We start from the raw sequence: 61,200 nt of genomic DNA on the forward strand, positions 1-61,200 counted from the left end.
GTATACGGACTAGATGGCTCGGTCATTTGCCGTTCCGACTAGTATTCATTAGCCGGCTCGGCCTCTTGCCGAAGGGTTAAGCAAGTCATAACAAGTAATCACAATCAAGAAAGGTAAGTACATGATTAAAGCCTAAACGACCAATTAGTACCGTATTACCTAATTTGGTAAATATCTGAGAGGGCCCATCACGCTCAGGCCCATGTCAGATACTATAAATAGGTCACACGTAACAAGGTATGTCACTGTTCATTCATTACCCTAGAAAATCGTGCCCACACTGACTTAAGCATCGGAGTATCTTTTGCAGGTACCTCCCCCTCCGAAGAATCCACCTAGAGCTCTCGTTCGGTCCTCATATTCCCCTGAAGATTACGAGTGTACCCTCAAGCAGGTACATTTTGGCGCCCACCGTGGGGCCGAACCGATAGCTCTCGAGAAAGACGTATCCAGCACTGTTTCGACGTCATGGTGAAGACAAGGAAGACTAACGCTGAACACCAGTCCGAGGAGGAGCATCAGTCCGGGGCCGAAACGGTAGAGGAGACAAACTTGACCGATGTGGTACGGCAAATGAAAGAGGAAATGATTGCCATGAAACAGCAGCGAGAGAGAGATGCCGCCGAAATGGCTGCGTTGAGAGAAGAAAATGCTGCCCTGAAAAACCAATACCGAGATCCCACATGGAAACCATCCGAGACGACCCATACTCAGGGGTCGTTTCATTCACACGGACACCACACCCCTGCCAACCACACCTCTATTGCCACCCCAGCCGCTCATGCTTCAGCTAGTAAGCCGATACTGCCGATGCCGGCTGGAGCACATCGGCATCCCTTTACATCAAATATCATGCAGACCGCGCTTCTTGATCATTGGAAGTCGTTGCCTCTCGACAAGTACGATGGGACCACTGATCCCGATGAACACGTAGATGTGTTCTTGACTCAAGTCACTTTAAGCACAACCGATGATGCCACCTTATGTCGAATTTTCCCAACATCGCTAAAAGGACGAGCTCTGAGTTGGTTCACTCGGCTTCCGGCCAACTCAATCGATTCGTTTAGTACATTGGCCTCCCAATTCACAATTCAGTTTGCTACCAGTAGGCCTCACCAACTGACCTCGTTGGCTCTGGTAAGCATTCGTCAGGAGAAAAAGGAATCCCTTCGGACATTCATGAGCCGATTCAACAAGGCGGCACTGGAAATCCGAGACCTAAACCCGGCCGTCGCCCTGCATCATCTGACTACCGCCTTGAAGCCAGGTCCCTTCGCCAACAGTATTTGCAAGAAGCCACCATCCGACATGGATGACCTTCGGCGACGAGCCGATAAGTATATGCAAATGGAGGAGCTAGCTGAGTTCCGCAACCAAGCTAGAGCAGAAGTAGCGGCAAAGCCTGAAAGGCCAGTCGAGAATAATTTCCGAGGTCGCCCGAAAGAATTGGTACCTCGGGAGAGACCCCCTCGTGGCCCAAGGTATTCCCAGTACACACCACTTAACACTAACAGAGCAGCCATACTAGAGCAAGCGCTGGCCTCGGACGTGTTGGCCGTTCCAAAACGAGCTTCTACCCCCCCCAGGGCCGACACAACAAAATCTTGCCGCTACCACCGCAATCGGGGGCATTCGACAGAAGAATGCGCGGCTTTAAAAGACAAGATCGAAGACCTAATCAAACAAGGCCAGCTACAGGGTTTCATCGACCGACCGCACACAACTCGGCACGCCGACCGGTCAAGACGGCATGACCCTGAGCAAAGGAGAATGGAACCACGTCAGTATAGAGAACGGAGCCGGTCCAGAGAAAGACGAGATGTCGAACCCTCGTCACAGCCTCGGCGAGTCATCAATACCATAGCAGGAGGATTTGCTGGCGGTGGCTCATCTTCCTCATCGCAACGGAGGCATCTACGGGCCGTTCGACATGTTCACGCCGTTGAAACAGTCCGTCGGCAATTACCTACTATCACCTTTACCGAAGCCGATTTCAAAGGCATTGATCCGGAGCAAGACGACCCAATGGTAATCAGTGTAGAAATCCATAACTGCATTGTGCGTAAAACGTTGGTAGACCAGGGAAGCTCGGCAGATATCTTGTACTGGAACACGTTCAAACAGTTGGGTATTCCAGAATCCGAATTGGTCCCCTACAACGAGCCACTGGTGGGGTTCTCTGGTGAGCGAGTGAAGACGAAGGGGTATATCAAGCTGTCCACACGGTTCGGATTTGATGAAGCTGATCACCGCGATATCCCAGTCAAGTACGTAGTGGTGCATGCCAACACATCTTATAATATTCTGCTAGGACGACCGTCCTTGAATCGGCTCGGAGCCATTGTCTCCACTCCTCATCTGGCCATGAAGTTCCCGGCTGAGTCCGGACGAATCGTCACCATACACGCTGACCAGAAAATGGCGCGCGAATGTTATTTTAGTAGTTTAAGGTTGCCGAGAATGGAGGAGCCAACCGAACCGAGAAGGGTGCACTCGGTTTCGCAGCAGTCGGCCATCGACCTCGATCCACGAATCGATCAGGAGGAAAGGGTAGAGCCCATTGAAGATAAACAACCCTTCCAAGTAGGAACGACAAAATCCCAAGTTACTTACTTGGGAACCTATTTAACCGAAGGGGAGCGCCTAGCCATTCAGCGTGTGGTCCTCGAGAATAGAGACTTGTTCGCTTGGCACCCATCTGATATGCCTGGCATTGACCCCAATTTCCTATGCCACAAACTCTCCGTTAGCAAAGAGGCTAGGCCGATTGCTCAACGGCGCCGGAAAACGGGGGAAGAAAGAAAAACCGCCATCGAAGCAGAGGTGACCAAGTTGCTAGACGCTCAGTTTATCCGAGAGGTGCACTACACGACTTGGCTGGCTAACGTGGTCATGGTTAGAAAGTCAAATGGGAAATGGCGTATGTGCACCGATTATACCAATTTAAATAAAGCCTGCCCAAAAGACGCCTACCCACTCCCGAACATCGATCGGCTCGTCGATGGGGCATCCGGCCACAAATTCTTGTCTTTTCTGGATGCTTACTCGGGATACAACCAGATCCGGATGCACCCCCAAGACGAAGAAAAAACTGCATTCATCACCGAAACAGCCAATTACTGTTACCGGGTGATGCCGTTCGGATTAAAAAATGTCGGGGCCACATATCAACGTTTGATGAATAAAATCTTCCACAACCAGATCGGCCGAAGCATGGAAGTTTATGTTGATGATATGGTGGTAAAATCAAGTGATGTATCGGCACATACGCATAACTTGGCCGAAGTGTTCCAGGCGCTTCGGCAACATCAGATGAGACTCAACCCCGAGAAATGTGTGTTTGGAGTTTCGGGCGGCAAGTTCTTGGGATTCATGCTATCCAACCGAGGTATTGAGGCGAATCCGGATAAATGCCAAGCCATCTTGGACATGAAAAGCCCGACAACGTTGAAAGAGGTTCAAAAGTTAGCCGGACGGCTCACTTCGTTGTCTCGCTTCCTTCCCTGTTTAGCCGAGATTGCCGGGCCGATCCTACTCTTGCTGAAGAAAACGCAACGATTCAAATGGACCCAAGAGTGTGAAGAAGCTTTTCAGCAGTTTAAAAACCGGCTCGGCATGCCCCCAGTATTATGTAAACCGGTCGTCGATGCAGATATGATTATCTATTTGTCGGTTTCGGACAGCTCCATCAGTGCCGTTATGATGCAAGAAAACCAAGGTCAACAGCTCATCTATTTTATTAGTCGGACGTTGCAGGACGCCGAGCGACGTTATCAATTGCTCGAGAAGGTTGCCCTAGGACTCGTCTACGCCGCCCGACGGTTGAGACAGTACTTCCAAAGCCATAAGGTTGTCGTCCGAACCGACTGTCCGATCGCAAAGGTCCTTCGGAAGCCAGAAATTGCCGGCCGAATGATGGCGTGGTCGGTTGAGTTATCTGAATTTGACATATCCTTCGAGCCAAGGGGCCCTATTAAATCACAACACTTGGTAGATTTCGTCAACGAGCTCACTCCTCCAGGATCTTTCGAAGACCAACCTTGGATCCTTCATGTGGATGGATCATCTAACGCCCAAGGTAGTGGTGCAGGCATAATCCTCGCTAATCCTTCAGGCATCACAATTGAGCAATCCCTTCGGTTCGGCTTCCGCGCGTCCAATAACCAGGCCGAGTATGAAGCTTTAATAGCCGGACTTAGATTAGCCACAGAGATGAATGTTAAGAAGGTCATATGCTGGACCGACTCGAAAGTAGTTGCCGAACAAGTCAACGACAACTTTCAAGTCAAAGATGCTAATTTGTTGCAGTATTATCACCTCTTCCGAAAACTCAAAGATGATTTCACCGAGGTTCAAATTCGGCATATCCCAAGAAGTAACAACGAACGAGCCGATCAGTTAGCTCGGCTCGCCAGCACCATAAAGCCAGGACAGCTAAGAACAACAATTCACCTCGAAGTCCCCTCTCCAAGTGTGGCCGTCGAGTGCATGGCTGCCGAGGTCGAAGTTCCAAGCTGGCTGACTCCTATTCGGAACTTCATCCTCCAGGGAGAATTGCCAACTGATTCGGTGGAAGCCAGAAAATTGCGAACCCAAGCAGCTCGGTACTCCATCATAGCCGGCGAACTCTACAGGCGCGGATTCTCCACCCCGTTGCTTAAGTGTATTGACAATCTCCAGGCCGACTATGTGATGAGGGAAATTCACGAAGGCATCTGCGGATCCCATTCCGAAGGCTGAACTCTTGCGGCAAAGGTATCACGAGCCGGATATTATTGGCCAACTCTAAAAGGAGATTGTGCTGAGTTTGTTAAGAGGTGCATACAGTGTCAACGGCATGGGAATCTAATCCACGCCTCGGCCGCCGAACTACACAGTATCAGCTCTCCATGGCCGTTTGCGTTATGGGGAATTGACGTACTTGGCCCATTCCCCATGGCGAGAGGACAAGTTAAGTTCCTTCTCGTGGCAGTAGATTACTTCACAAAATGGATTGAGGCCGAACCACTTGCTTGCATCTCTGCTGCTAACGTCCAAAAGTTTGTATGGAAGAACATCATCACCCGTTTCGGCATCCCATACGCCATCATTTCAGATAACGGTCTCCAATTCACGGACAAAAGGTTCAACTCATTCCTCGAAAACCTTGGCATTCGGCACAGGTTCACATCGGTTGAGCACCCTCAGTCGAATGGCCAGGCCGAAGCGGCCAACAAGGTTATCCTTACCGAACTGAAAAGAAGACTCGGCTCAGCAAAAGGAGTATGGGCTGATGAATTACCAGAAGTCCTCTGGGCATATCGATGCACACCACAGTCCACCACTAAAGAAACCCCCTTTCGCCTAACATATGGTGCCGACGCAATGATACCGGTTGAAGTAGGGGAGCCATCATTCAGACGACAACATTTTCAAGAGGACTCCAATGACACATCTCTTCGGGCCGAACTAGATGTTCTTGAGGAAGTACGGGACAATTCGCATGTAGTAGCCGAAGCATGCAAGCAACGCATGAGTCGGCGCTTCAATTCTAACCTCAAACCAAGAACATTTCACGACGGAGATCTTGTATGGAGGGCAACCGGCTCGGCAAGGCGCAACCCGTCTGAGGGCAAACTGGCAGCCAATTGGGACGGCCCGTTTCGAGTGCGCCACGCTCTTCATAACGGGGCATACAAGTTGGAGGAGTTATCCGGCAAAGTCCTCCCACGAACATGGAACTCTACGCACTTGAAGACTTACTATAGCTAGTTGTCTATTTCACAAACTTGTAAGCGTTGTAAGGGTGCACTCTTTTCCTTGAACCGGTCTTTTTCCCTCTTAAAAAATAGTGAAAAGAGGTTTTGGCCGGCAAGGTTTTTAACGAGGCATCCATTTATCAATAACAACACGATTCAATCACTCATGCTTTAATTAAATTATTCAAGTCTTCCCTCCCGAGATGTCTCTCGGCCAAGGATGTGGCTTTAATTAAATTATTCAAGTCTTCCCTCCCGAGATGTCTCTCGGCCAAGGATGTGGCTTTAATTAAATTATTCAAGTCTTCCCTCCCGAGATGTCTCTCGGCCAAGGATGTGGCTTTAATTAAATTATTCAAGTCTTCCCTCCCGAGATGTCTCTCGGCCAAGGATGTGGCTTTAATTAAATTATTCAAGTCTTCCCTCCCGAGATGTCTCTCGGCCAAGGATGTGGCTTTAATTAAATTATTCAAGTCTTCCCTCCCGAGATATCTCTCGGCCAAGGATGTGGCTTTAATTAAATTATTCAAGTCTTCCCTCCCGAGATGTCTCTCGGCCAAGGATGTGGCTTTAATTAAATTATTCAAGTCTTCCCTCCCGAGATATCTCTCGACCAAGGAGACGGCTCACGCAAATTAAGTTGTTAATCACCACAAGAGTTCACGCCAGTTATAACATAAAGAACGGAGAAATTTCATTAAAAGAGAAAGGTACATTATCAATAGGCGCTATCGGCCCCATAATACAAAAGAAACATTTAAGACACTACTTCTGCCTCCCCCTGAACTGGACCATCCTCAGGCGCAGCCTCCTCATTCAGAGTCTCCTCTTCGTTCGGCCCAGCTGGCCGAGCCGGAGCCTCCTCGTCGGCTTCCTGATCAGGTGGAATGGAGGTCATATCCACCAACTTCCCTTGGAAAAAATCTTTTGTCATGTCCAGGTGGAAGTCAGGGGGAAAGTCACCAAAGTAGCAAGCCTGCCGAGCAGCTTGAGCAAAACCGGCCTGATGCTGACTGAGAACCTTGGCGCGCGCCTTCTCCTGATAAGCACCAAAGGCAGCCTTTTCAGCATCCAGCTCCTTGCTCAGAGCTGTCACCTTATCAGTCTCGCCCTTCAGAGCAAGTTCGAGACGCTGTACCTTTAAGGCCAAGTCATCAGCGGTTCTTCCTCGGCGATCCATCTCGGACTGATACTTGCTACTAGCCGTCTGGGCGTCGGTCAAAGCAGCCAGTGTCTCTTGAAGAGACTTCTCCTGCTCAGCTAGCTGTTTGCGCAACTCATCAGCCTCACCGTTCGGCTGCATGACAATACTCTGTGCCATGGCCACAGCGCGCACTTGGAACTCACAAAAGAAGCTCCATTTCTGCGCCGAACTCATTCGGCTCAGCAGCCCCTGCCCTACCTCGGAGGTCAGGTCTTGACTCAGGAAATCCTGAGCGTTAACATTGCCAGCCAAGAAACTTGGTGCCGACAAGCTTTCGGGAACAGGGGGGCTAGCCACTCGGCGCTGTTTTGCCCGGCGACTCTCCTCCTCGGCCCTAGAGTCAGGCCTTCTTTTTTCAGGTTGGGGCCGGGTGGTCTTCTTCGGCCGAGACGTGGGTCCGACCCCGCTACCTTGACCAGCTGGTTGATTCACGCGCGCGGCGGGCGCAGGCCTATTCGCGGTGTTCGACGCAAGTTGGTTCCGAAGCAAGTTGCGGATATCCAAATCATCATGAGCCGCCATTATACCTGCACATCATTAGTCAAAATCAATGATAACACTTGAATTCAAACAAGTAGGAAAAATACTATACCGATCAATTCTTCGACCACATCGGCCGAATTAAACAATCGGACAAGAGGACGGCATGGTAAGGGCCGAGGCAACTTGTTTAAAAAATCAAGACTTCTTCTCTCCTCCGGGGACATGCGTGATTTGGAAACCGTGTCGTACTTGCGCGGCTTCCGGGTCCAATACAAGGGAAATAGGGGATTCCCTTCGGCATCAAAGAAATACTTTTTTCCTGGTTCTGGCCGAATCATCACCTTCATAAATCCCACTTTAAATTTTTTGTACGAGGTGGTAAAAGGTTGCAGCAAGCAATCATTGTGACGAATCAACGACAGCCACTTAGCCTTTCTCGTTGGCCGAGACGTATAGAAGTGCAGGAATAGATGTGGAGTGGGCTGGAGACCGAGGGCTAGACACAAATGCCTAAACCCTTGCATAGCGGCCCAGGTGTTCGGGTGAAGTTGGCTCGGCGCCACATTAAGAAGTCGAAGTATACTCATGAAGTAATCGTCAAAAGGGAGGGATATCTTCAGATCCCGGAACATATAATCATACACGTAAAAGAATGGGTATTTGGACGACCCTTGATTCAAATAAACGAAGTCTGGATTCGAAGCCCCGTCACCTCGGCACGGTTGGAAAAAGATAGCAGAAGGCTCTTCATCTTCGGGAAAGTTTAAAAACTTTATGGCTGATACGAAGTCCACAAGAGACTTCTTGCTCGTATACCGAGAGTATACACTACCAACTTCACCATGTACCCACGAATACCCGGGAGTCGATATGGGAGGAAAAACTCTTGACGATTCCCCACCCCGACTCGGCTGATCTTCAGAACCCACAGCCGATGCCGAATCATTCCCGCTTTGCGACCGATCGGACCCCGAAGCCGACTCTGCGGAATCGCCCCCATTCGAAGCTGAAGCCGACGCTACCTCCTGGTTCGGCGTCGTCCTTAATCTAGATCCCTCTTCGTCCCCAGAGGAGTCAACATGAACAATGTCCAGGTTAGCCATTACGTACCTGATGATTGAACTTGACCAATTGTTGTTGAGTACTCAAAACGCTCTCAAATATCTTCGGCTCGGAGCAGCTAGTAAGTTTGCATGTGGAAACCCTTCCTCCTACACATCTATTTATAGGCGTTCTTAATAGGCAACTGAAGAGACACCCCCTCGTGCCTACCGTTGGATCATTTAGATCCAACGGTCTAGGGCGCGCAACTCTTCGCATGCGTCATTAATGACCAACGGTTATATCCCTTCGCTTCCCACCATAACTTCTCGCGTACGCCATCAAATACCCAACGGTCACAACCCTTCATATCCCACCATCAGTTGTAACCCTTGGCTTCTTCTTCACGGCACCGATTCAAAAATCCTCTTTTTATTTCATTAACCTTTCGCGTCGCTTCGTTCCTCAAAGGCTGGGGGGCTTGTGTACCGGAGAGACCGTATCGGTCACGTGGGCCAACACGTGCCATTTCGTCAGACACCCATGCATAGCCACGTACAAGCATCACCATCAACGTCGGCTCGGCATGAGGCCGAGAACCGACATCAGTCTGGTTAATGCAAATATGGACCATCATCACTCATCGATTCGGCTCGGTCAGGTACCGTTCCGACACAGAACATACCGGAAGTATACAAGCTGCCGTATACGGACTAGATGGCTCGGTCATTTGCCGTTCCGACTAGTATTCATTAGCCGGCTCGGCCTCTTGCCGAAGGGTTAAGCAAGTCATAACAAGTAATCACAATCAAGAAAGGTAAGTACATGATTAAAGCCTAAACGACCAATTAGTACCGTATTACCTAATTTGGTAAATATCTGAGAGGGCCCATCACGCTCAGGCCCATGTCAGATACTATAAATAGGTCACACGTAACAAGGTATGTCACTGTTCATTCATTACCCTAGAAAATCGTGCCCACACTGACTTAAGCATCGGAGTATCTTTTGCAGGTACCTCCCCCTCCGAAGAATCCACCTAGAGCTCTCGTTCGGTCCTCATATTCCCCTGAAGATTACGAGTGTACCCTCAGGCAGGTACAAATACCAACTTGTTTCCTTTAATTTAAGTATAGAATTTTATCAACTATTCTTTGAACAATAAAATGTAGATTATGAAAAATCCTTCCATGTGATTTTTTTTTTCAATATAAAATTTGTTGTTTAATGGTCAATTCAAAGCCATTGTAATTAGTGTATTTTATTTTTCAATAATTATTAAATGTATTTGTCAAATGAAAGGTTTTTTTCAATGATTAAAACTGGTTAGCTTCAAATATATTAATGTTTAAAATAGAATACATTGCTTTTAATTTTCTCAATCTGCACTTGTCACTAAAATTTGGACGTTGGAGACTTGTTCTTGGCATCTTGTTTGTTACAGTATCATACTTATATAAAAGAAAACAAGTGTGCTTATTGTGGGCTACTTTCTATGAACTATTTTTTTTCTCTCTTTTTGTTTGTTTTTTTCTTAATTTTTTGAATGATAAAAAAAAGTTTTTATTTTTATTTTTTATGATTAATATATTTTATTAAGTGGACAATAACATTGATCTAAAAATATTTAGTATATCATTAATTCTTTGATCGATAATTATGAAGTGTTATTATTTATTTATCATTTCATGAATAAAAAAGTATTTATTATATACAATTAAGATTCATGATATATTATATATAAATAAATATTATATTTAATATATAAGTTACATTTAAAATTTGTATGAATAAATATTTTTAAATATATCAACTATATTTTAAATTTATGATAAATAATTGATATTGTTACATGAAATTATTTTTAATTGTTAATAATTTATTTTAAAATATTAAAAAGTTAAAAAAAATCCCCAAAACTCACTTCATTGAAGAAAAACACTTAAAAATGCTATCATTAAAGTGAAAATTTTAAAAATGTTTTCAGACAAGATAGTTAATCATGTATAATACATATGGGTGGATTAATGATAAAATGAAATAATATTTTATAATTTAATTAGAGAAAAGTCTTTCCCAACTGGGGGCATTTTAAACATTCCACTCTTAATTTTTTATTTTATTTAATTTAATTTAGTAAGTTGTATGAGTTACCCTGTAATTTGTTTGCATTTTTTAATTCATGTAGTTATTTTTTTATTGACGAATTGTGTAACGCGGTTGGTTTCTATACGTGTGTTTTATATTATTATACAGTTTACTTTGATATTGCTTGAAAGGAGTTAGTAATGAGATATGATATTATAAAATAATAATAATAATAATAATAATAAAGACAGTGCATACTTAGAAGAGAAAATGATGGGACTATAATAAAAAAAAGGAAAAAAGAAAAGTCTTCTTAAATTCGTTTCTAAAGAGATAATCTAAAGTAAAAAATAAAAATTAAAAAGATGGAGTATTATTAATATAAAAAGATGACGTGCACAATAAATTAATATGAAAGAGATCCAATTGAATTGAATAAAATGAGAGAGTAGGAGAATAATTTGAAAAAAAAAATTAAAACGATTAATTATATTTGAAAATAATTAATTCTTTTACAAAATAAGAGAGTATTTAATTCATAAAATGTTGTATTTGTAATAGTTTGGACTAGAATGAAAGGGATCCATATATTTATATATTAGACTGTATAGTTAAGAATAATTTATATAAATTTATTTGTACTTACTTATATAAATGATACTTTTAATATTTCATTACTTAAGAAATCGATAATTAAGTATGTTTGACTTTGAATAATTTATAAATGATTGACACTTTATAAAATTTATTAAAAAGTGTGTATTTAAAGATAAAGTCTTAAAAATTATTGTTTTAATTTGTAGAAATAATCAATGATCTTAAAGGTGTCTGAACATCTAAAAAATAATTACTTATAAAGGATTTTGAGTGTTTAAAGCTTTTAACCAACAAAGGATAAGATATACGATGGAATAAAAATTTTATTTCTAAAAATATTTAAGATTATGTTTGTTTATATTCATTCCTAGATTTTTTTTAATAATTAGTATTTTAACTTATGCATGTTTATTATATATAACAAAATTTACATATAAATAAATGTTATTTTTAAATATATAAATTATATTTAAAATTTGTATAAATAAATACTTTGAAACATATAAATTATATTTTAAATTTATGATAAATAATTTATATTATTATATAATTATTTATTTATTAATAAATTATTTTAAATGTTAACATTTTTTTATAAATAATTAAAATCAATAAAAATTAAATTAAGTAAAAAAAATAATAAAAATATTTACAAATTTTTTCGTCAAAATAAAATTTCTAAAAGTTAAAACCACTCTCATGCAAAATATCGGTTTATGTTCAATATATAAAAACTAACTAAAATAACAAAAAGGAGTTGTAATGAAAGTTATAATTGTGTTATAATAACGTTCTAAATTTCAACAAAAATATAACTTAAATGATGATATAATTAATATTTTAACATGTAATTGGAATAGCTTAAATGTTTAATATATAAAGCTAAAATTTATAATAAACTGTATATAAATAAATATTACATTTAAATATATAAATCATATAATATTTAAAATTTGTTTAAATGAATATTTTTTTTAAATAAATAAGTTCTGTTTTAAATTTACGATAAATGGTTTAGAATGTGGCGGAAAATTAATTTTAATCAATGAAAATTTATTTTCAAAATATGAAAAATTAAGTTAGAATTAAATATGATAAATATAAATTAAAATAAATTAAAAATTAAAAATTTCTAAAAACTCCATTATTAAAAAAAAACACATCTAAAAATGTTTATACATGAGATATTATTCATATTTAATATATAAGTATAAATAATTTATATTATAACATAAGATACTTTAAATTATTAGAATTTATTTCAAAATATTAAAATTAATTTAAAAATAAACATGATAACTATAAAATAATATAGTTAAGAAATTTAGAAAAATTTAAAAATATTTTGGTTGAAAAAAAATAAAATGAATAATCATGTTTAATATACACAAGTAAAATACACACCTGAAAATATATTTTTTAAAATTCATATCAGACATAAAAAGATTTCATTCCCAAAACACACGTTATTAAAAATGGAGTTTTAACTTTAATACGTGAAACATAGGCATCTAAGTTGTAACAAACTGCCCATAATTATTATGCATGAATGAGAAACAACATTTGCAAAGTGAAAAAAGGAAAATAAAAAAGAAATTGAAACACTTGGCAAATGCATCATCTTGTTGAATATATTCATTGAGATGAGACAAATTGGAATGTGTCTGTGACCGAGATTTGCGTCCAATGACCAACCTTTCTCCACCTTTTGCCTTTGGGGCTGTCTAGTGTCTCTAGTGCTTCTCACCTTCCCTTTCACTTTCATTATTTCTTTTCCATTTCAATTTTTGAGTCAACATATTAACATATAATAGACACATTCAGATTCATCCTCTCAGTCTCTCTATACTTGTACCATCACGTGTTGAAAAGTCAAACCCCCACAATCCTTTTTCCTCCAAAGTTTCATTATTTTTCATCTTTTCTCATCCAAGGTGCGAGTTTTCCCCATTGGGGTGCCCTCAATTGCCGTGCTACTTCAGATCTGTTTGCGTGAGTCTTCTTTCTTTCTCCCCTTTTTTGTGTTTCAGATTCTGGGCTTTTGTGGGGTTTGTTTTTTTTTCAATTGCATTGGTTGCATTAACTACTTTTGGTTTTTTATTGTGAATGTGATGCATGCAGATTTTTCTTGTTGAGCAAAAGACTGAAGGATTGTGTTTGTGTCAATTCACTGTGGTTATGCATTAAAGTTGTGATTTTGAAGGATTATAGTGGTGTGGAGGTGGTGGGGGGTTTAATCTAAATTATAAGGTTTGGCTTTTGGGGTTTCGGAGAATTCATATTTGAATAAGCGAAGATTTTGAAAATGATTGTGAGGAAAGGCATGGGACGAGTAAAGTCAATGCTTGTGCTGCTAATGGTGCTTCTGTTTACCTTTGCCACTTATAATTTGGTAACTATGATCGTGGACCATAAGCCAGGAGGTTTGGGGGCAGCAGAAGGGTTGGAATCTTCGAATAGAAAAGTGATGGCCAAGTCCAATTCAAAGTTTCATGTTGCCGTGACTGCAACTGATGCTGCTTACAATCAATGGCAATGCCGGATTATGTACTATTGGTATAAGAAAATGAAGGACATGGCTGGATCAGACATGGGCAAGTTCACCCGTATTTTGCATTCCGGAAGGAAGGACCAGCTGATGGATGAGATTCCTACTTTTGTGGTTGATCCACTTCCTGAGGGCTTGGATAGGGTAAATGTTTTTCTGTTCCCCCCTTGCTCAATTTGTATCTTTTAGCCCTGTTGAACTTGCTTGTTTTTTGATGACCTAATAGCAAATTTACAAATACTTACATGCATAATAAGTCGATTCCTTTAGCAATTGTTTGGTTAAACAATACTCCTTCCAGTCCTTTTTATAAGATATAATTACCTAATTCACTAGGATCAAGGAAGTTGGTTAATTTAGTTGATGGTGTTGAGTTTGTCCTAAAATTACCCCTAACATTAATGAGAACTCTATTCTACCATATACTTATTGAATTATAAGAAATGATTTTAATTAAGGATATTTCTGATTTGGGTCTTATAAAAAGGATTGGAGGGAGTATGTTTTAATCTGTGCCAGCTAAAGAGAGCAAATTGTTACAAATGCAATGAGGTGTGTGTAAAGGGAAAGAAATACTATTGGTTTATATGGTGGTTTTGTTTTAATATCTTGAATGTTTTTTTGACTACTATAGCAATAGTTATTTCAACTATTTGGTCTTCTGCAATTTAATCTGCCTTATAGTAGTAATATTTGTTGCTAGCTTTTGCAAGGTAGTATTAGAGCAAAAGAGTATTTTCCCTTTTACTGTACATCTTACTGTGTGTTTATCCCAATTTTTCTTGGGTATTCCAGTAGTATTTATTGAAGTTTTGCAGCCGAGGGAACACTCTTATCTAAACTAGTATGTGAACTCACAAGTCTCAATAAGTGTATGCCCAAATAAGCTTCTTTTGAATAATGAGTCTGGATAACCTTTATTTGCATTCATGTCTGAATGGAGTCATGCTGTCCAGTGGCAAGTTTGTTGACTTAACATGCTCCACACTGTTGACGGTTATCAACTCTATCATGAATGTCATTGTTCAATTTGTGATCTTTCTGTTATTCCTAGCAATTCATGCTGTAATCAAAATATATGTCCTTTTATTTTTTGGTGCAGGGTTATATTGTCCTAAATAGACCATGGGCTTTTGTACAGTGGCTGGAGAAAGCAGACATTGAGGAAGAGTAGGTGTCTTAATTATGATATTTTCTACCATTTTTATGCTCTCCAATAATAAAATCTAAGAAGCAGTTCATATGATTGGTGCAGATATATTCTGATGGCTGAACCTGACCACATATTTGCAAATCCTTTGCCTAATCTGGCTTATGGAACCTTGCCTGCAGCGTTTCCATTTTTCTATATAAAACCAGTTGAAAATGAAAAAATAATTAGGAAATTCTATCCTGAGGAAAAGGGTCCTGTTACTGATGTTGATCCAATAGGCAATTCTCCTGTAATCATTCAGAAGGTGAAGTCTCAATTAATAGTTTGTATACGGTGCTTGATTGATTAGTCTCAATTACTGTTATATCTATTATCACATTTTCCTGATTTTCCCACAAGCTACTTATTCTGTCATTTAAGGCATTGATTTTTCTTTATCATCAGTCTTTGATGGAGGAAATAGCTCCCACATGGGTAAATATTTCATTGAAAATGAAAGATGATCAAGAGACTGATAAAGCTTTTGGATGGGTGCTTGAAATGTGAGTATTATTATAGAAATTCAAGATTTGGGAACTTAATTTATTATTAGTTATCATTTACTGATATTCTTTTCATTTTATAACTTTTCCTGGACCCTGGTCTGTACTAATAGGTCTAACCTTCTGCTGCTTTAATTCTCTGTTGAGTAAAGGTATGCTTATGCTGTGGCATCTGCATTGCATGGTGTAAAGCATAATCTTCGAAAAGACTTTATGCTGCAGGTATGAATTGCTTGTGTAGTCTTGTATTTGTTACTTAAGGAAGTCATAGATAAGTCCATGACAAACATTATTGGTATGTTGCAGCCACCTTGGGACTTGCATGTCAAGAATAAGTTTATCATCCATTATACATATGGATGTGACTATAATTTGAAGGTAAGTAAGCTCATTTCTCATCATTACAACAAGAATGATGTGAAAGTAAGGTAGAGAAATTATATTTATTTGTTTAGTATTACATTTGCTTAGGCATGTCCATGTATAAAATGAGTTTTTCATGATTAGTTCTTATATGCATAAGTTATTTACTCATTATTTCATCCAGGGAGAACTGACATATGGGAGGATTGGAGAATGGCGATTTGACAAGAGATCTTATCTTTTGGGTCCTCCACCCAAAAACCTCTCCTTACCGCCTCCAGGAGTTCCTGAAAGTGTGGTAAGTCCATGCTTCAAATTTTCTAGAGTTCCTTGCTTTGAAATTATTAATCAAAGCCATCTTGATAAGGAGTTTTTGATGTTGGAAAGTTGCTATTTCCCATACAATCTAAATTGTTATCCTCTTTCTTGATCTTAATGCTTCAGAATATCTAATATCACTTGGAAGAAAGCCAGGTGATTAAAGTTTGGCCATAACCACAAATATTGATGTCTATGTAATCCTTAGAAAAGTGCTTCTTAGGGCCGGTTTAGGTAAAAAAAATTTATAAGCACTTATGGGGAGAAAAAATAGAAAGAAAAAAAGGAAATAAGCTTTTCTATAAGCTCAAATTAACTTATATTTAAACATTTGTAATTTTTTTGGAAAAGTTATATGATAGAGCTTCTACAAATTAACTTATAAGTTAATTTTAGCTTATGGAAAGATACATTTCATTTTTACTTCCTATTTTTCTTCCTAAAAGTGCTATTGGAGAAACTTATCCATTATCCAAACAGGCCTTTAGTATTGATTGACCAATCCTCTTTTCTATTGTCATTTGTGTGTTTTAAATCCTCAAAAAGGAGGAGTTTTGTTACTCTCTGTACGTTCACACTTCCCTTTCTATTTCAACCCCCCATCTTTTTAACTTTTTGCTTTGCTTTATTATCCCATAATAAGATCAGAGTTTCTTCTCGTAATATCTGAAGTGAAATTTTAGAATGTTGATTTTGCATGTAAAATTAGCAATAAGGAATTTTATGATGGTTCAGCTTTCTGACAACATTGTATTAAAGTGCATGTTGATTTAGCTTGTTAAATTAGCTATAAGGAATTATACGTAGCTGGAGTTTGTGGTGGCGAAGCTAGTAAAACCAACATTGTATTAAATTGCATGTCCCATCCTTCCATATCATTCTAAATTGTGCATTGAAAATGGTTCAAATAATTAAATTTACCAGAGCAAGTTACCATTGCAAAACCTAATAAAATGCTAATCATGTCCACATATTATAGAATTAGTGGACAAACACTGGACCTTAGTGCCCATTGGAAAATCAATTGAATAGAAAAGATAGTATGCAAGTGGTTAATAGAATTTTGATGTGATTTCACATAGTCTATGAAAACCTTCATACTAAAGGATTTTTAACTGAAGCTTCATTAATGCCATTTTGTTTTTTCTTAGTTTTTATCAATTAATAGATACTGCAATATTCAATTTTCATTTTCAGGTGCGGCTTGTAAAAATGGTTAATGAAGCTACTGCAAACTTACCTGAATGGGATTCAATAAAGAAGCTGAGGGAAAGATGATAAACCATGACGCCATACACACTTGATGTTAGTGACTTTAAGATGAGGACTACAAATACATGTCAAAATAGATTAGCTTAAGCAAATAGGAATTGTGATGAATACAAATGATATTTTGTGCTTTCTTTGAAAATATAACTTTTTTTTAATAGCCAGTTAATTTTATATAAAAGACATTTATTAAAAGAAATTTATAAACTATTACATTGTTGTACTTTGCCAACTGATTGTTGTCATAGTGCAACTAATGGAATTACATCTTATCCTTTTTTATTCCTCCACTTTTAGGGGTGATATTAATCTGTTTGGATACTGCCTCTCTTTACAAGTGTTTTTCTACAAGATTAAAGCACCAATATTGCACAAGCCCTTCAACTGCATAGCTACAATTTCTCTTCCTTTAAGTCACTCATGTTTGGATGAGGATTTTAACATTTCAAAATAATAATAAAAAAAATACATGAAATTTGAATGTTTTTAATTAAATTTATGTTATCCTAAATATTTTGTTTAGCTAAAACATTTTAAATTTGTATTTTAATTCTTAATTTGGATAGAATAAATCAATTTCCACCAAATGCAAAAAAAATACTTTAAAGTATTATTTTAAAAATTATAACATTAATATTTAAATTTACCAAAAGTTAATTAATTATTAATTTTAAAAATTTGAAAAATATTTTTAATAAAAGACTTTAATAATTAAAAATAAATTTAAATATTAAGAGTTCATAAATACATATATTTAATAAATAGAATTTATCATTGTAATCACGTAAGGACCTTCCCGAATGAATTTTTAAATTTACAGAATATTATAATATTCATACTTTGAAAAAAAAACCTTAAAAACAGCATTACAGCCAAAGGGGAGATTGAATGGATGGGTCCTCAAATGAGAAAATCCTAAAAGAGTAGTCAAGTCAAGTGTATCCAAAAGCTATAGATACCTAGCGATGCAGGTCATCCTCTGAATCCTTATCCTTAGCAAAATAGTCCTTATCGGTGCTGCAAATATTCAAGAAGGGAAAGTTGGAATCTCGTGACACTACAAAATATGTTTTAGTGAATTTTTCGAAAAACACTCATCAGAGAGAGGAATAAAAAACAAAAATAAAATATTTTTTTTTTCATAAATTAAAATTAGTTTATACACATTTTTTTGTTGTTGTAAAAATTCTCTCTTATTACCTTCTCTAAAATCTTAAATTAGTTAGTTTTAATTTATAAAAAAAATTATTTTAATTTATTTTTCTATTTTTCCTTTTCTAGACTTTTTTTAAGTTTATCCAGAAAGAGTTATAATTTATTGAAATAAAATTTTCCTAAAATAAAATTTTAGATGAACTATTAAAAAAGAGCTTTTACAAATTAGTTTCACAAATTAATTTTAACTTCTAGAAAAACTCTTTTCATTTCTTCTTTCTTATCATTCTTTTCTAGAAGTGTTTTTTTTTTTCCTATATAGAAATTCATCCTATTTCCTATATTACACCAATTGAGCCTCTGTCACAATGGAGTCTGATGATGATGAGATGGTGTTGGCATCTAGACGTTACCCGGAGTTATTGGGATTGTCAGAGTCGCAGGCAGGCTGTAATAATATTGAAGAATCAACACGACCCATTTCCTCATGATGCTTGTGTGTGTGTAGAAAGGAGTTATTCATCAAACACTAATTTCGAGCTTGGAACACTCGAGTTTATTTTATTTAAATTATCACACTCAATTTCAAACTTGAATTTATTTATTTAATTAAATAAACGAGTTAAACATTTAACTAGTTGAGTCCAAGGAGCTCTCAAATAGCTCAATTTATTTACAGTCTTAATCCACATTTGACTCGCTTAGGAGGGCTTTGTTGAAAGGATCGTAATCTTTCATTACTCCGCTTGAACCAATGACTCAATGGAAGCAATGTACGATCTGTGGTACTTGGAATTTAAGATAGTGAAGTGACACATCATCTATCTATCAGGAAATTACAATGTATAATGGCTAATTGCAGGTTTAGATTCACATCATTAAGGTAAATTTAAGTAAACATTGGACTGTTAAATTGCGTTAAAGAATTAATTCTAGTCCGAAATTGATAATATCTTTGGTTTGAATTTTCATTACGCACCTTTACCTTTCCTTTCATGTGTAGTCCAAAAAGATGCAAAAGCTACTTCATAAAACTTCAAATGATGCATGTCAAAGTAGTCCCATCGCACATCAAAATTCGCAGAGTTGAAACTTTATATAATTTTTTTACATAAAAATTATATTGATTTTTATTATTAATTTACTTTTATTCACTCTTCCTACTCTTTCAACTCTCCCTTTTCTCATCACCTTTTTTAAGCTAAAAAGTGAATTCTAACAAAACAATTTGCTCTTATTTTAAACTTTCAACTTTAAAAATAATTTAAAATAAAATAATAGACACAACCTAAGAATTCAAGAAGGAAGACTTCTTATTAGAAAGTATCAAGATTTAATGTCAAATATATTCCCTTTGTAAAATATTTTTTTTATTTATTGCTAGCAAAACTATTTTTTTTAATAGGAAAAACCATTAAAACTCCCAATTATTCCCTTCTCATGCTCTTAACACAAATCCTAAATATACCTAAAGTGCCATCAGGATTGAACCGTTTTGGAGCACTTAGGACCAGGCAAAAGATTCGAGCACTTAGGACCAGGCAAAGTCAAACAAACGGTATAACACAAGAATTTGCATACAACTACTCCAGGCTACGTATAAAAGCAATAAAACACAGCAACAGGAAATAGAGACAATTAAATCCATACTTTAGATAGATATATTTCCTAGACCAAGACAAATCCACAATCCACCATCCAACAGGGATTATTTATTTATAAGTTCGAGTAAAGCCCGACTAGGCAAAAGGGTGAAAGTGAACCGTATATAACTGCTTATATAAACACATAAGAACCTCAGCAAAGATGCAACCGCTAAACACTTGTACTTACTCAAGTATGCTTCACAAAGTCATTATCATATCCCAGTATCCAACTTAGACCAGCACTTCGTACCAACCAATCTTCCCAACAAGTTTGAAGCTGAGGAAGTTAAAAAAAAGTATCACATCATGTATCACCGGCAGCTAGATGATGGTAACAATTCTTACAGGCGCATGGCGCACCATTATGACATTTCCACTAGAGAACTGAACAAACCATAGTCATACCACCAATCCAAGAAGATACATACAAGCTCCAAGATGATTGGAATGTATTTATTATCCTCTATCCACCCTAAAGATGCTTGTTTATCTTCATTCACCCGGACTTGAGAGCTCAGCAAATTCTAGAATAATTTAGAAGCAAATTATGTAAGAGTGAATTCAGAGGTTAACACAATGACCAATCAACAGTTCAGAAGATACAGCCATGATTCCCAAGACTTCCCAATACTATTTACGAAGATAGTAATAGAAGCCAGGCTAAAACCAAAGCAAGGAAATTAGACACACAAGATGGGAATTTGAAAAATCAGGCAGTGGACATGTGTGGCATACAAATTATCCGAATTTCAATTTTTGGGAGTTTTAAATGTCACGCACGATTAAAAGAATTATTCGGTACCCACCTTTTGTAGTAGCAAGTTCCTGCAACATGTCTAGGCCAGATAAACTCCCAACAACATTTAACGACAAGGCAGTAAAATTGGAGTTTGACGGGGCACCAAAGGGATGCAGCACATTTGTAATAATCCTTCAAGGACCTCAAATACGTAATTATGTTAGCAATCCAAAATTTAAACAAAATGAAAGGCATCCTTCAAACAAACAGCAATAAATAGGGATGTTTATGGATTGGATCAGATCGGTTTTGATTTGAAAAATAAACTAACCCAATTACTTCCCTTTTCTTAATTTATCATCCAATTGGTTTTACGTAAAAATGGCAAGAATTATAAATTTATAAGTAAAAATATATACATGGGTAATTTTGATTTGGATTTCTTTTCAAAATCAAATCCAAAATCCAATCCAATCTAATAAAAAAAAATTGGCTTTTTTAATTTTCAATTTATTTGGTTTTCAGTTTTTATTAAATTGTATCAGTTTATGAACACCCCTAGCAATAAATACAGATGGGAAGCATACCAGCAATATTCTCATACTGACGAGTGACATCACACAAAGTATTGACCTGTCCAGATTGACTGTCCTTGAAATTGCTCAGGCAGCTGATTTCCAGTTGTGAGCAACTGTGACTGCAACTGCTGATTATGGTGTGCTTTTAAAAGCTCATAAGTCTGATAATCTTGCCAACCATTCTGTTTTTCCACCTGCAGTGTAGATGGAATTTGTTTTCCAGGAAAGGGAAAACTGACTGTCCCACTCAAACCATTGTTACCAACTTGCTGAGAATTTGAATAAGTAAGAGGACCATTTGGGCCTAAACCTTTGGTTGATGCAGGCAATTGATATCCATCCAACCAACTGTAATCATCTATAATTAGATTCCCACTAATGGAATCTGAAACAGTAGGTTCAATACCTTGTTTAGAAGGAACATGACTGAAGCCGGGAGGAGGTCCAAGGTGCCTAGAAGGTCGGCTGACTGGAGATTTTTTCAAACCAGCTTGCAAGGTAGATGATGAAATGGAATCAACTTTGGATGATATTGCAAAGTCTTCAGCTTTTGAAAGATCATGAGTATAAAACATATTGGTACCAGCACTTGCAGATTGCTGGGTAGGAACTGCAAGTGCAGCACGGTCAGAGATTGCCACAGCCTCTTGAAATGGTATGTTAGATTTCATCACGTGCCCATTCTCCATGAATCTAAGACCTTTCAAACTGTTAGCAAGAGATATTTCCTCCTCCAACCACCTAGAAGAATGTGGCTGAACTGGTTGTTGGTATTGAGGCACCATAGCACTAATGGATGCAGGTAAAGAAATTTGATGATTTGCATCATTGAGAGTGTTAGAAGCAGAATTAACATTTAATTTTATATCCCCACCAGAAGCAGTTGGAACTGATTCTACGCTTTCAAGGGGAGCTCGTGATGAGGCAACCACCATGTCTTCTCGTTTCTCAGCTACTATAGGTTTGAAAACAATAACCTCATCATCATCCTCTCCTTCCATATATTGATGGTGGTCTGGACGACCAATTCCCACTTTTGTATTGTCTACTATTGTATTGTCTTTCAATAAATCTTCTGCATTAGGTATACCTGAATGGGAGGGAATAACAAAATCATCTGAGATTTGAGGCTGAACACAAATTACAAATTTCTTTACCCTTGACTCAAAATATATAATTTTATGATCAATTCTAACAACATTTGCTAAAGCCTTCCCTGCAGCTAAAATCCTTTTAACACGAGCTTTCCTTTCCTTTTCACTATCACTTCCAAGGGAATTCTTCCTTGAAAAATCCAAGATGGTTTGTGCAGGGAGAAGCGGAACAAATCCTCTTAACTCAAAATCCTCCCACAAAGCAAGCCGGTTTTCAGTTTCCCCTTCTTCATACCTGCTCATATTAGTAAAGCAAGTTTCCTCTTCATCATCTTCAATAGACATGGGCCAAACTGAAAGTAGCTTGTTCAAGAAGGATATACAATGATTCCAAAATTTTGATCTAACAGTTGCCTGATTCTCATCCACGTCATTGCCTGCAGCAAGATCTGGATAACATGCCAACCACTCAACAAAAACCAAAATGCCTGGTAAGAGATAACTACAAGAAGGATCCCACAGCTGCATACATCTCTCTACTACTAAACTCATCAATTCAAAAGCTGCAGTGAATGCATTCTGAAGTAGAACAGCACGCTGCACAATTTCTGCATAAGTTTGACCTTCAGATTCCTTACTCACATTATGAACTGTAAATATGATGATGGAAACAAATCTAACAATGACAAGTCTATTCTCAAGTGTATCTGTTCCAAAATTCAGCTCTTCATCTTGCCCTGATGATAGAAGCTCATGCAGGCCAGTGCTAACAAAAGAGAGAACTTCAGTGAAGGTCTCAAGGCTATCATCATGACATATGAGAAACAAATAAAGGAAAAATGTCAGAATATAATAATCCTCAATAATTTTATGCATAGAATGATCGGATAGACTGTGTGCATCAATAATATATACCTTGTGCGAGTGAATAAGATTCCATTTAGACGGACAAGGCGGGTGCAAAAGGATTTGTAAGTGTCCCGTAGATTGGATGCTCCTTCACTTCTAGGGCCAGTTTCCACACCAGTGTCCCTGGTATCAAGTTTTGAATCCCCTTTTCCTCTCCCATTGACTGTGAGAGCTTTAATGTCACCAGAAAGCTGAGCGTAACTTTGACGATTCTATCAGTATTATAAAATAGATGGTTAGAAATAGTGCCAAAAAGATCATATCATTTAAAAGACAAAATGGGGAGAGTCAACAGCATACACAGCAGTATAAAAATAAACAGAGGATTAAGCTCAAGAGCTAGTTCTCCACCCCCAACCATGCCAATTAAACAAACTCCTTTATGTGAATATGTATGGTATGTTGCAGTTTTCTATGACATCAAATATAATTGCATACTTATAATGCATGCACAAACTCCACCTTAAACATGTCTGAACTGAATGACATAAATAGATCAACACTCAAATAACTTGCAAGCCAGTATGAAATTCACAACATAATCTTTTAATGTATTTAGCTTTGGATACTAAACACTAAGAACTAAAAAAGACTCTACTTGAAACATGATAATTGCACTTCAGTTTGAAAGTAAGCAAAAACACACCAAAGTTTAACACATAAAAAACAAAGAACAAGATACATACTTCTCAAACTATTTGAGATTTCTAAATGAAAAATGCCAAGCATTCCAAAATCAACGCCATGGTCATATTACCTTCTCAAATGCAACTACCAAATTATCTCTAGCTGTTGTAAATGGGCTATCCACAGCTAAACTCCGAAAATAACGATAAATAGCTGCCAACTCATCCCCAGAATATGAAGCCAATAAAGCAAGCTGAAAATAACCGACTTGTTAAAATGGAATACAATGGCAATGAACCATGACTTAACAAGAGATGTGAAACAACCAAAAGCAAAACCACGGCAGAGACAGGAATGCTAAAAACCTGGTGATGGGGATTTCCACCTGAAGGCCAAATAGATGCAGCTTGTAAATAGTAACTAGAAGCTGCTGCAAACTCACGTTTTATTGAGTCACCTTCCCCATATAAGCCTTTGTAGCGAGCAAGATCACCCAAGTATATCAAACATCGATGACAAGATATTAAACCTTTCTTCATTTCAGAAGATTTCTTTCCATCTTTCTCCATGACAATTTTATTCTCCGAGTCCTCGAAGTAACCAAGGGGAAGCCCATATTTTGCTCTGATTTTCATAATAAGATCATGGTAAAATCCAGTTGCTTCTGAAAGGAAAGTCTTGAACTGCAGCCTTATTTTTGTTATCCGGTCAGGTCGAACAGGACCTTTCCCTCCCTGAGATGATTTTGAGCTTACAGAAGTAAGAGCAGCATTCAAGTATGCCCTCAATTCCTCAATCCGCTTATAATGAACTTGCCACAGAGAATACTCAATATTAAGCTGCTCAGAAAAGGCATGATCCTCAAGGATTATTGCTTCATAATTCTCACGAATCTGCTGCCAAGCATTTGGATCTGATGGGACCTGCGCCTGAGCTGATCTCCGACGCTTATTCTCCAATTCAATGTTCTAAGTCAGAAAACATTGAGAGATTAAAAAGATATCTTTTGGATTTATTCCACAAACAAAAAAGAAATTCCTATGAAGTTAATTAGATGATTAACCGGATTCCTTCACATTAGGCCGATAAGGAGAGATTTATGCATATGAGCACTTGCTCAATAACCACATTTGTGAGATTGTCTGCTCAGTTAATGTCAGCAAGGGAGAAAGAGGAGTACCTTCTCATAAAGGCGTTGTGCACGCTCCCGTGATGAAGGAGCAGACACTTTATCCATCTCTTCTATATTGACTACACGCTAGCTGCATAAAACCTACAAATAAAGAAATCAAACAAATATGTCAGTTCAAAGAGCCAGGTTTCAAGTAACTGCACTGATGCTCGACAAAAAAACCAACTACCTCCACATTATTTATATGCAACCAATTTGAAAGTGAAATTCAAAGCTAAAATTCAATAAAAAAAAACACACAGTTACTAATTTGAACCCTTTAATGAAAGACAAAAGAGTAATCACAATTTGAAAATAAAGCTTGTTTCTAATCAGCACAAGAAGATACAGAGTCGGTAAAAATTCTACTTCATCAAATACGATTCCAGACATCGAGTTGAGCATTAAGCTCTGAACACATGCACAATCAGACTCTGAAACCAAAATTAAACGTATCAATCACAAAACAAATATTCCCTCTAGCAAAGCAATTGCACGAAATTCGTTTTAGGAAGGGAAAAACATTAGGGAGTACAGAAAATATGAGAGAACGCAGAAGCAACGACGCCAGCACCGAGAACGAAAGCCAGATCCGTGAAATTCAATAATGATGCAATAGGTGCGAAAGAATGAGAAGAAAAATACCGATAATCGATTAACGCATTGAGAATTGGAAAATGAGAAAGTGAAGAGCGGAAGAGGATCGATGAGAGGAAAGTGTTAGTGTTGGCGTTGGGTAGGGTTTGGTTGTGTGAGAAGAAGGTAGGAAGGAAGGAGGCGTGGAAGTGGTTGCTGTGTTTCCAAAGGGATAACGCGTCTCTCTCTCTATTTCCTACGCCTTTTGCTTTTCCATGCAGGCGGTGAATGTCTAACGACGCCGTTTCGACAACCCTTTTCAATTCTCATGTCACGTTTTACCTTCTCTTCATTTTTTTTAAATACACTTTTCGTCCTTTATATTATTTATTAGTGTTAATTTAATATTATTTTAATTAATTAAATTAATTTAGTCTCATATTTTTAAAATATATCTTAATGTTTGACCTTTCGTTTCTTCCGTTTAAATATATACTTAACAGATATGACACGTGTCATGCTATCATAACATGTGACATAACATCATGATACATGACATGATGACATAACACGTGGCATTATAACATAACATGTGTATTAAATATTTAAACAGAAAGTCAAATATTAAGATACATTTTAAAGATGTTGGACTAAATTGATTCAATTAATTAAAGTGAGACTAAATTAACACTAACAAATAATATAAGAGAGGATTTTTGCCTTTTTTTTAACTGTTATTTGAGTCTTTTTTCTCTTAAGATCCAATGTGTCACTTTCTTCGTCTTTCAATCTCTCATCATTTAATAAATATATTTTTATTTTATTTTTTATGCAAAAACTTAAATAACTTTATTTTTCAAGAAATATGAAAAAAAAAGAGAATAATTAAGCAATTTTATATATAGAAAAAAAATGTATTTAACAAACAGGAGAGTGTAAATAGCAAAAATATAAAGAAAAAAAAACTATTCATATGTTGGGCCGCGTCTTTGGACTTTTTAAACCCCTACTACATGGTTATGATACAATGGGCCAAGTTTTAACGATTCCTATTATTAATTCAATTTTTATTTTTATTTTTCTAACCAAAATATTTTTATTTTGCATTTGAGAATCTCTCGTATTCAACACCACCACCACCACCACTTCCGGCGACCATTTCCTCCGAATTCCGGCGACGCCACGCACCTGAAACCGGTAAACTCTCTATCTCTCACTTCACGTTTATCTTAATTTTTTAAGTTTTTTTCTGTTTACATTTTTGGATCGATTCGTTTCTGTTACTGAAACCAAAGATGTGAGATCCCACCGCTTCAGTCGTCTTCACTACGGTTTCACTTTTCGACAATCTCATTTCGCGAATCACTACGTTCGCTTTCTCTGAATCGCTCGGTCCAATTTCACGTTCAATTTCGAACTATTTTCTTCACCAGCATTATTCATAGCAAAAGCACGTGCTACGTTTTCATCGGCGTTTTCACTGAAGTAATAGCGTAGAATATTTTTCTCATTCCTTGTTTAAATGCTTAGCTACCGCGGAGGAGAATTGTCAATTGCGCTGCGAATCAGTGCTCTCAGTCGTTATTCTGCTGAAATTTGATTATTTAAAATTCGAGAAAGCTAGAAAATATTCTTGTAAAAGTGAAAGTGGCTATGTGGCTTGTGTTATTTTTACAAATTTCTTTTCGCGTTTGGTAGTTTCGGCTTTTTAGTTGTTAGTTTATTTTTTTATTATTTGCTTCTGTTTTCCATTTTACTAAACTGAGTTATTAACCGTACCCTGTGTTACACTTGCAGCGAATATTGAATGTGTGATGCAATGGTTTGATATAGTTTGATAGATCTAGTGCTTAGTACTGTATTAGTTTGTGTAGAGACTTCAATCCTGGTTTATAGGGCTTGGATTTTGATTATGGAAGTCTTGTTGGGTTGGGTTAAGGTGTAAGAAAGGGGAGTAGCCAATTAGCTTTCAATTGTTGAGCCCTGGATTGGGTATTGACGATCGAAGTTGCCAGCTTTGATCATTAGAATGCTATGCTTGATATGTGTGCAGATAAAATTTAGGTTTGGTTTTCATTTCTTTCTCGACTTGCATTTTGCCTTCAGTTTAAATGATTGGCAACTGGTGCAGTTTAGCTAAAGAAAATGGTGATTAATGATTATAAGTTTTTAATGCATTGTGCGGCTCCAAAAATTTGTAAAACTGAAAAACTGTTCTTGCATATTTTTTTTTATTTGAGAAGAAAGTAGTGTTATGAGTTGTTCAAGTTGACTAACTAATGCGGGCTTTCAGAATGACTGGAATTTTTGGTTTGACAGTCATACATTATATTCACATCTACTTCCTGTCCATGGATCATTTGTAGTTTCCCTTCTGCTGTACAGCTATACTTGAATTGCTAAACCATTGGGTTTCTTTGCTATTCTCTTAAATGTTTGTTACTTATATTGTTGCCTGCACTTTTTCTCTGAACCCAGGCGGCTTTAAATTTGAGATCTATTATGTTTGAAAATTATCTGATATTTTATGTTTAGAATCACATGCTTTGTTCAGTGGGAACTAAACGTTTTTTCATGCTGAATTCTTTAGTTGGTTTTCTCAGGATCTTTTCTTCGATTAAGATTTTCCATGGTGTTAGCAATGCTTCTTGAAATCAACCTGTCCATAATATGATTCACACTCATTTATTAACCCAGTTTGGTTATTTATTTATGTGTTTCAGCGAAGGCAGGGTGTTTGAACAACTGAATTGTTGGTAAAATGGTTTCCTTTGAGATGAATGATCGAAAGAGTAAGTGGAATATGATACTTTTGTTCTCATAGGAAGAATAATGATATTATATGAAGTGATCTGTTGTCTTTAATGCTTATGTGTAAAAAATAAACTAGTGTAGAGTTAACTATCTTTTCATAAATCACTAAACATATGCTGTTATTCAGTGGAAGAGTTATCTGGTTTTGCTTTATTTTAATGCCGTTCAAGGATGTGCTATAAAGCTCCCGCAATACACAGGGTCCATTTGTGTCTCAGTTTAAATAGAAGCAATGAAAAATAGAGGATATAGAAACATAATTCGTTACTGAATTCAATGAGCAAGAAGCTAGACATATTAGACATGATAGCCAATTTTTTTATTTAATGATGATTACCCAATTCTCTAATCAAAAGTAATAGTCACAACTATGATCGGAATTTTATCCCAAAAAAAACAAATCTTCAAATTGGTTACTTAAAAAGTAATGGCATCACCTAATGAAGCTAATTGACATCTACCAATACTAGCTTTGCTTATCACATTGTAAATGATGGTATCCGAAATCCATCATGCTGATTTTCTTCAGATTCGTGAGGAAGACATCTTTAAGACGTATGTTATTTGATTGCCCTAGTAAAACATGATACAGTTTTCAAGAAATATATTAGTATCTTTATGTTGTGGTATCATCCTGACTGGCAGAATTGATTTCACTAAATTGTGGCTTAGTTATTTCTCTATGTTACATATTTGATATCGTATTCTGTCCTATTTCTCAACTTATATTTGTTAACTTACTATATTCAATGTATGGGATTGGTAAATCATACAGAGATTGGATTAGGATTAACTGGCTTTGGTATATTTTTCTCATTTCTTGGGATTATCTTCTTCTTTGACAAGGGATTGCTAGCCATGGGAAATGTAAGATTCATTTATGAGTTGCCTGTTTAAGAAGTTGCTTCTTATTTGATTTTGCTTAATTACATAATTTCTGATGCCTTGTTATCTGGATGATGCTCAAATCAGATCCTGTTTGTTTCCGGAGTGTCCTTAACCATTGGGCTAAAATCCACTATGCAATTTTTCATGAAACGCAGTAATTTTAAGGTAAATCTGTTACCTGTTGATTTTCTTTTTACTTGGTGCCTCATGCTTCCTTCATGGTAAATATTCCCTGCTCACGTTTTTCTAAACTTCAAGGGAACAATCTCATTCGGTATCGGGTTCTTTATTCTCATCATGGGATGGCCTATTTTTGGCATGATTATTGAGGCCTACGGATTCATCGTATTATTCAGGTTTAGTGTGATTTGAAGAAATTTGTCCTGTTTGAGTATGTTTATATGTTCAAAAAATAATTATGGATTATATTGTGCAGTGGTTTCTGGCCTACACTGGCTGTTTTTTTACAGAAGATTCCTGTTCTTGGCTGGGTGGTTCAACAACCATTTGTTCGATCGGTATGTATTTACCTGACATCTAAGTCTTCACAAAAGCATCTAAAACATTCACCAGTCTGGGTGCTGCCATATTAATGATTTTCATTATATTTATCAAGAAATCTCAAGTCACTCTGATTGATTGGAAAATCTTGATTTTCATTTATAGATGTGAATGATAGTGACATAGAATAAAGAGGAAAAGCGGGCATATATAGAGAATGCCAAACTTAAGTCTTAAGATACTGAAGTTAGAACAAAGGGCTTTATGGTTTGGTTTAAAAACATTTTCACTTTTTCACATTCAGTGTCTAGAAAACTAAACTCTAAATGAGTAAATAGTGTATGCATTGGTGGTGAAAATAATTTTTACATTATCAACCAATCAAAAGTCACCATGTATGGTATAGAAACAAAGGGACTTCGACATGGAAGTACTGCCACACTTTCTAGATGTTGAAGCCCTTTGCATTTATTTGCACAAAATGCTGAAATTTCCAAACTGAGCTTTGTTAATTTTCTGTGCGCTTGCAGTTGTTTGACCGCTACAGAAGCAAGCGAGTGCCCGTGTAACACAGGAATCTACGAAAACATAATGTAATCACTAGCAAGTGCATTTGTATGTCGATGTAAAGAAAATACTCGTATGGATATCTAACTGAATTGAGTTCGCTTTTTGATGGTAGAAAATGATTATCATTTTATCATGGTAGTCGTTTAGTGGAAAGGAAATTTGCAAAGGGAGAAAAAGGTTTCAGTTTTCACTTTATTAGTTTGGCTCCTGTTGATTCTAATGATTGGTGCAATATCAACCGATATTGGGAGTGTTCAATTCCATTTAGTTTACGTTATTATTCCAATCAGAGACCTTTGGGGAGTGTCCCCGCCGAGTATCATGACGATGGCTTTTGTTCACACTTATAAAAGAAGTGTAATGGTTTTACATGATGTCGTTGCAGCAATATAGAACCATTCTCTCTCTTCCCTGTTTTTCAGTATTTTTTATGATGCAAATTTGAGGTGGAATTGAAGCAATGTCGTGAACTCTGCAGTGTAATTTACTCTAAATATTTGAGCCTTGATTACCCTGTCGTGAACTCTAGTTAAAACATAAATATGGGAGTTTCTCTGTTACACTAGTTATTTTACCAATACTTTTTCGTCTTCACATTTTCTTTTGAACTATTTTATTTCACCAACATATTATAATGCTGTAACTGCGCGGAAACAACTTACTCCACTAACTGAATACTATTAAATCTAATACCAAAATAACTTTACATTGTCTTATTTAACCTTCATCTTTTCTCACTTACACTTTTTTTTCTCTAAATAAAAATATAAAAATAACTATACATTTCACTTTTACGTGTGAAAGAAACATAAAAAGTCTCCAAAACAACAAAACAAATTGCTTTATCAATTTCACCGACAAGACGGTTAATCTCGTCACAGATAAGTTAAGATGGATAATTATTCATGGTTAACCATGACTCAATTCCACCAAACATGCCAAGTTTTTCATATTTTCGAGATGATTTTAGTTTTTAGGAAAGGCAGAGTGACGTATGAATAAAGCCGAGCGTATCCGTTAAGACGTGGAAACCAACCCATACTCGCATTCTGTGTATATTCAGAAACTTAATTCTGAGTAATTTTTATTTTTCAAACTTACAAAAACAGTATTTTACTTTCATTTCAAATCGAGTTTCTAGACAATCAAGGCAACACAATTTGATAGAACCCAATTGAAAGTGGTACAAAGATTTTTCGGTTTTTCTTTGACATTTGGGGGCTTAACAATTGTAAGTTGAAACCAAACATGGCCTTCCTTCCAGCTTGCTTGAAATGTGTGCAAAGAATAAAGCAAACATAAAAGCATCACAAACAACCTGCTAGATATACAGCAACAATAACAACAATCATTCCATAGGTGACGTAAACTGGCAATTACATGTCCCTATGTACAAAGAATTTGCCACAACAGTAATTAAAATTTCCTCACTTATATAGTTGTTTGTTCAACAAAATTCCCCATCTATTGACATGCCATATAATTACACCAAATCCCACCCCCTCCCCTAAAGAACTCGAAGTTATTGAAAAAGAGAAAACCTGATGACCAAAAGGAAAGCCTTTCATTTCAACTCCAATGAACTTCACTACCAAAAGAAAAAGAAAAAAATTAAATAGGAACCAAGAGAATGAAGCAGTACCAGGACCATAATGGATACAAATATATGCAATAAGTCAAAGGATATACAACGTTGTCAGCCAAAATTCTTCCCCACGGATTTTATGAAGCACCTATTTGGCCAGTCAACTCCACGACGGCGATGACGGTTTATAGACAAAGTCTTGGGAAGTTGTAGAGCCATAATTCAAATCAAGGTTATGGAGCTGTTCCATCAACTGTGACCGGCGTTCCTTGAAAAAATCGAGACGAGTAGTTAACTCTACTAATGTTGAAGATGCTACAGATGGATGTCTCGCATATTCCGCCACCTAAAACCAACGCAACTACGTCAGTTCCTAATCATTTGAAAGCAGATAAGGATGCTGCATAAATGTATCAACTATCAAAAACTTATGATACTCAGTTACTAACAAATCTCACAAAATAGAATGATGTTACTAGAATTTTGCATCCGACCTACTTTCCAGACAAATTTCTTTAGCTTAATTCCTACCTCTGCTGCCCTTGAGGTGGAGGGCACTGAAGCCGAATCGACGGCACCGAGATCATCTACCGACATGCTTGTCGATGCCTCGGTACTTTTGGAATCACTAGGACTTGACTCTATAAATTGCTTTCGAGAAGGCTGTCTACTACCATTACCAGATGACAATACTTGTCCTTTGATATTTCTCCAATCATTTCCCAACAAACTCTCCTGTATAAAATGAAAAGACAAATTTTACCAGTGTTATTGAAGAGTGTTCCAAACCATTAAAGAAGATATCATCGATAAGTAAGGGGCTAATTTTATCAACAAAAAAAAACAAATAATAATAAAATAGACAGATCACAAAATTAGAGAGGAAAGTGCTGCTGCAGGCAAGAACATAAATTCCTGATGCAACCATTCAATAGCCTTTTTCATGGTCATAATGAGAATAAATTTTAAAACCAAATCAAAGAAACGAACTAAAAAGGTTATTTTTCCATTATTGACGTTAGTGATGGAACTACTGTATTCATGTATCGTATCAACTCATTTAATCATTTAAATACCAACAGGAAGGAGTTGAAAAGGTTAGACAATAAGACATGCCTCAGTCCTTTGTTTCCTCTCGTGATTACAAAAGGCCAGGGTTGAATCAAAATCTTGCTGAAGAAATCTCCTGCACAAGTATAAAAAGAAAGTTAAATAACTACTAATGGAATTAATAAGTTCACATGGTTTTCAATTAAAAGGCAAGTCCCATGAAGTTTATAGAAATGCAGCAAGAAACTAGTGTTCATGCCCAGAAAAGGCAAACTTTGGTTAAAATTTCATTTGACTTACAAGCACAGGCATAGGATACAATTATACAAAGAAGCCTTTATAAGGGAACCAAGGAAAAAGAGAAAATTGAAAGATTACAACATTTCATCTCCAATTCAGAAAATTCCTGATAACAGCTCCAATTTTGAGTACTAACTATAGTGGGTACTCGGCCTTTTGAAGTTGGACGATGCCAGTAGATCCTTTGATATTTAAACTAGATTTGGTGTCAAATTCATGTGGAGCTGGCACCAAATTGAATTTTGAAGTACATAAAAAATCTTTCTTAAACTTCACACGCATATTCCTTCTCTTTCTTGTTATTAGAGATAACATAGGTCTGCATACTCACTGTTGAGGGTGATTTTGGGCATGTTGGTATCGGTCACCCACATCAGTAAGAGAACCGTAGTGATGCTGCCTTTGCTGATTAAGTTGATGATGGAGTTCCGCAACCTTCTGCTTCAACCTGGCCACATCAGCTTCAGCAAGTGCAATTTCCTCTAGCTCAGCCTTTGTCTATACATTAGCAGATTTTGTACAGATAAGTGCACTGAGAAAGCAATTAAAAGGGAAAAAAAATAGTAAACTTTACAAGAATATGAAAGCACCTTGGAATCCATGCCACGTGAACTCGAAAGCTGTCCTGAAGACATGCTCAAACCAACTTCCAATGCAGCTCTAAGATCCCTCTCAGCTTGTAACTGTTCTTGCAATCTTGAAACCTTCAGATTAAAAAATCAGTTGCATATTATTAATAGATCAAAATTAAGAGGCTATGTACATCCATTTGAAATAAAAATAAATAAAAACTTGAGAAAATATGGCAGAATGACAGTGTAAGGAAAAAAAAAATGATCAAGAAACATTTGCATTTAAGACTCCATTCCACATTGAACAATAATGCATTAAACTTTGTAGCAACTAGCAAATAAAAAATAATGGTGCTAGACAGAGTTGCAGTATAATAAAGAACAAAATTAACAAGGAATAAAAGACTTTCAGAAGTAACTCCCAAGGGAAATACTATATCTATCCAACAGGACACATGCTATTGAACCAAAAGAAAGATATGGTATAATTTTTGGCACTAGTGATTATAAAATCCTAAACCTTGGTCAACAGAAATATAGCTTCAAAAGAGCTTTAAAAAATGACATTAAGAATACAAAGGAAAATTCATTTTTCCAATCTGGAAAAACCTTCCAGCAAGTAGCACTTTAAATTAAAATCTTTCAAATGCCTCCATCAGTAGTGTGGAAATGCATTTTATTGGTAACATAAATCTTTGTAAAGTGGTTCAATTTTAGCAACCAATATCTTGTATAGATTGTAGTAATACACAGAAAATACATTAGAAACCATTTTTGGTTTTTGCAAGAGTATTTTACAAAATTTGAATTCAAGCGTTCAATAAATTTAAAGAAAAAAGCAGTGAAAATGAAGTCAGAAAAACCCAAAAATGTCCAGAAATGCCGCATTAAAAACAAGCAAATGGCAAACTAGCAAATCAAATTCAAACTGTCACAAGTCAAATCAATAAGTACATCTTGTTCAAGTGCCAAGCGCCGCTCGTGCAAAGCTTGTTTCCTTCTCTCTAAGCTTGCTTGTAAAATTGCATTGCCTCTAGCCTAAAATGAAAACAGGACCAATTGCATTAAAAAAAACATCTTCAATACAAGATTTGGCTTAAAATAAGTAGGCATAAGAAATCTACCTCCTTTGCAATTCTGTGTTGCAAATCAGTTTTTGCAATCTCTAGCCTCTGAATAGCAAGCCTACAGACATTAAAAATATTAGTTATTTGTTTTCAAGGATTAAAAAAAGGTGAAAAAATGGAGACAAGTATATAGCAATAATGCAAGAAGCTAGCAAAATATGGCTATAAAAGCTTATGAAAAAGCCTAGCCAGAGAGTCTAACATGACCTATTCAAAAAGTCGAAAAAAAGGCATTGAAGAATAACCCGGAATTGTACCCGGAATCGCAATCCAAGGGCACAATTTACAAAGAAAAAGAGTACAAAGCTAAGTATCTTACTCCTCTTCTCCGGAAGAATCAACTGATTCCACTGATGGTGTCTTCCTTGGCTGCTTAAATGAGTTAAATAAGAACAAATTATCAGATGCCAGGTATTTACCTTGAAAATTCAAAGCTACAAAAACTGGGAAGAAAATCAGTTTTGCCTCTCAACAAAAAATTTAAGTATATCCTGCCAGCATATTAAGTCTTTATATTTTAATTGCTATCTTATTGCAAGTATATTGTCAATGTTCATAAACGTCTTAATGTCCTATAAATGATCTAGTGTAAATGTGAATCCTGTAACAAATCACATTCTATATCCATGATGCGAGTTTAGATCCACAAATTTGCTAGGCACTAAATGGCAAAAAAATAACAACTCACATTGCTCCTTCCCCAGAATGTTGACCGCTTAGAGCTGAAACTAGCACTACTAGCTTTACCAGTTTGCTTTCCGGAACCTGGTTCACTCACAGGCATGGGTAAATGGCTGCTGGGGTCCATGGAAGATAAAATTTCACCCATGGATCGATACGATTCAGTGGAAGGCAACAAATTTGAAGCGTCATTCTCATCAACTGGGTTTTCACTCCCCTTTCTTTGCTTGTTTTGATCCTCAGACAGTGGGGCATCTGGAACAGCATTCAGATTAGCATTTTCAGTCTTGGCATGGTTACTACTGGAGGATCCAACATCTGAATCATCACCTCCAAATGCCTGCAGGTCACAAAGAAGAATTTTAAGAGGATAGAGGGGAAAGAAAATTACATTTTTAATCACAACAAGAGACTAATCAATACAAAAATCTGTTCCTAGTTTGATAAAAGATATATATAAAGGTACAACAACATTAATAGCTTTATTCAACTAGGTTAAGCAAGCTACATGGATCACACAACAGTTAAAAACTAAATTCTCGTGGATATAATTCACCATGAGATCCCTTCTAACAATTTCCTTCAATATCCTTTTTGGTCTTCCTCCACCCCTTTTCACAATTTACAAGGCTAAAAGCATGCCATCTACTCCCCACACTGTTGCATTCAATGAACTTCTTTGATCCGAGCCACCTTGAACAAACTTCTGTCATCATTTCCTAAATAGGTATCAAACCAATTTCTCCTTGTGTACAATCATTCCATATCATATATTTTCTTTCAAAAGTACTTGCAAATCCTAATTGTGACCCAAAAGCACTGATGATATTGAAACTCTTCTGTGCAACCATCAATTTTAAAGATGAAACTGTCTCTGATGGTTTTACATCCACCAGTCTCATTCCAACTCTTGTTAGCAATAATCTCAAATTGTTCTTTTGTCTAACTTTCCTTGTCTACCAAAGTTTAAATGCTGTTATGTCTAATTCAACTTTGTTTTCCAACATTTATGTAATGTTAATCCTTTTTCAAATCATGGTGTTCACCACCTCCAAAGACTTCCCTGTTAACATACCAATAGTCCAAGTACCAAACCTAATCAGGCACTGGTACACTACATTTGAGGACACTTTGCTCATTTTAACACTACATTTGAGGATCAATACAGAGAGACTAGCTCATTTAACATTATATTTGAGTCATACAACAAATTACTTCTAGGAAACAACTTAACATTAGCATGTATAGGATAATCCATTGAGTGATTGATGTTTGGGGTTTCAACAAGTTTTATGTTGACTGTTGAGGGTCTAGCACAATCATCCTTTCTTTGTCAATACTGGGACCAGTTATGGCTAAAAAATTGTAATTTCAATTTTTGGGATTATTAAATAGATCTCTCCTATCTGGCTACATCATAAAAACATAAAATTCCCTTGAATATACAAAAATGCTACAGCTAAATCCAGAGCTGGCAGGCCCAACATATTTATTAACTCACGTGTGGGATTGCAGACATTTTGTGATCAAATGCCATTCCCATCCTTCTCTACTCGACTACTATCTACCCTAATGTTGGTAAAAATATAAGAACACATTCATTTATGGTAGATTAACCTTCAACTCAAACAGTGTGGCAATTAGGATATTGAATAAAGGGAGTTCGAACAGTTATTAATTAGAGGGATATGATGGGCATGGCCTACTCGAATTCCCTTTATTCAATATCCCAACAGCAGCATTGAATGAAACTTGGATTCAGGTGAAGGAAATGAAGCTGTTCTCCCCCTTTTATCAAAATAGAAGGCTGAATCAGGGTATGAATAAAATTTGACCACAAGTTCCATGAACTAACTGCTAAGCTATATGTTAATGAATCTGCTAGGATTGACAACATCAAAAGTCTAGGCAGATTTTCATAATCAAAGAGATTTGCGTAGCAAAAAAGGGTATTTTTGGTTTGATAAATAAAAAAAAATACATCAGACACAAATGACAGGATCAGAAGAATGGACGAAATAAGACTGCAGGATATAACCTTGTAATCATAAAGATCACTGCCAGCATAACCACTACTTTCACTCAATTTTCCACTCTGAACACGATCAGCATCATCATCTGTCTCCTGATCAACTTCATTCTCTGCATCATGGTAACCATTTTCTTTCACATCAACATTATCATCATCAGTTGAATCTTCACTCCCACTGTTTTCTACCCGAGAATCAGCCGACATGGAACATCTCTGTATATTTTCTTCCTGAAACAGCACATAAACGCTCAGGATGCAGAATTGAATCAAGGAATGAAAATAACATTTTTAGAAGTGCAAAAATTTACAAGCACTGCCAACTGACCATGGAAAAATCACTGGTCACATGAACAGATTCAATTTTAGTTGCATTATAGGAAAAAATTATACTACAAGAGGTCAAAACCTTTTATCTCATTATACTACGGATCAAAATTTATAGCAACAGTTAACTTGATACACAAGTCCCGCATTATAAAAAAAAAATTGCATCTTCAGCACTAGCAAAAGAAGCCCATATTAGGACAAAAAGAAAGGTGAAGCTGAGAGTAATTAGGATACCTCAGGCTAAATAAAACAAATGCAGCAACTTGAAGTTACTTTTCCTAATTGTAAGCATACACAAACCACAAAGCAATTAATCAAAAGAATACAGGCTATTGAGAGTTTCTCACATCAAATATGTTCTCATACTCTTCCAACAAAGTGGTAATAATTGCTTGAGCATTATTAGCAGCATTAGCAGCAGCAAGGAGCTGAGCTGAACTATCACCACTGACATCAAATTCATCCTCTAGTTCACATTCTCCAGCTAGCAGAGGCCTTAAGAGCAAGGGTGCCATGCAAGCAGCAACAGCAGATGGAGTCATTCTATTCTCATTAGAATGAGAACCAATTGTGTGCATCATCTTCAGAATTCTGCAAAGAGATGACAATTAAATTATGGTGAAAAATTAAAGCACTTGTTTTTGTTTGTGCAATATGTATATTTGGCATTTTAGATTATACAAACGCAAATTCACAAGTTATGGCAGACCAAAATTTTAAGGTATTATTTACTACATATCAACATAATAACAATTGCAACAGGTCATTCCTCATTACCAAATACTATCATAGGTAACTAAAATTTCACAAAACTGAGGTTTGCTTGAGTTCAGCTTAGAGTAAAGATAGTGAAACACTAGTTTTGAGAACTTCCTTTTATAGCATCTATCAGAGGCTTTTGTTAAGGCCACGTGAACCTGAACAAACCATTGAAACTACCGAAACATACAGATTCTAATAACTTAAAAAGCAAACCATGCAGAAATCAAGAAAACCCAGTATACATTCTCTTCAAGAGCAGTTTTTTTAATTACTCCACCATAACTAATCCATTGCAAACTCAAATAGCATACAAGGATATACAGCAAATAGAGGAAAGTGTGTGTGCGTGTATCATTGCCCAGGCAGGGGGGAGAAGAGAGAAAGCACCTCTGCAACAAACGGCGATTTGGCTCTGGAAAAGTCTCCAATATAGCACAGCGCATTGCATTAATCCTAGCCTCTTTTCGGTCAATTTCTTGTAAAATAAGAACAGTAACAATTAACCAAACACAGGTTCCAATCCAAAGAACAAGAGAAAAGCAACAAAACTTAACAACTGAACAGTTCATTTAGGAAAATAACAAGTAATTTTGCATATCACAGATAAGAAGCAAATAAAGTTAAAGTAAGGGAGAAAATAGGTGAGATTTAAATAGGACCATCAATGATAGTAACTGACACCAAACACTCATTTGAAGTACAAACAGGATAGTTCTTACCATGAGTTATTTATCCCTAATAAACATTGAAAATATTTCCACTGTTATTCCATAATTTTCATTCTATAATCAAATCTAGATTCCCACTCAATATAAGTTTCTTTGTTATAATACAGTTGAATCATAAAATAAATAAATAATAAGACGAGAAAATAAAAGCATAAATAATCCGGGCAATCAGCAGCATTTCAAAGGAACCAAAATAAACCACCTCTTGAAACCGTATGGCTATAAAGAAAATAAACATAGAGCTCAACTTACTATAAGCCTCCAATAAAGCAGTGCAACATGAAGCTGGAACTGGGGAGGAGGGCAGCTCCCTCAGAACATGCTGTAAATAAGCCAGTGGATTGTCACTAAATAAAATGCATAATCCAACAGAACATTTTAAAAAACCAGGATACATATCAATTAGATTGATACTTGATAGTACCAAAACTACTGCTGCTTCCAAATCAGGCTTATATTAATGTTTTAGGCTGATGAACGAATGCATGATTGATTTCATGGCTTCAAAGCCTCAGCACTGAAAAACTATGAAAAAAACTGGTGCCCTTTTATTAATAAATTTTACAAAGTAAATCAGATTTAGTTTAGACTTAAGAGTAAACAGGCTTATAGACTAGTAGCTAATAGGTGATAAGTACTAGGATAAAAGGGGGTTTACTACTGCTGGTAATGATTTGTGCAATAAAAAATTAGGATTTGCTTACTCAGCTCTAGGTATTCAGGTATACTTGGTTTAATAATTGCTGCTGTGGTTTCTTTTAGAAGCACACAACAGCATTATAGGCTGGTCCTCTAGCAATTCTTGTCAGTACTTTCTTTAGTAGCTATTATGATACCATTATGCAAGTAGAGTTGGTGGTTTTAAGACTGGTTGTTAGAACATAATGGTTTGGTACTAGAAATCTTATCAAAATTCAACTCATTTTTATGCCCTTACTTCCCTTTCAGCATATAGTCTCTTTCAGAGTTTGTACTTGGTAGTAGACAGTAGAAATGAAGGGTGATTGAGCTCTTCTACACTAATCGGTAATGTCATCGTCAAATTTTGCTTTAATGGTTTTGTTTTGCCTTATTTGCTGCTAGTTTAAGGAGGAATTTTTGTCCTATCTCGTGTAATCAGTAATCCTTCATTCTATATGATAAAATTAACAGCAAAAAAGTTTCAGGAACACTTAAATTTTCCTTTACATAAAATCGAGATCAATAATTCTCTGTTTCCCACAGTAGGTTAGATAGCATCACCTTTCCTAGTGTTTGTTTAACATAAAGTTTGTTTGCTTTTTTTTTTTTGAATATTTATATTCATTAAATAAACAATTATAAAAGATAGTATAAATACCTTAACACAGTCACCAACAACATGGGCATCCTCGTCGGGACCAAACTCAGTTTTACCTGGAAATATCAATTAAAAATAAGGCATTCATAAGTCTCATGCATCAAAAAATAAATCCATACATTAAACTGAGAGTTTAATCCTGGATTTTATCTTGAATGGTTTTTCACCAGCAGAAGGGTTGAACTATGAAAACAATTATAATATTGGTTCCATTTAAAGGGAATCTGATTCTAAAAGTGGCTCCATACTTTTATTGAAAAAGTACACAGTGATGCTTGGTTAGAAATCTCTTTGACTTCTAAGCATATACTTGTCTTTTTCGTTAATAAGGATTTATGAAAGTTAGATTTCCTTTCCTCTATTTTTCTCTGCTTGCTGTTTCTATGAAGCCAACTAAATTTATTAATACTATCTTCCTACTTCAAACGCATGTAGAGCGCTAGGCTAGGGCATTTAAGATAATTGTCTGTACCTTGTTCGTACTCTTGAACTCTTCGATCTACTTCCTCAACATCTGCAGATTGCCGCAGGATTCCTTCAACTTTAGTTCCTACAAATTAAAAATAATAAAATCAGTAGAAACCCTTCACTGAAAAATAGGGTAGAACATGTTTCATGCATTCAACATTTTTTCTGTTTTATGCTGTCAGATACATTTACAACATGCCATATCAACATTACAAGAAAGGCACTCAAATTATTAAACTAAGGAGTCTTCTGCTTTTCTGATAAACAAGCTAACATGTCCAGTGTGCTTCAACAAATGCACGCCAATGTTACACTATAAAGATTAAGCAGTTAAATTAACAACATTTAAATTCACGGGCTATTCTCCAAAGGGCCAAGGTTGAAGAGGGAATTTGCATTTTAATGTAACAAGAACAATAAACTATAAGCAAAATAACCAGCGCAACATGATCTCCAGTTGAACAAGATATTGGAAAAATTTACTAATCTGGCAAGGCCAACTAGCCAAAAATTCTGAACTGATTACTGAGAAAGTGAGAAATAAAAATTAAGTAACTCATAAAATTTGAAATGTGGGAGGACAAAAAGTAAAATGAAATGCAGATGCATTTCATATGTAATATGAGATCATAACTTACCATACTTCTCTAGAAACCGAAGAGCTTTTTCAAGGAAAGATGGGCCTCCATCAATATCTTCTAATGCTAGAAGAATTGGTCTTCCAACAACCAGAGACTTAATTGGACGCTTGTCCCTCCCTGGAATCACAGCACAAAAATATAGCGAAAATGAGGATACATTCTTTTTTTTTGGAAAAAAAATTGGGATGACAAAAAACTGTACTATTCTATAAAAAAATGTTTAAAAATTTAAAACAAAAGCACACAGAATCCTACAGCAACACACCCAAAATAACAGAAACAACACCAGAATTGACATAACTAATATCATGGTAGTAAGTATCGGATGTATCGCTATTCGTATCGTACGATACGATACGATTCCGAGCTTCCGCGATACGAATCGCAAGTTGTCTCGTTTTTGATTAAGAATCGCATGTGAATCGTGCGTATCGTTGCGTGAATCGGAAAAATCGCGATTCTGGACGAAATCGCACGATTTCGAAACAGCGGGTCACGCCTCGAAACTGGATCGAGTCACGCGCGACCTGATTCTGGAAACCCTAAAAAAAATGCAGAAAAGAGAGGGAAAGTGCCGATCCTCCACCGATCTGTCTTCTTCTCCGACGAATCTCCGTCGATCTATCTTCTCTGACAGCGACTGTGTCTCCTCCGGCGGTGACTCTGTCATCTCCGGCATATGCAACCTGTCTTCTTCAAAGAAAAGTTGGGCCAAATGGGCCCAAATTTTATTTTATCTTTTGATTTGGCCTTCACTATTTTTTTTTTAAGAAGGTAACTTCTCTTTATTATTAATTATTATTATAATTCAGATAATATTTTAAGTAATAAAAAATTTAATATAAAACCTTAAATATTTTGTTTTCTTAATTTTTTTATTATTTTGTTTAACTACTATAAATTTTAATTATTGAAATTATTTAATGTATAAATTAAGTTATGTTTCTATTTTTATATGTATATCATTAATTATATGTATTATAAATTATTTAATATTTATATATATATGTAAAAATAAATAAATTAGAATATATTTATATATTATTAACTATATATTAATGTATGATTTTATTTTTTTATATTTGTTTATATATATATATATATATATATATATATATATATATATATATATATATGTTTTTATTGATCATGAATCTTACGATTCACGATACGATTCGATTCACGATTCAAAATATAAGCTTTCCGATACACTATTTGTATCCCGATTCAACTACCATGACTAATATAAGCTAATAAACATCAAATAAATCAATAATGCATAATGAGCACATACATTGATGGAAAGACCCTTCAATGGAATCACTTGCATCACTCCGAAAAATTCCATTGTGTCCCATAACAAGGGCAGCATTTGGTGCTTGTGCAAGGGCTTGTTCAAGAGCTGTCTTCCATTCGAACAGGTCTTCTGATGTCTCAGCCTGATATTTGAGCAAATCATTGGAATTTATATGGGCCAACAATTAATAAAGCATCTAGTAGTCCAATTTAATTTAATTTTCATTTGCTTAAAAATATAATAAATGAATCACCTTAAGGGTGAATGCCCGCCCATCACGTCCATCTGGAAATAATACTGTAAGAAGTTTTTTGTCTTCCCTCACAACAACACTGGAAATAAAATTCACAATTTTAAGGCAGACCGCAGATCAATCATCAAAATTTAGAACTACAAATAGTAAATTTATCGAACATACCTCCCTGAATTGTTCAAGTCAATACCCCCCAAAGTCAGGTTTACTTCACCACCTCTCTGTGGAAGGGCACTCTACACAACCAATCAAAGTAAAGACAATTATAATAATGACAACAAAAGTAACTCTGATATATTTAAGTGAAAGAAATCAACACAGATAGATAAAGACTCCTATAGCATTACCCAATGCTCCATAGGTCTACAGTCGCATCTTACTCTCCAGTAAGAATTAAATAAATTGCCAATTTTCAAAATTAATCAGCACAAAGCATATCCATAAAATGTTCATTAATTTATATGTAAAGGAAAAATTTGTCTGCAAAATCATGATAACCATATCGGCTTAATTGAGAGTTGAATCACACAGAACAACAGGGAAAAAAAATTAGACATAAAAATATCCAACTAAAGACCTTAACAGGAATAAGAAAGATTTGAGAGATACTAACAGGATCATTTTTGAAAAAAACCAATGACGTGCGAGTGAGTATAAACCACCGCTTCTTCCAAGACTTCCAGCCTATTCCTACAGTAGATCAAAATGGGAAAACAGATTAATTCCTATATCATTGATTTATTAAGATATAATACATACCATTCACACAGAACATAAGCTATCAAAATAAACTCATCTATCATCTCAAGAGAATAAGAAAATATGTGAAAAGCAGAGAGAAAAATAGGGACACCAACCTTTAGAAGATATGAAAAGTGGGCCACTTTTAAAAACCTGCCAAATAGTAACCTCTGTTAGGAACCACAAGGTAACTTCTGATTAAGAAATAAAATAAGTGTGACGTATGCATCATTCTCCCCTGCCCCAAATTCAACTTTTCCTTTGGTTAATACTAATAGCACTATATTTAGCAAAAGCGTACATCAAGATCATATCATAATCATTTAAAAACAGTATAGCTTCTTCAGATTTACCAACTACCCTACATTGTTTCACTAGTTTTTCCTCATTATGACAATGTAGTTCAGCAAATGGCTCTGTTAATGAGTTTTAATCAATTGCTAAATTGCTCAACATTCTTTCTTTTCACTAGTCTCACCTGTCAATCTGTTTGGTATATACTTTCATCCTCCAACTGTTAAACCCCTTCTTAAATTTAACAAAACAGTAAACAAGTAAAGATGAGTTTTGAGTTACTAATTTCAGCCTCCAACATGTCAGCAACTACCAATCACATTGCCCACATAAATCCTTTCATTGCCACGAAAACATGTGAAAGTTTTCATAAACTAAACTAACATGCAGTGAAATTTCCGAACAAAAATTCAAAAGAAACTAATAAAAAGAAAAACTAATCAAGTAGAGTAAATTTCAGTTAAACTAACCTAATACTTCACAGCCTATGAAATTAAAAACGCTTATTTTAACTGGACCAAGCTAAAATACACTCTGCACATAGCTCCTCATCAAACTCAACACTTGCAAGGAAAACAAACCACCAAGACCAAATTCCACTTCCCCATTTCCATCATCAATATTGTCAAGGAAACCAACACATACAAGGTTCAAACCAAACGTGTCCCAGTTCAGTCAACAAATCAATTCCTTTACAAATCACAACCTTTCTCTCAAACTCAAATTTTCATTTTCCTTATCTACAATCTGCATTAGCTCAAAATCAGATTTTTCAACAAAAAATCAAAATAACATCCCCTCCAAAACAAAACATACCGTATTAGAAGCCCCAGGCCGAGGTCGCTCAAAAGCCGCTAAAGAAGCAGACATTTCCACACAAACACAGTGTCACTGAACTACCAGCATTGCCCCTCACAGTTCAAACCCATCACCCAAAAAAAAAATTAAACTAAAAATAATCCCTCAACATTTGAAAACCCCACAAAACCAATCACAGTTCCCTATTGATTCAACCCATCAGAGAGATCCACCAGTGAGTTCCAACCCCAACAGCCACAACACCAAAATCGCTGAGATCTGACCCCAAAAGCCTTGAACTTTCAGCCCCTAGGGTTCAAAATCCAAACTTTATTCCACCCCAAAAGGAAACACAACAAGGGCAAGTGCTCCCCCCTTCTGGCCCTCAATTTTCTGTCACTTTCTCGGCGATTTTCTGGCAGTTTCTGAGGAGATTAGGTGGGAGGAGGAAGCAACAGTGGTTGTGGAGGTAATGTGAAAAATGTTAAGAGAAGGGTTCTTTGCTTTTCACCTACTTCTGGTGTCTGGGTGTGCTTGGGAAGGTAGAGAGAGAAAGAAGGGTAGAGAGAGAAGGAGAGGGATAGAGGGTAAGGCCATTGGGTCCGATATAGTCAAGTTTAAGTCTTGTCAGGTAACCCTCCAATCAAGATGCGACACGTCAGCAACATAACAGAGTTAGTGCTTCTAAATTATGAATGTTACCTAAACACATAAATAATGGTCTCATGGATGGTTGGATTTTGGTTTGGGACAGTCATTCTAATTCAAATTCATTCACCTCCTTTAATTTTTTATGAACTACTATGTAACAATTAAAAAGATTACTAAAAAATTGGTATGAAATAAAGTTTTAGAAAAAATATAGATTAATTTTAAAGATTGTACAAATAATATATGAAGTTTAGGTTAGTACAGTATGTCACTGAAATCCTGTTTTGACATCTAGAATCTAGTATCAATTAAACTATTTGAGTTTTGAGTTTAAAATTATAATATAAATTTTATGTAATGCCGGTTTAAAAAACTTACATCCTCAATCAATTCAATTATAAATCATTATGAATATAATCTCTAAAGTAATTACAATTATTGGTAATTAACAAATTTATGACATACAATAATAATAATTTATATTTAAATAATAAAATGAATAGTCATTTTATCTATATTTAATACTTACTATTTTGTTGTCTTCAAATTTAATTAAAAATTCTTTTTAAATTTTAAATTAATGTGATAGCCATTTGCACTTTCAAGAATCCAACTAATATCTTTTGTTATTAGAAATTATTATGACAGTACTTTCTAAATTAAAGACCAAGATAAGTATTTACGATAATGATAATGTGAAATTTCCTTAATAGCATGCATTATTAGCTCTAAGATTAATATTAATTTAGGATGAAAATGTTTAATTTCACTAATGGGTAGAGTTGGGGAGAAAAATAGTAGAGATAATGTAGTGGAACATACATCTCCCTGTTATTGCGTGATTGCCTTCTGTTGTGCACATGACCCATCTAAGCTCTGTCATCAACACACCTACAATAATACCCTCTTTTTTTATTACTTTTCTTTCAAAGGGAAAATACGCCTTATCATGAAATCGACTTGAATTTACATGTTCAAGTGTTCAACAACTGTTTTTATGATCAATTAATGCAATAAAGGGGATGTTTTAAGTCAAAACAAATATTATTATGCCAATGGAAAAGAGACACTTGATTAAGTTTTAAAACTTATAAATAAAATAGTGTCAACAAAAAATAGATAAATTGAATTGATAGTTATGGATGATTACTTAACCATTCATACAATATCATCTTTCAAACTTCTATCTTTTATATTTTCTTTCTGTACTTGTAAAATTTATGATACAATTTGTTTTGAGAAGGGATGGTTTAAGTCGTAAAATGTAATAAGAAAGCTGTTTATTTTATAGGAAAGATAAAATGTTTGCACGTGATGTCTCTTTGTTTTTATTTTCTTTAATATTAACAGTATCAAAATTGATTTAGCATTTCAAAGTTCAAAGGGATCATTAACTCAGACTCGAAAAGTGTGAGAATTGCCACACAAGACGATAGAAAAGTTTATCATATCTTATTTCAACTCCTTTCTACAGAAATCATTTTGAACATGCCAAGTGAATTATCTCTTTTCTTATTTCTTAGTTTTTTTAATCAGCATGCCAGCAAGGCATGAATAAAGAAGAACACTTCCACAATTTCTTTTAAAAAACTAAAAAAGGCAAAAAGGGAATGAAAAAGAAACACCCATGTAGTCATAATTATGGCTTTGTATTAGAGCCATCTACCCTTCTTTTATTTTGTATTTTTCTGGTCTTTTCATTATGAAAGAAGTTGTCAAAGTTAAAATGATCCATTTATTGAAGCTTAGCTTACACTGCAACAAACCCATTGCACGTATATATTTATAAAATAAAAATTAAAAAAAAAAAAAAAAAAAAAGTGTGACATTTGATTGGTGTTTTGTCTGATTGAGCACTTGGCATTGGCTCGTGCGGTGCAAGAACGTGGGACAGAGTGGTTGAGGGGTGACCGGCTATAAAGGTAGCCGGTGGAATGCTGTTCTGGACAATTTGTCTGCTTCCATGAATGAATGAATGAGGTTACACTTCTTAGCCTTTGTCTTTTGGGCACCTTTTTCATGTCACATTCTTACACCATCACCTCTTCTGGCTACCCTTAACCTTAATCAAAGGGTGGTCCAATTTCACTGCCAATCCATATTATCAATAACAAAAAGTTTAATATATGACACATCTTAATCATAGTTTAATATGTGGCACTGTATTATCTTTCAAGATAATTATTATAAAAATTAACATGTTTAATAATCCAACGTGTATCTTTAAATTCTTTAATGAATCTCACTTGTATATATCACATACTTTTTGCATTTTATTATAATTTAAACAATTACTCTCTCTAATCCAACTTTACTTTTTTACACATTTTAAATGGGTCTCATTATCACACTTTTTTTATCCCTTTAATGCATCTCATGTGCTTACTGCCACAGAGAGTTTTTATTAGAACCATTTCTTAATAAGTTAAGAGGAGTTTAGGATTTTTTATAAGTATTCTTTTTATTATAAATGATAATTTGTGATTAAATGATAATATAAAATTATAATATGTAAAATGTTACAAGGAACACAGAAAGAAGTAAAGGAAAAGAAAGATGGATTATAATAAGTGAAACTCTTTGGCCAAACTTATTATGAATGGGCTAGAGGTAATATTGGTGAATGGCAAAGCCATGGCATGAATTAGGGAGAGGCCAAAAAGGTTAAAAAGTGCAAAAATAAAAAAATAAAATAAAAAAAGTTAAAATGAGAAGACATATGTTAAAAAAACACACCCACTGAGAGGGATATGTCAGGTGGTATATAGGCCACTAGTGCTTTGTACACAAGGATAGAACAACACAAAGGGAATGTTACAGCCTTATAAAAACATTTTCCTTTTTTTTAGAAAAAAAAAAAAAAAAAAAAAAAGCTAAAAGTATCATTACAAGTATAAAAAGAAATTAAAATGAGCACAAGATGTACCAATTTTAAGACTTGAGATAAAACATTTTCATAATAATATTTATAAATATTGTTGATCTAGAAGCAACGATCTAAGGAACAAACTAAAACGTGTTAAGATAAGGACACGTTTTTTCTGAAGATTTATTCCCGTGGTATGTATATATCTCAAGATCTAATAGGCCTTCCAAAATAGATGAAGATATCCAAAATTGGCAAGTAAAAGAGAAAGAGAATGAAGACTTTTCAGTTTGAAAATGATAATGAAGCAGCATCCATATATAATTCAAGTTAGTCAATCATGTATCTCATTTTATTTTATTAAATCTTACATTGTCATATCACTTTTAAGTGACATATAAATGATTTATTACATTTTTATTTTAATAAGCAAATCTTTTCTAAATATGAGTTATCAAAAATATTTTCCTAAACTTGATGGTGCAAAAATGTTTTTTTATTTATAAGCTCTCATATCTTATATAAGATATAAAATTTAAATTTAAGATATAGTTTTTTTTTTTGTAAAGGATGAAAACTAAAAACAGCAGACCACTCAAGACATAGAGTCTCTCCATAACTGTAACAGTACAAACTCTGGAGAACTCCTCCAAAATACATTGGAACCTATGTTCCGTCCACCCCAATTAGCCAGCGTATGTGCTACTGAATTAATCTCTCGAGGGATATGACTCACATAAACAACCCAATCCCTAGCTAGAATGCGCTTAATACGACGAATCACATCATAGTGTTTATGCAAGTAATCTCTATCCGTTGGTCGCTCTTGAAACAGCGTAACAGCTCCCAGGCAATCACATTCGCACGTCACCTTCTGAAACCCACCTTCCCAACAAAGCGTTAAACCATCCTCCAAGGCCAATAACTCGGCACGTAACGCATCACCATGTAAAGCTCCACGCGAGAAACCCCCCCGCCACATGCCTGCCCAATCTCGAATTGCGCCGCCCATCCCCATAGCATAAGATCCAGTCAACCAACTCCCGTCCGTGTTTAGTTTAACCCACGGATGCTCCGGAGGCTTCCAAAGGGCTGACTCCTCCCCTAAGCGCCTATTCACGTTAAACACACTGTTCTCCACCAGAGACAGTGTCACCTTCCGACGGACCGCCGAAATCGTCCAAAGCTCATCGGTAAACAACATGTTATTTCTAAGCCGCCAAACCCACCATAAAGTGATGGAGAGCCTAATAGCATCCTTATGCAAAATAATCCCTTTCAGCCACTGGAAACAATCCATTACCGAGAAAGCCCACCCCACACTGATCCCACCAGACACCAGCACCTCCCGCGAAGACAGGCAATCACGAAGTGCATGTAAAATGGTTTCGTGAGGGCAAGAGCAACGCGAGCATGCACCAGAGTCGGCCAACCTCCTATCCGCCCGAACCTGATTTGTTGGAAGAGCTGAATGAAGGCATTGCCACAGAAAGAACTTAACCTTCTCAGGAATCTTCAACTTCCAGATCTTCCTCCACACGTCACCCCCCCGCCGTGGACAACCCCAATGTTAGAAAACGATACCCAGACGCCGCTGTGTAACAGCCCGAGCTATCCCCCCTCCAAGCGAAGTGATCCAGCCCCAAAGGGGAATTGACGACACTCAGCTGTTGGACCGACTGTAACAGTTCCTCCGGGAGAGCAGTATACAAAGCAGTGAAGTTCCAAGCACCACTAACCCAGCAATCTGCAACTGTTCTGTTGGTGTCCGCAATATGAACGAATGGGACTTTCCCACACCAAAGCCCAATACCTGACCAGTCCTTGTACCAAAGGGATGAGGCACCCGACCCCAGCTGAGGCACGAATCCCTCACGGAGATAAGGAAGGGCCTTGGTGAGACTTGACCAGGTCGGAAGCACCCCGCTTGTTTTGAGCACACAGGATCGAGTCTCCCTGTAGGTATAACTGGCTGAGGAGATGGACCCAAGGCTTCTCTAGAGTCGTAAGCAGATCCCAAACTAACTTCCCCAAGAGTGAAACATTCACCCTGCGCGCTTCCCTAACACCAAGACCACCGAACTTTGTGGGTTGAGTCACAACATCCCAACTCACCGGAGACCAGAACCGTGTGTTGTCAGAATTTGCCCAGAGCATATGTCGACAAGCTTGATCAATTCTAGTACACACTGCTTGAGGAAGCCACAGTGTTTGCATGCTATAATCTGGAATAGAGGAGATGATGGACTTCACCAGACACAACTTCCCTGCCTTATTAAGAAGCTTGGACTTCCAAGTCGCAAGTCTACCCAGAATCTTATCCATCACATCATAAAAATCGGCGCACCTTGGCTGACCATGCGCCATGGGAACCCCCAAATACTTCCCTATTCGAGCCGTGTGGCCAATCCCAAGCCAACCCCCCAGTATGTCAATTCTCCTCTGTGGAACCCTTCTCGAGCTCACAAACTTAGACTTAGACAAATTGACCCTCAGTCCTGATGATCGCGAAAACGCCTCCAAAACTGATGCCACCAAGCGAGCTTGATCATCTGAAGCTTGACAGAACAGTAAAATATCATCAGCAAAGAAAAGGTGTGAGAGCGGGAACCCCCCAGGGGAGAGCTTAATCGGTTTCCACCGACCCTCCTGGAGCAACTCAGAGATCCTAAGGGCTAGACGCTCCATGCAAAAAACAAACAGATACGGGGATAGAGGGTCTCCCTACCGAAGGCCACGGGACGGAACAAAGGACGGTAACTTGCTTCCATTCCAGAGTAGTGATATGGACGAATTCTTCAATCCCCACATGATGAGTTGGATTGTGACTGACGGAAACCCGAACTGCACCAGCGTAGACTCCAAAAAATCTCACCTGACCCTGTCATATGCCTTTTCCAGGTCAATTTTTAAAGCCAAAGAGCCCACACGTGAGCCCTCCTTCCGTATGAAGTGGAAGGCTTCTTGAGTAATAATACTGTGATCACGCGTCCCCCTCCCAGGAATAAAACTGCCCTGGAAAGGACCGATGATGCCTGGCAGGAAGGGTCTAAGACGAGCCACAAGCACTTTAGAAATAACCTTCCAAGCAACGTTGCATAAGCTAATTGGACGAAATTCTTTGAGGCTCACCGGGTGGTCCACCTTCGGAATTAACACCATCTGTGTCTCCAAGAGTGAACTGTCTGAGAACCCCAAACGAAAGGCATCCTTCACTGTGCGCCATAGTTCATCTCCCACAATAGGCCAATACTTCTTGAAAAAGAACAGTTGAAACCCATCCGGCCCTAGTGCCTTGAACGATTTCATGCTCATCACCACCCGGTGAACCTCCTCCTTTGTGACTGGGGCCGTTAAGGCGGATTGGGCTTCAACCCCCAGGCCAGGTGGAACCCCATCTTGCATGTCTAGAAACCCTTGGTCGTTATTAACCGAGAAAAGCTCCTTGTAGAACCTGACTGCCTCAGTTTTCATTACCACAGGGTCCGTGTGCCAAGACCCATCGGGCAGAAACAAGCCCTGAATTTTGTTCCTCCGTCTTCGCGCAAGAGTTTGGGCATGGAAGAAAGAAGTATTACGGTCTCCAAACCTCACCCACTTCTCTCTAGATTTCTGAAACCATAAATATTCCTCCTGAAGACAAGTTTCATCCAACTCTGCTTGTATGGCCTTTTCTAAGCGTGACAGGCTTTCTGAATCCCCTCTCTCAAGTTGTAGCTGTACCCCTTTAAGACGTTGTTGGAGCGCCTTCTTCCTTGTAAAGATGTTCCCAAACACATCCGTATTGAACTTGATGGCATTAACCCGAACAGCTTGTAGCCCATTAGCAAGGGTCGGCGTATTACGGCATACTTAAGATATAGTTTTGCACTTGTAAGCCAACTTTAATGAGAAAAAAAAACATAGACACTATTGCTCCAAAAGTTAAAAAGTAACTCTCCATTTTAAAATGACTTAATTTTTGAAAAAAAATATATTGAAATGATTAATGTTCTCAATTTTTAATTTTATATTTTTTTTTCAGTTTGTCTTTTTGTGAATTCTTCAACCACCACTATACATTTATTGAAGGACTCATAAGATTATTTTAGTAGAAACTATATAAAAATAATGTATTTATTGCTTTTGCTTTATTTGTAAAAATCTTAAATCGTGGTTATTTTAGAATGAATGGAATATAAACTTTTTTTTAAAATAACCAAAATTTACAACAGAACACGTCTAGTAGTACCAACTTGTTACTTGTGCATATAAGAAGTACTAGAATAATAGTTTACTAAAAATATCTAATTAGTAGATACTTTAATTTTTTAAACATTAATATTTAATCATATATATATATAGAGAGAGAAAGATAATTGTGAGTGTTATTTTTTCGTAGCTGCATCTTTGATCTCATACATTGTACACGTTGTCAAGATTTTGTCAATTACCTAGCCATACGAATTGGAATTAATTATGTCTAACTAACTTGCTTGTTCTCTTACTAGATTCTCCATTTAATATTAATTTTTAATAATGGCTAAAGTTTTTTGCATTATCATGATTACTGAGAAATATTTAAAACTTCTGTAGATGACATTATGCTTCTAGAATTACCATAATATAATAGTGACAAAACATAAAATTTTGTTTTGAGGGCCACTTTTATGCTCCGCCACCGATCATGTCCCCCTTAAAAACGAATGATAGTAACGTTGTACTAAAAAAAGAAAATAAACATTAAAAGATCACATATGTGTTTTAAGTGCAAAACAAGCATGCAAAGGTATATCGGTGCCTACAATATTATCAATTTATCCCAAGAAAATAAGATATTGTGTTTGTGTCTATTAATTAATTTAATATTAAGAGGATTATAAACAAAATGTTTTAATTAAGAAGACAATTAAGGTCATGATGCTTGTCCAATGTTATCTAACCAGCTTAGACGGCCATTGTCAAATAATAATGCTACTTAAAACCTACGCCACATGTGACCCCTATTTGAAAGAAACCTTTCTCATTGAAAATTTGGGTGTTCAAGGCAGAAACATTAAAGAAGGAGAACATTATTTCAAGTATAAGTTAATTAAGTCACATTGTCCTTCTTTGGTACTAAATATTTACTACTTTGTTGTATACTTGCATTGCAATGACGACTATCTGCCAAGGACTCAAAGATTCATCATGGTTTCCTATTTTGGCTTTCATTGGATACTTTCAACTATGTTTGTCATCATGGTCATTATGGTGTGGTCTTATACATATGTATATAAGAAAGAAGCTAGAGTTTTCACGTATACAGAAGACAAGTGATGATGCATTATTTGTTTCTTCTTCCTCCCTATCCCTTATCTCAAATTAAGAACATCATTACTCTATATATATGTGTGCATTATCACCATTTCTTATTTAGAAGGGTGTCAAAAACTAATATTATGTATCTCTTTAATGAAGTAAATTACGAACATAATATACTTAATTTTATAAAATTGATTTATAAGATAAATTTATATACCATATATTAATAATTAAAAATTGAAAACCGGTATGTATCCATATGAACTACACATGCCCATATTATATATGTTGTGTTTCTGGTACGTATTATTGTAATATTACACCTTTATACTTATAATTTAGTTTTTCTCTGTTGCACATGATACACGAAAAATAAGTACAAATAAACTTGTTTCTCACTAACTCAACAGTATCTCAGTCATGTATATACTATTATAAATTCACGTGAATTAATTTGTGATTGATCAAGAACATTTCAAAATAGTTGTTGTATTGTGTTGGAGATATTTTGGATACTCCTAACCGTATTTCACAACTTTATCTATTTAATTTTCCGAACCTTAATTCTAATAGTAGTATAATATAGATTGGAACAACTAAAGTTTAATTAATGTTCACTATAACCCACACTGCCTTCAAAAACATGAATTCTTTATATATATTTCCATGTTAATTTGATATTATGTACTATAGTGGTATCTGTATGGTGTCCTGTAACTTGTACTATTTATCTTATCCTTATGTCTGCATGGTATATAGTGTATTCAGTATTCATGATTTCTTGATACAATATAACATCATGTAGTGTATAAATTTCATAAACATGTACTTCAATGGAGGGCCAGAGCAAGATTCAATCAAATTTCTTGTATTGGAGGACACGTGGCCTTTGCTCCAGAATCAGTTGATCAATGGAAGCATATGAAACAGATTAAAAGGGCGTGTTTGGTTTATCATTAAACATGGTTGAACTTGAAAGTAACAAAATTAATGGTCATTTTGCATTTTTTGAAAAGTGTGAAATTCTGTTTGTAATGAGATCAATGAGTTCTCAAATATTTATTAAGAGAATAAAATTTTCATGTCAACTAGAAAAGTGAGTGTAGTATTATATTTATAAGTTAATTTATAAGGTTAAATTAAGTTTTTAATTTATTTTTTTTTACAAATGTTAGGAGAAAAAGAATGAGAAGGGAAATTTTAGAAGGAATGAAGTAGGTTGGACTTATGTGGGGATAAAGGAGCTAGTTGAATCTTGTCTTGTAATGCATTGAGTTAGGACAATACCATGTGAAGATGAACAATGTGGTCCGTGATGGGGTGTGACATGAAGGTAAAATGTGGCAAAAAAAAATCTAGAAGCAAAAAGGAGAGTTTTATGTCTTCATGGTATGAACCAAAAGATCAATTACTTCCTAGATCATATGGATTCTCCTATGCTTGATATGATGTTAATACGTAAAGTGGATTTCAGTTATCAAATGTACCTTTTGAAGGTTCTCAAAGCTTTGGTTTGGTTGCTATTTTAAAATTTATGAAGTAGTTTTGCAATGAGGGTGCCACAGTCATGAAATGAAGACCCTTTTATGCATGATTGAATGCTTCATCAATACAGAATTACAGATTCTAATCAACTTCATTGCAATGTTGCAACTGGATCATGCCTTAAATTTTATTAGATAAGCAAAAAATAATATACAAATAAAAAAAATATTTTTGGATTTTTAGAAGTTAATTAGATAATTTTACACATTTATTAATTTAAATGTCTTTATGATAGACTTTACACATAACCGACTCTCAAATTTATATTTGGTTTAAAGATTATCTTTTAATGATTTTTTTTTCTCGATAACTGATTTAAACTGTTTTCATTTTAATATATTTTTTTGCATCCAACTGTAACTGTGATTGCGACAACCACTAAATTATTAGACATTCATATTCATATTTATTTATGATACAATCAAAAATAATTTATAAAAATAGAGATATATTATTTATATAAAAAATTATTCAGCTTTGGACACTTTAAATTTTATAATTTGAAGTACTAAAATTATCATCATTTTATAATAGAAAATATTAACATAGACAACTTTTGTTAGTTTCAATAATAATAAAAAAATATGGTTAGAAAATAAATTGTTAGATATTGATAATTATATGACCAATTATGTATATTATTTTACATTTCTCTTGAAAATAGAATTAGACATATTTTTACACATATATAACAATAAAATAAACTAGCACGAGTTTTTATTAGAAAAAAACCTAAATCTTTCCGTAGTTACTCGAGTTCGAAAGATTTAATTTATAGTAAAAAATTAGTGAATTTAGTTAGAAAGATTTTTAGTAGAAGATGTTTAAACCAAACTTAGTCATTTAAATATTTTATTTTGTAATAATTAATGAATTAGAAGTAATTTTTATTAAAATATAATAGTTAATGTTATTAATATATTTTAATTATGATTATCAATAAAAAATAATAATAATTTCATTAATTCCTTCATTATTACCTTTATAATATTATTAATTATATAATTTTTTAACTTCAAATATTACAACAACTAGCATTTTGTAATGTTATTAGCCACTAAAATAAAGATCTTTTTGATGTCTTTGGACATAAAATCAATATTTCTACAACTTGAAGACTTAAATTAATTAAAACTTGTGAATTAAAAGATCCTTATATATATGAATAATTTTCTGTCCTTGTAAATACTGTTATCTCTCTGTTTTCTCTTTCATTTATTTTTATTAAAAAAAAAATTTGTTTTCTCTTGAAAGAGTGATTTTTTTTTTTTATATATCAAATAAGTTATCTATTATCTAGCAAATAATAATGGTTTAAATATGTTTTTAATTCTTATGAAATTGGGAAATTTTAATTTTAGTCTTCGTAAATTTTTTCTTTTTTTCATCATTATAAAATTAAAACTATTATTTTTAGTTCTTATTTTTATGTGATTATTTTTAACTACTTTTATTTATTAAAATATTAAATAATAATCTTAAATATTACCTATAACCATTATTGATATAATATCAATATTTAACACTTTTAAAAAAAATCATAAGTTCTTCAAATAAATGTTATTTATCCACCTTAAAATGACCATTATAAATTAAAAGTAGTTAGTTTAGTTTTAGAGAGATGAATACCAAATAAAAATATTTTACAGAGATCAAAATTAAAACTTACTCATTTTATAAGAACCAAAAATAGTGTTTATAAATTTTAGAAGGATGAAAAATAAAGAAAAAAAAATTAGAGTGACCAAAATCAAAATCACCAATTTTATAGGGACTAAAAACATATTTAAGCCAACAATAATTAAATTTCAAAATAAAATATATATTTTACTTTTTAAAGTTTAAATATTATTACTCTTTATCATTTTTAAATTTATTTCAATTTTTTAATCTCTCGCCTATTATAATATAACTCTTTTATATTTATTTAATATATATTTTTTAAAATGATTATCAATAATTAAAAAAATTATATCACAATATAATTTATTTTTATCATAAATCTAAAATATAATTTATATATTCATAACTATTTATTTATTATAATCTTTAAATATAATACAACGTATGACAAATTATTTATTTATTATAAATTTAGTTATATAAATAAATAATTATCTTCTGCATTGCATATGCTTAAAAATATTAGTTATTTTGATGTACTGTGAAGTAGAAGAAAGGACAACAAAACTATAACATGAAATGTGATTTAAGAGAAGACTATGGGACCGTTTTATTAGTTCAAAATCATGTTATTGAGCAAAACAAAACAGTTTTGTGTCTAATATGGGACAAAATAAATAAGATGAAAAGGGACGGGATAAAAATCACATTTTTTTACTTAATAAATTACAAGATGATTTTTTGATTTAAGTATAAAAATATTTGTTATTGTTATTATAGTTACTAATGTGATTGGGATACTTCATTTCATTTATATGCATGACTCAACAAGGGGTGGATTATTCACATTTCATTTGATGGTAGAGATGAATTGAAATAAGTTGTGGTAATTTCAAGAAACCACATATTAACAAAAGTAACAAATAGTTTTTGTATGTACGTTATCATAATTTTGATTTTCTCTCTCATTGTATATTTATATTTAATGACATGTGATTTATAAAGAAAATATGAAAATTTTCTTGAGAAACCAAAACATAACTTACTTGAGAAGTCTTTCTACCATTTTTTTACAGAGAGAATATAGAAATGAGAAAGAACGAAGGATATATTAATTAAAGGAAAGAAATGAGTATAAAATGTTTGTATCATAGATACGATAAATAAATGTAATTATATTTAACTTTGATTTTTTAGTATATAAATATTTCTTATTGCTTTGGTCCCCACAAAATAAGTTGTCAAGTTCTACCAATGATGATAATTAATGTTAAAAATAATTTTGTAATAAATTTACCATTTTTTTATATTTGTGTTTTCTATTGTTCAACAAAACTATACATAGAATAAAAGTTGTTCAATAATTTAAGTGTTTATTCTATAATGTTATCTTTTATCTTGTACCTTAATGCATATCAAATTCACTCTAATAAATACATTGACATCGGAATCTATACACAATCTAATGCAAAATAAATTAGTTCGAGATAACCTTCATTTTGGGGTGAACAAAATCAACCTAGCTAAATTGAACTTATAATAGTTATCCTAAACTTCAAAAAAAAAAAAGCTTACCTAAATTAAATTGAAATGTACAATGATTTAGATGAGCTTAACTGAATTATTTTTTTTAGTTTCATTCAATTGAATTAAATTGCACTTTAAGAGTTTGAAATAAATGACAGTTCAAACTAAACTAAACATTTTTGGTACTTTGAATTAAATTTTTTTAACATATTAAGTTTATTTTATTCAAACTTTACAATGGAAAATACATTAAAAAAAATCAAGTCAATTATAATTGATAGATTTCAAACTTAAAAATTAATGACCCAACACAATCAGTTGGCCCACCGGGTCTGGACAAATTGACACAATTTTTTTGGATTATTTTTTTTGAAACTCGCTCTATCAATCCATTAAGACAAACCATTTTAACACCTTTATATTTTACACTTTTTATAAAAATAAAAATAGTTCAATTCAGTTTAGTTTTCAAACAATTCAATTTAGTTCATTTTTTTTAAATAATTAAGTTCAACCTTTTTTTTGTTTTACAACACATCAATTTTTATAATGCAATTTAATTTAGTTCACCACTAGTTTAGTTTAATTTTTTTTTACCTACCACTAACTTCAATTAAGAGAGACTCACCATGGTCACCATAGCCTTTTTTTTTGTTAAAATCTCTAAAATCTTTAAGCAAAAAGAAGAAGCAAAAACTTCAAGATCAAATCTCCTAGAAAATATGTTTTCCTACAAGCACACACATACATAGGTAAAAGAACATTAACAATACACTCATTATTATATTATTGAAGACACAAAGTTCTAAATGAAGCTTTATGATCCCTCCTAGTAGTTATCATGTTGATTGGTGGAGTTATTCCAATAGAGCATGTTCACATCTCCACAAAGAGCAGGAAAATGTTGGATATTGATTGAAGAAGAGTTTGAAGGTCCAACAAAGAAACCAGGGTTGCTAGCAATGTTGTTGGTGATGCAATTAGGAGCATTAGGAACATAACATGTAACACAAGTACTCCTCATCATAGGTTGATCATTTGAATTTGTGATGGGATTCACCACCTTGTGATACTCATGCTTCTTGATAATAAAAGCAATGATATGCATAGGTTCCATAGAAGTAAGAGGTATAATAGGGTCACCAAAGAGTTGGTGGACCCCATCTTTTAAGATTTGAATGTTGAAGAAGGAAAAATGAATGTTCTCAAGGGGGAAGGTGAAAGGTTTTTGGTGTAAAAGCCTGAGAGAGACAACATATGCAAGTTTTCTTGAAAGGACAAACAATTGGAAGGGGATAAAAGTTTTAAAATGTTAATTTTGGAAATAGTACCTGAAGCATGGTGTACCACGATGCTCACATCTAGCTTCCGACTAAAGTCAATGATGTCATCAACAATGTTTATGCTCGCAGGAACAAACAAGATTGTGAGTTTGAAAATGTCCATGATTGGTTTGGGCTTATTCTTTGAGCCAAGAGGCCTCCCCCTAGGCCTTTTAGTAGGTACAATTATAGTAGGTTGTGGTTGCACTTGCCTGTTTGGTTTATTGAGAAAGACATCTAACTTAATAGGAATACTAGGAGTAGGTGTTAATGGTGATGATGGTAGTGGTGTTGATGGTAGTACAAAAAGGGTAGGTACATGGACATTGTTCACCATTATTAATGGTGGGGGATATCAATGAGAAAAAAGAGAAAAGGACCCAATATACATGACACAGTGTGAATCTTTTGTATCATTAGCATAATTTATAAGAGAATCTCAACAATCAGATGATGTGGGTCAACTCATTGGAAATTCATTCAAATGTACGTTTTTCTCTCTCTTCTTTCCTAAGTTATTAAAAAAAATATATCTTATATTTTTTAAGAAACTAATTTATTGAACGATTAAATTTTTAAAGGCTTAATTTCATGACAAACAATTAATATAATGATTTTTAAGACAATTCATGTAACTTTGAAAAATTCAACTTAAGTTTTTTCTATTAGTAGGAAAGATATTACATAAATAATAAAATTTGAACTTATAACCTTGTGCATACTATTTAAATCATTCATCACTAAATTGACTTTAGTGGTTCCCAACTTGAAAATTT

At 35.1% G+C, this 61,200-nt stretch overlaps 5 protein-coding genes across 8 annotated transcripts; 3 read left to right on the plus strand and 2 right to left on the minus strand.

Moving 5' to 3' along the window:
• Positions 1 to 468: 468 nt before the first annotated feature.
• LOC145951706 (uncharacterized) lies at positions 469 to 4,740 on the plus strand. The gene has a single exon (XM_083063575.1). The coding sequence runs from the start codon at positions 469 to 471 to the stop codon at positions 4,738 to 4,740; it is 4,272 nt and encodes a 1,423-aa protein (XP_082919701.1).
• An 8,063-nt stretch (positions 4,741 to 12,803) lies between these two features.
• Positions 12,804 to 17,634, plus strand: LOC109792440 (hydroxyproline O-arabinosyltransferase PLENTY). The gene is made up of 9 exons (XM_020351855.3): positions 12,804 to 13,143; positions 13,273 to 13,843; positions 14,802 to 14,869; positions 14,955 to 15,156; positions 15,297 to 15,394; positions 15,547 to 15,616; positions 15,701 to 15,772; positions 15,942 to 16,055; positions 17,273 to 17,634. Exons 2-9 carry the CDS (start codon positions 13,457 to 13,459, stop codon positions 17,351 to 17,353), a joined length of 1,092 nt encoding a protein of 363 aa, XP_020207444.1. The 5' UTR covers positions 12,804 to 13,143; positions 13,273 to 13,456; the 3' UTR covers positions 17,354 to 17,634.
• A 2,494-nt stretch (positions 17,635 to 20,128) lies between these two features.
• Positions 20,129 to 26,132, minus strand: LOC109792439 (nonsense-mediated mRNA decay factor SMG7). 2 transcript variants are annotated; one of them, XM_020351854.3, is made up of 8 exons: positions 25,909 to 26,132; positions 25,273 to 25,365; positions 24,458 to 25,060; positions 24,223 to 24,345; positions 23,472 to 23,677; positions 21,472 to 23,358; positions 20,952 to 21,076; positions 20,129 to 20,669 (listed from the first exon to the last, which is right to left on the minus strand). In XM_020351854.3, exons 2-6 carry the CDS (start codon positions 25,327 to 25,329, stop codon positions 21,501 to 21,503), a joined length of 2,847 nt encoding a protein of 948 aa, XP_020207443.1. In that variant the 5' UTR covers positions 25,330 to 25,365; positions 25,909 to 26,132; the 3' UTR covers positions 20,129 to 20,669; positions 20,952 to 21,076; positions 21,472 to 21,500. The 2 variants fall into 2 exon arrangements, with proteins under 2 accessions (XP_020207443.1, XP_020207442.1); XM_020351853.3 differs by having other exon boundaries at positions 20,952 to 21,086.
• Positions 26,133 to 26,875: 743 nt separating this feature from the next.
• On the plus strand, positions 26,876 to 31,036 carry LOC109792437 (vesicle transport protein GOT1). Its single transcript, XM_020351849.3, has 7 exons — positions 26,876 to 27,036; positions 28,563 to 28,631; positions 29,429 to 29,520; positions 29,626 to 29,706; positions 29,800 to 29,897; positions 29,978 to 30,059; positions 30,573 to 31,036. The coding sequence occupies exons 2-7, from the start codon at positions 28,601 to 28,603 to the stop codon at positions 30,609 to 30,611; spliced, it is 423 nt and encodes a 140-aa protein (XP_020207438.1). The 5' UTR covers positions 26,876 to 27,036; positions 28,563 to 28,600; the 3' UTR covers positions 30,612 to 31,036.
• A 904-nt stretch (positions 31,037 to 31,940) lies between these two features.
• On the minus strand, positions 31,941 to 46,200 carry LOC109792438 (Rho GTPase activation protein (RhoGAP) with PH domain-containing protein). 3 transcript variants are annotated; one of them, XR_002239167.3, is made up of 23 exons: positions 45,626 to 46,200; positions 44,632 to 44,668; positions 44,388 to 44,464; positions 43,940 to 44,010; positions 43,775 to 43,853; positions 43,519 to 43,663; positions 42,222 to 42,341; positions 41,588 to 41,665; positions 41,116 to 41,171; positions 40,029 to 40,098; positions 39,436 to 39,523; positions 38,634 to 38,877; positions 37,966 to 38,187; positions 35,935 to 36,267; positions 35,566 to 35,618; positions 35,244 to 35,304; positions 35,074 to 35,157; positions 34,138 to 34,251; positions 33,879 to 34,045; positions 33,314 to 33,383; positions 32,729 to 32,932; positions 32,302 to 32,543; positions 31,941 to 32,200 (listed from the first exon to the last, which is right to left on the minus strand). XR_002239167.3 is itself a non-coding variant. In XM_020351852.3 (22 exons), exons 1-22 carry the CDS (start codon positions 45,677 to 45,679, stop codon positions 32,358 to 32,360), a joined length of 2,610 nt encoding a protein of 869 aa, XP_020207441.1. In that variant the 5' UTR covers positions 45,680 to 46,200; the 3' UTR covers positions 31,941 to 32,357. The 3 variants fall into 3 exon arrangements, 2 of the variants coding, with proteins under 2 accessions (XP_020207441.1, XP_020207439.1); XM_020351852.3 differs by having other exon boundaries at positions 31,941 to 32,543; positions 35,566 to 35,615; XM_020351850.3 differs by having other exon boundaries at positions 31,941 to 32,543.
• Between the last annotated feature and the right edge of the window lie 15,000 nt (positions 46,201 to 61,200).

Source organism: Cajanus cajan, chromosome 9 (assembly GCF_000230855.2).
Source record: "Cajanus cajan strain Asha chromosome 9, NIPB_CcT2T_4, whole genome shotgun sequence".
Lineage (NCBI taxonomy): Eukaryota > Viridiplantae > Streptophyta > Magnoliopsida > Fabales > Fabaceae > Cajanus > Cajanus cajan.

Excerpts from the sequence above, each read along its gene's own strand:
- LOC145951706 (XM_083063575.1), top strand. The coding sequence starts at position 469 with ATGGTGAAGACAAGGAAGACTAACGCTGAACACCAGTCCGAGGAGGAG.
- LOC109792437 (XM_020351849.3), top strand. The coding sequence starts at position 28,601 with ATGGTTTCCTTTGAGATGAATGATCGAAAGA. Across the intron at positions 29,898-29,977 it reads GGATTCATCGTATTATTCAG|TGGTTTCTGGCCTACACTGG; the intron begins GTTTAGTGTGAT and ends TATATTGTGCAG. Across the intron at positions 30,060-30,572 it reads AACAACCATTTGTTCGATCG|TTGTTTGACCGCTACAGAAG; the intron begins GTATGTATTTAC and ends GTGCGCTTGCAG.
- LOC109792439 (XM_020351854.3), bottom strand. The coding sequence starts at position 25,329 with ATGGATAAAGTGTCTGCTCCTTCATCACGGGAGCGTGCACAACGCCTT. Across the intron at positions 23,678-24,222 it reads TGGTAGTTGCATTTGAGAAG|AATCGTCAAAGTTACGCTCA; the intron begins GTAATATGACCA and ends TAATACTGATAG. Across the intron at positions 23,359-23,471 it reads ATCTTATTCACTCGCACAAG|CCTTGAGACCTTCACTGAAG; the intron begins GTATATATTATT and ends TCATGATGATAG.
- LOC109792438 (XM_020351850.3), bottom strand. The coding sequence starts at position 45,679 with ATGTCTGCTTCTTTAGCGGCTTTTGAGCGACCTCGGCCTGGGGCTTCT. Across the intron at positions 44,011-44,387 it reads TTTTTTTCAAAAATGATCCT|AGTGCCCTTCCACAGAGAGG; the intron begins GTTAGTATCTCT and ends TTGGTTGTGTAG. Across the intron at positions 40,099-41,115 it reads TTGTTGGTGACTGTGTTAAG|CATGTTCTGAGGGAGCTGCC; the intron begins GTATTTATACTA and ends GCTTATTTACAG.
- LOC109792440 (XM_020351855.3), top strand. The coding sequence starts at position 13,457 with ATGATTGTGAGGAAAGGCATGGGACGAGTAAAGTCAATGCTTGTGCTG. Across the intron at positions 14,870-14,954 it reads AAAGCAGACATTGAGGAAGA|ATATATTCTGATGGCTGAAC; the intron begins GTAGGTGTCTTA and ends TGATTGGTGCAG. Across the intron at positions 15,617-15,700 it reads GAAAAGACTTTATGCTGCAG|CCACCTTGGGACTTGCATGT; the intron begins GTATGAATTGCT and ends GGTATGTTGCAG.